Below are 66,787 nucleotides of genomic sequence, written 5' to 3' on the forward strand. Positions count from 1 at the left end.
CTGTAAAATAAATAACGTTCATTCCTCCTTTTTGTACTGATGTTGTTCTTTCTGATCACATGTTTTTTTATTATTCCAGATGAAATTGTGATGAATTTGATTATTTTTTTATTGTGGTATTTGGTACATTTAAGATATATGCTGGATAAATTAGTCTGGCTAGCCCTTCCATTTTTGTTAACAATATTCTTCCAAACATTGAGCCAATTGTCAAATATTTGTTTTTTTTTTTATTTATTTGTAAAATGGCTTGAATATTTGTTCAAGCTTTTGAGAAAAAAGAAACCGCTAAATTAACTTAATAAAATTGATTCGTTAAATGCAGACCGCGGGCTCTATGTAGTTTGTTTGAGTGGTGTTGCCATAAGGTGACGTCATCGGGAGGCGCAGGGACCGTGGCGATTTTCTTCGTAAAATTGTCCGTTTACAAGCCGCAATCCCGCTCTCGAATAAAACCTACACCCCGCTATAATTACTTTAGTAAGTTGTCCAGACCAATTACAATATTTTGCGCAATTGAGCAAACGTTAAACCAACAATGTATAGTGACGTCATCAGAAGACGCAGGACCCGAGTCAATCTGGTACCTACACCGGCAGCGTCCAATGAGGCGTCTACGTATATGATGTCTATGATTAGTGTTTTTACTCTGTGATGAATCTAAGCGCTCCATGATACACGGCGTCTAGCTGACAGAGGCGTTCATACATACAATATCTCCATAATCTAAAACACTCACAAAGATGGCCGACACCAACAGTTTCTGGGCCTGACATGAGAAACGACTTATTTCCATAATAGAAACTATCTTGAGCTTAAGCTTTAGAACAAACTTTCAGAGTATCATCAATACCTACACAGAGGTGAACCTTATTATTAGCAAATAATAAAGCTTTAGTTTTACCTGCATTAAGTAACAACCCAAGTTCTGAAAGCTGAGACTGAATGGTGTCAAAGGAAACCTGCAGATGGATTTATAACCACAGTAGATCACAGAATAATCAGCATAGAGATGCAGAGCTGTAATATTTAATGCTGAATAGAGTGAATTCTGTAATGTACAAATTACTGCTACAGCTCTCCACTGGTTTAAATCCTACTTAAAGGACTTTTAGTGTCAGCAGGTAACTTTACATCAGAGACGACAATAATCACATGTGGGGTTCTCCAAGGTTCCATCCTGGGTTCCTCCTGTTCTAGATCTACATGCTCCTCTAGCTCAGATCATAAACATCATCAGCTACCATCACTATGCAGACGACACACAGCTCTACATCACCATGTCACCAGGTGACTATGAACCAGTTCAGCCTCTGAGGAAATAGAAGAAATCAATGCAGGAGGAGACTAAATGTTCTTTAACTGAATAAAAACAAGACTAAGAACGTAGAGAACATGGACCCGGTTCTGAAGTCCTTCCACTAAGACTAAGAACGTAGAGAACATGGACCCGGTTCTGAAGTCCTCACTAAGACTAAGAACGTAGAGAACATGGACCCGGTTCTGAAGTCCTCACTAAGACTAAGAACGTAGAGAACATGGACCCGGTTCTGAAGTCCTCACTAAGACTAAGAACGTAGAGAACATGGACCCGGTTCTGAAGTCCTTCCACTAAGAACGTAGAGAACATGGACCCGGTTCTGAAGTCCTCACTAAGACTAAGAACGTAGAGAACAGGTCTTCTGGCTCCAGCCTGCTCTGCAGAACCAGAACCAGAACCAGAACCAGACATGGAGAAGCAGCATTTAGTTCCTATGCTCCACTGATCTGGAACAAACTCCCAGAAAACTGTAAAGGTGCTGAAAGCCTGAGTTCCTTTAGATCAAGATTAAAAACCTGTTTTTTTTAGAACTGCTTTAAAATGTTGAATTTAAACTGTAGTTCAGTGAAACTGGATTAAGTTTGTGGTCCATCTCCTCCTGACCTGCTGCTAATGTTCCTCTGAAATGTACGTTCCTCCTGAAGGATCTCCTGTGGCTGTAGCTCTGACAGGATTAAGGTCTCAACAACACGAGATGCGACCGAATTTTAATGAAGTAAAAGACGTCTAAAATAAAATGAACACAGCAGCCTGAGGATCTGGAGGATCCTGGAAACAAAACGGAGAGCGAAAAAGATTAATCTGCTTAGACTGTGATAACAGCTGTGGTAATCCTGCAGCACAACAAGACTCCGCTGAACCCGCAGAGGGTCAGAGAGCACGCAGGAAACCTCTGGAGGATGGGGGATGACGAAGAGGAGGAGGAGGAGGAGCTCTCAGTCTAAAAGCAGAGCTGCACAAATTATCTCAGAAAATACAAAACCTGACTTTTAGAGAAGCTGCAGGGAGAAATCCCAGATTTGAGGAGCTCCTCGTTCTCTCAGACTGAAAATGGCGTCCTGATCCAGAACTCCTCTGTGATCCAAGCTGTGCGTTCTTCCTCAGAGGTCTGCATCAAATGTCTATCAGTGCTTTTCTTTGGACTGGGATGTCCTGGTGTTTAGGTTCAGGCTTTGGTTTGGTCTTTATGATGTGAGCCACACGACGCCAAGAACAACAGAACCTCAGCACTCACCTCAGAGGAGGAAATGTAGCTGCACAGGCGTCAGCTAGCAGCTAAACGTTAAAGGTCTTATCACCACCAAGAACCATTTTCATTGTTTTGTGTATTTTTGATCTAAGAATAAGGTTCTGGTTATAGAGTTAGTGCACAGGTTTGAAATAAAACCGAGCCTCTGACCGAGCAGCTGACCGAGCAGCTATCGCCTGGTGACCCAGATTGGTATGAACCTCCATTTGCTGGAATTGTGGTTGTTATGTGAGATAAAATGAAGGTTTTGCTGTAGTTGAGCAGAGATGTGTGTTTTCTAGGGCTGAGGAAGCTGCTACTTGCATCTCCGGTTAGCAGATGCTAACCTCAACACATCATCCATGTGGCCTTTCTACTTTTATTCTACAGGACTGTCTCAGAAAATTAGAATATTGTGATAAAGTTCTTTATTTTTTATTGAAAAACATGAAATGTCATATGTTCTGGATGCATTACAAATCAACTGAAATATTGCAAGCCTTTTATTGTTTTAATATCGCTGATTATGGCGTACAGCTTAAGAAAACTCAAAAATCCTATCTAAATATTACAATATTTCCTCAGACCAAGTAAAAAAAAAATATAACAGCAAAACAAAATGAAACATTTAAAAATGTCCATTAATGCACTCAGTACTTGGTTGGGAATCCTTTTGCACAGATTAGTGCATGAATGCGGCGTGGCATGGAGGCAATCAGCCTGTGGCATTGCTGAGGTCTTATGGATGCCCAGGATGCTTCAATAGCGGCCTTTAGCTCATTTGCATTGTTGGCTCTGGTGTCTTTCAGCTTCTTCTTCACAATAGCCCACAAATTCTCTATGGGGTTCAGGTCAGGGGAACTGGCAGGCCAATCAAGGACAGTAATGCCATGGTCAGTACACCAGTTACTGTGAGAATCTGATGTCGTCTCTAAACCACTACCATACTTGTGATTTAGTTTACTGAACCAAGCTGAGTGTTTTTCAAGGCTCAGGAAACCCTGCAGTGTTTCCAGTTAATTAGACGATTCAAGTGATTAGTTGAATAGCCTACTAGTATACGTTTTCACGATATTCTAATATTTTGAGATAGGATTTTTGAGTTTCTTCAGCTGTACGCCATAATCAGCTATATTAAAACAATAAAAGGCTTGAGATATTTCAGTTGATTTGTAATGAATCCAGAATGTATGACATTTCATGTTTTTTAATTGCATTACAGAAAATAAAGAACTTTATCACAATATTCTAATTTTCTGAGACAGTCCTATAAATGCCGCCTTGATCTAATCAAGTCCACCGGCGTCTTCACGCTGTGAGACCTGCGACGACTGGCTAATTAGGCTCGCTATATCTGAGTCAGGATATTGTACAGGTTCAGGAAAAAGTGAAGCTGTCCTCCATCAGGACAGTTTTAACTACTAACATGTAAAAGAAGCTGAACTTTTTTCTTCCTGAAGTGAAAACATCCTCAGTCTCCGGGTTAACGGCGCCATGATGGGTTGCTGTCCGGCCCGATGACACTTCTTTTCAGGTACTGGGTGTTCTGGTCGTGGTGTTGCCATGACGCCGCGGGCCGCAGATAAATCCCCGCCGTCCCCTTTGTGGCGGCTAATGTGGGGGTAAACTGGAGGTAAATTATGAGGCTGAGCAAACAGCAGCAGACAAGTGAAAGGAAGCCGCCTGCAGATTGATGGAGGCGTCCGGCGCTGACGTTCCGTTACATTAAAACCTTCCTGGAGCAGCAGACGGAAAGATATCCATAACTGCAGACAGACCAGACAAAACACTGTATTTGATCACGCTTCAAGTCTGTGTGCAGAGAGGTGATGAAGGAGCAGAGGGAGGAAGAGGAGGAGGAGGTGTTTACTGATGCAGACCGCTTCCACAGACGCCATCAGGTTGTTTAAACCCGACCCGACAAAGTTTCTAGAAATCCTGTTGTTTCTGCATCTAAATATGAGATTGCTGCTGCTTTTCTGTCCCATCAAAATGTTTCTCATCATAAAAAGTTCAGAATCATTCAGAGAGAACCTGAAAAATACAAAGAGCAGTTTTTAGTGAACGCTTTTATTTATTGAGGGGAAAAGGCTCCAGACCACCCTAAACCATGAATTACCTGCTGGGTAACTAACAGCCTGATTGCTGCCAGACTTGGATCCTGAAATCACTGAAGCAGAACTCGTCTAGCAGCATGAAGTAGGCGGTTCTCTGGTAGAACATCCTGGAAAACGTCAGACCATCTGCAGCAGATTTGCCTCTGAATGTTTAATAACACCTGAACAAAGGTTTTCAAGTGGCCTAGTCAAATCCTGGACTGTATAGAGATGCTGTGAGATGACCTGCAACAGACTTGTGATGATCAGAGAAGGTAAGCTAACGACCTGCTGCTCCTAACGAGTCCATTAGAGACTGGAACAGAAGGACTCAACCACCTTTCTCAGGGAAACAGAAAAGTTCTGTCATTAATTCTTCTATAGATGGGTTTTATATTCAGCACCAAATGTTCAGAACCATTGGGTTCTGGGTGGTTCTCTATAATCTTAAAGGAACTTGTTCCATCACTTCTGTAGCCACATCTTGTTTCTCTGGTGCGGCTCGTCCTGATTCTGCTGGAGCGGAACGCTGTTCTGGACTTTGTTCCTCATCCAGTAGATGAGTGAACACAAATTAACAAATCCATTCAGCAGAGAGAGCGGGTTAGAGTACCTCCATGGTGATGGTAAACCGTGTTACACTTGATGGTAGATCATCTTCCTCACCTCTGTAGTACGTTCATCATCCTCATGAAAAGCTCATTTCCTCTCCACCAGAGATTTTAGAAACATCTTCTGAACCACTTCTTCTCCAGGAGCATCCATGGAGTTTTCACCAAGACAATCCCATTCCTGCCCGGCTGAGGAAGAGGAGGGCACGACTGCCTGGGCTTCCTCAGCGTTGGAGACGACTCCGTAGAGATGGACACCTTGTGAGACAGAAATATACACGCTTGGTACACGGCCAAAGCAGCGATGGCGTTCACGTGCTGCGTTCATGCGCTGCGTTCACGTGCTGCGTTCACGTGCTGCGTTCACACGACATCAGGAATTCAGACGGCAGCGGGCGGCGTTGACTGCGCCCGCGTGCGCTCGCTCTCTCGTCCTGCATGTGCTGCTGAGTCTGCAGAGAACCTGGCGAGGATCCATTCTGGGCTCTCAGAAAACCCAGAACCAACTCATTTTCTCTGTGGGGGGGGGGGGGGGGGGTGATCAAAGGTGGAAGTAAAACGTTTCTTTTGTGGTTTTTAGGGAAACCTTTGCAGATGTCAGAGGGCTTCTGCTCTGAAACAAGCCTGGTGCATCTAGACGTACGTCACGACCACATTCAATGATTTTGTGCCCATATTAACAATGTATTGGGATTATTTTTCAATTTCAAGCCATGAATAACTCAATCCCATTTATGCAGGTAATCATATGTTGGAAGAAGGACGGCGTTTTTTTCTGCTGGACCTGAGGGAGACAAAGCTGCACAGTGACGATCCCTCAGAGAGAGACCTTCATACGGCGCGGTGAGGAAGGCGGCGCAGCAGGAAGCTGCATCTCCAACAGGTGATGGTCGACTGGTGTTAGCTGGAGATGATAAAAGCTGCAGGTGGAGCAGTCTGCAGTCTGAGGAAAGTGATAGAAAGTGTCCCAGCAGACGGGGCTCCGCAGCTGAATGCGCTTTGCTTGTGGCGCTCAGAGAGGAGGCCATATGGTTTGGAGAGCAATAACTGGAATCTGCTGCAACAAAGGAGTAATTGAGAAGGAGAGAAGGAGTTGTGAGTCTTGACTCGACAAAGCTGTGAAAACCCTCTTCTTTCAGGCTAATGAAGCTGTCGTCTGGGGGTGTGGTGGAGGCCGGGGAGGAGGCCGGGGCGCGGGGCGGGGAGGTGGAGGCCGAGCGGTCCGGGACGTGATTTGTCATACAATCTGACTCTTTAGGAGGGCCGCAGCAGAGACACCTCCTCTCCATATGTCTGCTTCGTTTGCATCTGAAAGCTGCAGGAGGAGGAGGAGGAGGAGGAGGAGGAGGAAGGTGGTGGTGTGGGGTGAATACGGCCCTGAATCATCCGTACGCTGCTTCTTTACACACATTAGCTCCAGTTTGAACTCTAAACGCTTTCAGGACAGAGAGAATTCACAAAGTTTCACCACAGACTGATGGACTTTGTTTTAATGTTAAGCTTTTCTTTTTTCATAGCTCATTTAAACAAGTTTCCAAATTAAAAGCATGAGCGTCAAACTCAGCTCTGGTTTGCAGTTCACTGAGGAGGTTTGATGTTTGAGAGTTTTAGCTGCAGATAAAGTCCTGAAGGTTGAGTTTGTCTTATTAGACATTATGTATTTAAATACAATCTGTTATTTTAAAATCCTTTAAAGAAACAGAGAGGCAGAATTAAGTGGGAGGCAGCCGCCTGGAGACACTTTCTTCCTTCTGACCTCCAACCACAGCCGCTCCGACTGATCGCCTCTATCGGCCCCGCGAGCAGCGAGGCTGAACCGGTTTTATTCCTGCTGACGCCGTCGAGACGATTAAAATCCTGCAACAGCCACGGGTTGAGAGAGTAGCTCTAAAAAATCTAACCAAAGTAAAGCAGGTGAGGAGCAGTTATGCTGCCTGGTGCAGAGATGTCACAAGTACTCAAACTAAAGTAGAAGTAAACATGCCTGCATGGAAAAGACGCTGCAAAAAGTAACAGTACCAAATAAACTCTTTGAGTTAAATAAAAGTAAAACAGTACAGGTTCTGTAATGCACTTAAGCACAAAAGTAATTTTAGTTTTTGCCTTAAATTATAAAAAAAGTTCATAAAACCATAAAACCTGTTTTAATCAAACAGAATAAGTTTTTTTTTTTCTTTTACTCACAACCTACACTATGTTGATAGTATGAACATAAAGAAATACTGTCTAGTTTTGTTCTAAATTCAGATTTCAAACAGTATAACATAGTGTCGGTATTCCCAGCACTAAAGTTGCATCAAACATCCATTGTATTTTTCAAATAATAAAGCTTGAACTAGAACTTAAAGCAACATGGACATTTCAAATCTATTAAAGTTGTTTCTATTCTGTTCATTTCTCTCTTCTCTTCAAGTCTACCAAAATCTGTTATTAACCTCAGCAGAAGCTGGTGCCCAACGCTGCTAGAATCAAGAGTCCTACGCTCTGAGAAGGCCTCTGAAGTGCAGCCGAGGCAGGCAGGCTGTTTGGGGACATCCTCAGCATCCGCTGGGCTGGCAGGTGGACACATCTCTGCCTTTAGAGGAGGAGGACTTCTGCTGCAGCATCAAGCACACAGGAACCCTCAGGAACCCTCAGGAAACCTCAGGAAACCTCAGGAACCCTCAGGAAACCTCAGGAACCCTCAGGAACCCTCAGGAAACCACAGGAACCCTCAGGAAACCTCAGGAACCCTCAGGAAACCTCAGGAAACCTCAGGAACCCTCAGGAACACACAGGAACCCTCAGGAAACCTCAGGAAACCTCAGGAAACCTCAGGAACCCTCAGGAAACCACAGGAACCCTCAGGAACCCTCAGGAAACCTCAGGAACACACAGGAACCCTCAGGAAACCTCAGGAAACCTCAGGAAACCTCAGGAACACACAGGAACCCTCAGGAAACCTCAGGAAACCACAGGAACCCTCAGGAACACACAGGAACCCTCAGGAAACCTCAGGAAACCTCAGGAAACCTCAGGAACCCTCAGGAAACCTCAGGAACCCTCAGGAACCCTCAGGAAACCTCAGGAACCCTCAGGAAACCTCAGGAACCCTCAGGAACCCTCAGGAAACCACAGGAACCCTCAGGAAACCTCAGGAACCCTCAGGAAACCTCCCAGCAGCTCCACCACAGGTTGCTGCTTCAGATGCTTCTGATGGACGGAAAACCCAAAGAAGGATTTTATGATTTCCCACCAAATGCATCACCATTACAAAACCTTAATTCAATGATCATCGTGGAATTAGATTAAAATCTTTTCTTTAGTTAAGCTGAAAGCTCGTAGTTTTCAGGTCAGCAAAATTCACACATTCACCTTGAATCACTGTTGAACCGAAGGGTTCTCCTAAATACGGCCGTGGATGGAGAACATCTCTGAAGCAGGCCGTCTGCTACGTTCCTGTCTTCATCAGCATCGCTGCTCAGGTTTATCACGGCTGTTACGTTGTTATCGACACACAGAGAAGTAACGAGACGGTTTTGACAAAGTGAGGAGCAGAAGTTCAGGTACAGAGACGGGAAAATCTCCTAAAGTTCAGGAACACCTTGACAGCAGTAGTTAGATTCTCAGTAAACTCCAGGTTTGTTTATGTCTCATTCAGTCATTTAATGTCTGAATGTGAGAAATGTGGCGTCAGCTTACAGTGTTACTGACTCTGAACACAACATTTAGCAAATCCAGCTGCTTTCCACGTTTTTAATCAATCTCCAGATTAAAATGCTTGGTTGTGATTGTTAGCGTGTTCATTTTAGAGCCAGCATCATAAAGATGATTTTAATATATCAGTTAAAATGATGTCTTCACAGCTGAAGTGTTGGCAGGGTTTAATCTGCTGTTAGCATAGCGTTAGCATTCCGAGGCTAACTGTAGCGCGGTAACTTTAGCGTTAGCTTGCTGTTGTGCTACGGCTGCAATGCATTGTGGTTCCAATAAAACCTAAACTGTTGACAGAAAAGCTGCTGTTCCATGTAGCTTTTCTGGATTTTAAGGGAAAGATCTGCAAGAATGTTTGATTTTAGGTCCTCAACAATCATCATGCATTCCGCTGGAATGATTTACATTAAAATCTTCTTCTTCTGACGGGTTTTCCCATCCAGGGTCGCTACAGCGCCCGTCTCCATCTAACCTTTCCCAGGTCCTCCTCCAGGCCTCCTGCCTGGCATCTCCAGCCTCAGCATCCTTCCACCCATGTTCTCACCATCATGTCCAAACCATCTTCCTTCAAAACATACCTGGTCTTTTTTGGTCTCAATCAAATGAATCAATAAAACTTTTATTTAGACTTTGAGCCAGCAGGAAATCCAACTCTACTCCATCACCGTTAGGCCGGTTGGAGACTGTCGGCTGGAGAACATCCTGATCATCTGGGTTTCTACATCTAAACTAGGGTTACAGGGCCAGGCGGTGGGGAGGCGTCTGTGTGTGTTGGATTCATTTAATGCAGGAGAAATGTCCTTCCTGCTCTGCAGCAATGTAACTTCTCCAGCGCGCCACCTAGTTTTCTGAAGAGGAACTGCAAGGAGCATTGCACAGCTCAGACGTCCTGGTTAATGACAAACACAGCAGCACAAGCTCTTCTGAAGACATTTAAAGGATGTTGGGGGTTCGGTGGAGACCATCCTGCAGGCGTTACGCTCTGCAGCAGGAGAAACAGCAGTAACACAGCCCGGGACATGAAGTTCCTCAGAGGCTGGTTCTCCACTGTGAGGCTGTCCTGTGAATCAGCTGCAGTTAATGTTCTGAAGCCAGGCAGATTTAAAGAACCCTGCTCAGAAAGATCACCTCCAGCCTGATGTTTCTCAGAGGCTCTATAATTATACGTGACCTTCAGGAGCGAGCAAAGATTCACTGAGTGGAACGAAATGGGCCCAGAATCAGGTCCAGACCAGAGAGTCCGTTCCATGAGCCCCGCCCTGAAGGTCTTCTCAGAGATGGTAGGGCTTGTTGGAGGGGAGGCGGCTGTAAATCCTCCTGCTGAGGTTGGCTGCAGGACGGCCAGCCTCTAATCCTGATGATGAGGACGGTGATGAAGGTGATGATGAGGACGGTGATGAAGGTGATGATGAGATGCAGAGGGGAGGGGCCGGGACACAGAGGTCATGACCTGCGGTCTCTTTGCAGACATCTGTAGCTGTAGCACATTCTCCAGCATCTCCCGCTGACCAATCAGCTCTCTGAAAGAATGTGTGACCTGTAGAGCCCCGCAGGCTCCGCCCCTCATCAGCATGCAAGGCTCGGATCGGAGGCGAAGCTGTCGGCCTACAAAGGAGGCTGCAGCTGAAATATGGACCAGCAGCCTACAAAGAAACCTTCTTCCTTGGGTTCCTCGTGGATAAATCTGCATCTCTGTGGAGCAGGTCCGGTACTCTGCTGCCCCCTGCTGGTGGAGAAACACCAGGACGCCCACCTGCTGATGTAAACTTACCTGCTGATGTAAACTTACCTGCTGATGTAAACTTACCTGCTGATGTAGTTACCTGCTGATGTAAAGTTACCTGCTGATGTAAAGTTACCTGCTGATGTAAAGTTACCTGCTGACACTAAAAGTCCTTTAAGTAGGATTTAAACCAGTGGAGAGCTGTAGCAGAGAGGCCGACCCAGTTCTCCAGATGTTCTACCAGGATGGAGAGATCCACAGTATCAATGCTGCACTGAGGTCCACCAGAACCAGCACTGAGGTTCTGAGGTCCAATAGAACCAGCACTGAGGTTCTGAGGTCCATCAGAACCAGCACTGAGGTTCTGAGGTCTAACAGAACCAGCACTGAGGTCTAACAGAACCAGCTCTGAGGTTCTGAGGTCCACCAGAACCAGCACTGAGGTTCTGAGGTCTAACAGAACCAGCACTGAGGTTCTGAGGTCCAATAGAACCAGCACTGAGGTTCTGAGGTCCATCAGAACCAGCACGGTGGTTCTGAGGTCCAACAGAACCAGCACTGAGGTCCAACAGAACCAGCACGGTGGTTCTGAGGTCCAATAGAACCAGCACTGAGGTTCTGAGGTCCATCAGAACCAGCACGGTGGTTCTGAGGTCCAACAGAACCAGCACTGAGGTCCAACAGAACCAGCACGGTGGTTCTGAGGTCCAACAGAACCAGCACCTTGATCAGGGCGGTCTCTGTACTGTGGTGAGGAAACCTGACTGGAGAACATCAAAGCTGCTGGTCGCTGTTAAGAAGGTGTTTAATTGTTGAAACTCAGCTTTTTCTATAATCTTTAATAAATAAATAATAATAATCAATAATTTACTGATAAAGGAGGTTTGAGATGGGCCTGAAGTTCTGGAGGAGAAGTTTGTCTAAATTGTTCTTGTTCCACTGCTGGTGTGATAATTGCTGAGGGTCAGTGATGCTCAGAGCACAGACTGCTGTCCTGAGCTGAGACCTGATCAGCCTGAAGGTCCTCTGCTGCCCGTGGAGATTAAACATCTGAACATCTGAAGGTGAAGCCAGAGGTGCCACCACCAGCAGGAGAGCAAATCTTAGACAACTCTGCCCTCTGCTGGACAGCACCACACATAGACCACGTTCCGTCTCCTTTCACCCAGAGTTACTGACAGACACTTTGGGATAAAAACATTAACAGCAAATTAAACTAAGAGGAAATTATTTTCTCTAATGAAGAATCCCTTCTTTGAAGGCTTGGATAGCAGTTTAAGTTCAACCTCATTGTGAAATTAGCATTTCTGCAGTTTTAAAGCAACTAATCATCTGGTCAAAGCTGTTTTCTCCTACAGAGGACTGTGCTCCTGAACGCCTCATAGGCAACCCAGACTGCCGCAGCGCTGTAGGCGATTCCTCCAACCACAACACAAGTCAATGTGGGTCAGTGATGAGCAGCTTTAATACCAGCTGGTATCATTTAATAATTAGATTTAATGATAATTATTATTAAATACCAGGTAAGTGCGGTGCAGAAAAGCAGGTCGCTGTTAGCTCAGTGCAGGCTGCAGCTTGTTGGACCTCCTGGATGCTGCAGCTCTACAGCAATGGGAACTGAAGCTGGACAAAACATCTGGGTTCCTTCAGAACCTTTAGGTTCTGCCTGCAATCCAACTCTGCATAGAACTGGGCCCAAAGCACCGAGGTGGAAGCCTTGGAGCCGCTCTGATAGAACCTCCTGAAAACGGTTCAGGTCCAAGCAGATGAAACCACACAGAGACAATTCTTCTCAATAAACATTTATTTTAACTACGTTAAGAAAAAATAGATTTTTTTTTTACATCTTTTTCTTTATCTGACTTTTTTTACAGTACTTTGTGCGCGTTTAGAAAAAGTTTTAAGACGTCAGGAAATGAAGCTGCAGAGCGACGCAGAGTTACAGACACTGAAGGTTCTGGGAAACATCACACGAACAGAACCGGGTCAGACCAGACCCCAGCGGATTCTGATTGGACCAAACGGTACCAAACCTAACCGGACTGGTCAGAACCAGACGAGGTCTGAACAGGACGGAGTGATGGGATGGAGGGGCTGGGGACGACCTCCGGGTTCTGAGGGACCTATGAGTGGATCCTAAAGGTTCCGAGGAGAACGAGGTTCCACCGCACAGACGATGAGAGACGGCAACAAGCTGCTTCACATTCAGAGAGTTCCCCCGACACTCAGCTCACACACACCTGACAGGTGGACACCTGACAGGTGTCCACCTGTCAGGTGTCCACCTGTCAGGTGTCCACCTGTCACCTGACAAGAGGACACCTGACACCTGACTGGTGGACACTTATCAGGTGGACACCTGATAAGTGTCCACCAGTCAGGTGACACTTATCAGGTGGACACCTGATAAGTGTCCACCAGTCAGGTGACACTTGTCAGGTGGACACCTGACAGGTGTCCACCTGTCAGGTGTCCTGTGAGTCTTGATATAAGCTTCGTCAGAACAAATGCAGGCGACAGCAGAACTTTGGCAACACGTGAGGCTGAAGGGTCGGTCGGTGGCTGAAAATCCAGCAGACGTCCTGCTGATGATGTCACAGAGCGGGGGGGGGGGGGGGGGTCACAGGTTGTGCTTCTGGATACCCGGGGTGAACTCCTTGGCGTTTGGGTTCAGGCTGCTCCTCACCTGCAGGAGGAAGAGGAGGAGAAGCAGTCAGGGCCCTGAAGGAGGAAGGGCTGTTCTGGCTCCTGATTGGTCGAACCTACCACCAGCTCCAGGTCTGCATCATTGCGGTTCTCTGGGTCCAGAACCAGGAGGCTGATCTGCTCCTGCAGCTGAGCCACGCTCCCAGGTGGGAGGTCTCTGGATGGGATGAACCACTCCCACTGCTCCTCCTCATCCAGCATCTCCTGGAAGCAGTTCTCCAGGAACTCCTCCTCCCACAGCTCCTCCTCCACCTGCAGACACCAGCGGCCTTACAGAACATAGACCATACAAATCCTCGTTACAGGTAAACAGCAGACCCACAGCCAGTCAGAACGGTGGCCATGTTAATGTTCTGGGTCTGACATCCCTGGAGGAACCTGGACCATGGAGGGTTCCAGCAGCACCGGCCCGTTTGAGGACAGCGCACAGCTTCTCAGTCAGATTCATGTCTGGACTTTGAATAGGCCATTCCAAAATCTTTGTTCTGCTTTCTGTAGTTTTCAACTACGGAAAACAAGTCCAGTTGCTTTGTTTTTTACCTTTTTTTGGAATGACCATGGACTGGATGACTGAGAATATTCACACAGGAAGTGACTGACTGCACTTCCTGTTGATGTTCACAGATCTGCTGACCGGGTCGGGTTCAACGGGTTCTGACCGATTTATCCAGAACGTTCCACTGTGACACACTGACCTACAGGTCCTCCTGGTACTGACCCGTTAAGCTAGGGCTAACGGTCCCAGCGGTCCAGTTCAGGACATTTCCACAGATCCAGCAGCAGTTCCTGGTCTCTTCTCAGCCCAGAACCAGCTCTGATTGGCTGCTCCACCAGCCAATAGGGTCCTCCCAGGGTGTCCGACCAGAACCCCCTTCAGTGTGCGTGCTCCTGTTGCAGAACCAGGACCGGGTCGGACACCTGACTGGGCCGGTGCCAGTCTCTGTTGGTCACACATCCTGGCCTTAAGCAGAGCGGCTGACAGGGTGACCATCGGTACCAGGAACCGGACCAATGGACGAGCAGAACCAGAGCCGTTACAGTTCAGCTGGTTCCGGTTCTGGTCGTGCTGCAGCAGAACATGCTGATCGTACTGGGCTCAGGCCTGCTGGGATGTTTCTGCCTCGGTTCTGTTCTCTCAGCCAGTTGCTGTAGAAGTCCAATCACACCCAGTTCCTGTTAACAGGGACCTATTCCTGCCCACTGTCCCCGCATGCTTCCTGGGGAGGAGGGGCTGATGGTTTGGGTCAGCTGCGCTGCCTGACTCCAGAACCTCACTGCTGTTTGTGGGACGGAACCGGTACCCAACTCACCTGTCTGTTGAACTCCTCCTCATTCTCCATCCACATGTAGTCTGCAAACGGGTCCTCCTCGGAACCGAACTGGCTGCTGAGGACCACCTCTCCGGTACCGGTAGGGGTGGCAGTGGTTCCGATGGTCGTGTCCTTCATGTCTCTGCCGGGTGGGCTCACGGAGGTGGTCGTTAATCCAGCAGTTCCGAGCGGTCGGACAGGCAGTGAAGGCCGCTGATTTACCGAGACACAACAGGAACAGCAAAGCCTGAGAACACACACACGGAACCAGAACCGGGTCAGAACCAGAACCGGGTCAGAACCAGAACCGGGTCAGAACACGCAGTGATGCGGTTTCTCACCTACAAAAACCCACTGAGCGGATTTATTCGACGGTAAAACTCCCCAACGGTCACAGTGCGAAAGATGGCCGCTTAGCTTCTGTTTGTTTACATCTGCTGCGTCATTGAGGGCTGCATTCTGATTGGCTGAAGAAAGGTGCTGCCTTCACGGCCCATTTGGTGTGTCAGGAAATGGAACCTCACGCTAATCACAATGCGGAAGAGAACAACATTTAAATGTTTATTGACTAATTACACCCAAATGTTAAATGTTAAATGTCTCTGTGTTTGTTTCAGTGGTGGCTGAGGTGGACAGCGTGGGATGAATGGGGCTCTGACGTCAGATCCAAACACGCAACAGGCTCCCGTAAATGTCACACGCGAGAAATAGGTCAACACGGCGGCTGCGCACCATTTCACCGCCGGAGAGACGAGCTCCAACGTCGCGTCGGCCGGGATCAAATGTAATGTAGGGGGGCAACAAAGGAGCAAGAAGTCTGGGCATGGGGGGGGGGGGGGGGGGGGGGCGTATGGGATGACGTATGGGATGACGCCAACAAAATAGCGCAAAAGCACTTAAAACCCTATATTGTGAAGGGTTTATATTGCCCTTAGCAAAATGTAGTTTATTTAAGTGTACTACGAATATACATATTTACACATGCTTAAAATGAGGCCGTGTACTTGCAGTTTACTTTTTATTAACTATATTTCATATACCAATACTATAGTGAAAAAGTTTAAAGGTATAAACGGAAGTCTATGACTACGTTTAAAACTACATTAATACTAAGACTTAAGTTCATACTTATAATTAGGTATACTTAACAAGTGTACTACTTTTTGCCAAGGGTGGGCCTTAATGCTGCATCATCTTTACCTCTTGATATATATATCTAAAAAATGTATATATTGAAAATTGGAATAATCTAATTCATTTTCGGTTTCTTTGTCATATCATTTGCTTGATGTTTCATTTGATTAGAATTACTGACAATATAAGTTGGTTACATAAAGCCTGGCCTGTCTAGCTTCATGACAAACCTGTAGACCTTTATCAGGTGCTATTTCATTGTAATGTCAAATGTGTCTGCTGGACTATGTACAGAGAATAAACACGGTGGTCCAGCTGGAATAGAGGCTGGATAGCCTGACTGTGTTTTCGTTTTCTCCTTCATCAGCTCCCTCTGCCCTGTCTTCTGTCTCTCTGACTCCAAAACCTTCTCATTTTTATCTGTTATGCTGATATATATTTTTTTTCTCATCTTCATTCAGTTCTGCAGCTCTTCTGTGGCCCTCCTGGTCTATCATTACTCCTTTCCTAAATCTCACCTTCTCTTATTATTCTCATCTAATCAAACTTTTTAACAGATACTGAAAATGTCTGGCATTAAGGACGTAACGACGTTTAAAGCTGCAACTGGGAGTTTTGAGAAAACTGTGGACTTAGCAGGAAAATGTGACCCAGCACACCTTCCAGGTCCCTCCCCCTTGTTCTCCTGCAGCTCCTCCTTGGAGCAGAGCCTGGCGTGCTGCTCCGATGTTCACCTGTCTTTGTTTTGCTAAGATGCTGCAGCCTGCCTTTGTCCCTGGAGGTGGCATCAGGGTGCCAGACGGTGATAGGGGAGGTGAATTCATTGCTCTTAGCTCCTGATCCTAGCTCCTGCTCCTATCTCCTACCTCCTGCTCCGTGACCTTTCCTGGGTCAGCAGAACTCCATCAGGGAGGAAAGGAGCTTCAGCTGCTGAGATGATTCCAGACTTTAACTCTGACGTCATTAGTGACGGAAACATGAAGGACGGAGTCAGAAACACGGAGGACGGAGTCAGAATCATGGAGGATGGAGTCAGAGACATGGAGGATGGAGTAAGATCCTACAGCCTTCTGGACATGAACTACAGAGAGACAAATCTAAAGTCAGTCAAAATAATACTTCAAATTAAACATAATTCCTTAAAGCTCTACCCTCCTTCCAAATGGTTTGCTTCAAGAGCTTTCAGCAGCACCTGCAGCTTGTTTCTGCCTTTTGCTGCCACACCCTGCTGAGGAGCCAAACCAGGAAGAGGTAGGTGCTTACAACTAAACAAGTGTTCTGTCAAAGCAAGAAAATAAACATCTGGAAATTTAAGGAAACATAAATTGACATTCATATATTGACACTTCCTTCACACAGAATGGATGGCCAGTCCCCCTGCATCTCAAGAAGGTACACCTAAATGTCTGAACAAAAATACAACAACAATAATACAATCTGGATGGCATTAACTTGGCCTCTGGTAATAAAGTAAAAAATCTTGGTGTTATTTTTGACCAAGACATGTCATTTAAATCCCATATTAAACAGGTTTCCAGAGTTTCCTTTTTTCACCTCAGGAATATCGCCAAAATTAGAAACATTCTGTCCAGGAGTGATGCTGAAAAACTAGTCCATGCATTTGTTACTTCAAGGCTGGACTATTGTAATTCTTTACTATCAGGAAGTCCACAAAATGCAGTTCAAAGTCTTTAGCTGATCCAAAATGCTGCGGCAAGAGTTCTGATGAAAATCAACCAGAGGGATCATATTTCTCCTGTTTTAGCTTCCCTTCATTGGCTTCCTGTTAAATCAAGAATAGAATTTAAAATTCTTCTTCTAACGTATAAAGCCCTTAATAATCAAGCTCCACCATATATCAGAGCTCTGATTACCCCGTATGTTCCTAACAGAGCACTTCGCTCTCAGACTGCAGGTCTGCTGGTGGTTCCTAGAGTCTCTAAAAGTAGAATGGGAGGCAGATCCTTTAGCTATCAGGCTCCTCTCCTATGGAACCAACTCCCAGTTTTGGTCCGTGAGGCAGACACCCCGTCTACTTTTAAGATTAATCTTAAAACTTTCCTTTGTGACAAAGCTTCTAGTCAGAGTGGCTCATGTTACCCTGAGCTACCTCTATAGTTATGCTGCTATAGGCTTAGGCTGCTGGAGGACATCAGGGTCTAATTCTCTCTCTCTGCTGAGTTCTCCTACTGCTCTCCAGTTTTGCATTGCATTGTATTGAAATGACTGTCGTCATTTCAGCTTTTAACTTTTTTCTCTCTCTCTTTTTCTTCATATTAGGTACACCTGGTCTGGCGTTCTGTTAACTGTGACATCATCCAGAGAAGACGGCTCACCCGCTACTACCATCTAATGTAGAACAGATTACTAGATCAATGTGTGCTTCTGTGCTTTTTTGTCTCTCTTGTTGTGTCTCTGTTCTGTCTTCTGTAACCCCAGTGGGTCGAGGCAGATGACGTTCATACTGATCCTGGTTCTGCTGGAGGTTTTCCTTCCCGTTAATGGGTGGTTTTTCTTCCCACTGTCGCTTCATGCATGCTCAGTATGAGGGATTGCAGCAAAGCCATGTACAATGCAGACGACTCTCCCTGTCGCTCTACGCTTCTCCAGGAGTGAATGCTGCTTGTCGGGACTTTGAAGCAATCAACTGGTTCCCTTATATAGAACATTTTTGACCAATCTGTGTAATACGATTGATTTTGACTTTGTAAAGTGCCTCGAGACGACATGTTTCATGAATTGGCGCTATATAAATAAAATTGAGTTGTATTGACTTGAACATCTCCCTGATATTTCCTATGGATTATCTGTGGGAGCTGAAGAAGTGTTTATAATCCACTTCATGCACCTTGTGTCGCTGTGTTGTGTGTTTTGGCTCAAGAATGGTAATTGTCACCATGTGTTGCCATGGTCAGGAAGCACACAGATAGGGTTAGACGGGCATTTCCTGAGAAATTAGTGTGCAATAGGCGTGATGACTGGAACATCCATCAGACTTTCTGCAAGGGGCGATAGTTTGACAGAAACGAGGCCGATGCAGTGAATTTTCCATGACTGAAAACTCCTGCTTCCAGGATGATGCAAAAGCAGCTCTGGACCCACAGAGCAGAGACAAGAACACACAAATATTAGAATCAACGACAAAATATCCAAAGAGCTAAACGTTGGAATATGATTATAATTAATTTGAAAAATCAATAGAGCAAGTTGATCTCGCAGATGAGAAGCGTACAGTCAGTGAACAGCGCCTCAACAATTCCCACATAAACGCTACAGGCCATTTCTCCAGGCGGATGAGCGGCTGTGCGTGAAAAGGCCAGCAGGGGCGCTGCAGGGAGCCGCGGCTGCACCATGACGTCACAGGTGAAGAAGAAGTAGCAACAGCAGTGGCCGATCTGCGTGTTGTTGGGAAAATCTGCGGTAAGTTCTTAAATCTACAAAAACCCAACAACTTGCTTTGCTTCTGCTCTGGAAACCAGCAGCCGGTTCCGCAGGAGACCCGCTGGGGTCAGAATCTGGGTTTTTAAAACGAATCTCAGGCAAAACGCGGGAAGCAGCGCCTGGTGTTAGCATCAAGAGCTAATGCTAACGCTAGCTTCAGCCGCGGAGTCTCAGTTATTGCAGCTAAACATTCAAACCAGTTTTATTTGAAGGGTTTTTGCTGTTTTTATTTTTTAGTCAAGTGTTTAATGTTCATGTGGTTCAAAGTGAAAATATTGGTTGAGTTTTAAGCCATTTTTATTTACAGGTAAACCTTGGAACGTTGTTTTAGCAGGAAGCTAACGGTCTAAGGTCTGTGGGAGAAATTCAACAGATTGAGCTTTTAGAAACGATTTATAGACACATTTTAGACTTTGCCTCCTTTAAAAAAAATTACTTATAATAACAAATAAGCAAGCAATTATTGTTAAACTCTGGTTCTGCTGCCCAAAAAATAACGGTTCCTATTTGTACCATGATTTTATGATGCTTGCTGGTGGATAAATGAGACTAAAGGGAGACTTTTGGGCCAGTTTGGCTCGTTTTGTACCGGGGTTCTCCGGTGTGGACTGGTTCCGTCCATTCTTAGCTGCTGGAGGACGCTGTAACCACAGATTAAAGGTAATTTTCTGTGTTCTGCGCTGGGATTTCCTGCCTGAAGATAAATCAGCAGCAGCAGGTTTTTATCTTTCATTGTCAATAGGAGTCCAGTCTGGGACCCAATAACAAAAGACTGGAGAAAGTATTTTACTCCTAGATTGAATCAATTCAATTTTATTTATATAACGCCAAATCATGAAACATGTCATCTCAAGGCTCTTTCCAAAGTCAGCTTCCATCAGATCCTCCAGGTTGGTGAGAAAGTTTCCTCTCTAAGGAAACCCAGCAGGTTGCATCAAGTCTCTCCAAGCAGCATTCACTCCTCCTGAAAGAGCGTAGAGCCACAGTGGACAGTCGTCTGCATTGTTGATGGCTTTGCAGCAATCCCTCATACTGAGCATGCATGAAGCGACAGTGGAGAGGAAAACTCCCCTTTAACAGGGAGGAAAACCTCCAGCAGAACCAGAACCAGGCTCAGTGTGAACGCTCATCTGCCTCCACCCACTGGGGCTTAGAGAAGACAGAGCAGAGACACAGAAAGCTCAGAAGCTCACATTGACCCAGGAGTACTTTCTATGTTAGAGAAGACAGAGCAGAGACACAGAAAGCACAGAAGCTCACATTGACCCAGGAGTACTTTCTATGTTAGAGAAGACAGAGCAGAGACACAGAAAGCACAGAGGTCTGCACAGCAAACAGATTACCAGTTTAAGCTCCTCCCATTCTCTGACTGGAGCAACACGTTTAACTCATTTAGAAATGTTTTTAATGAAGTGTTTTACAAGGCAGACAAAATGTTCTGTTTACGGCTCTAGGCGGCTCTTAAAGCCCAGCTTGGCTGAAATCCTGCTCCGCTCTTGATGTTTACCTTCATTCTAGGGACTCATTGTTCATTAATGATTAATTAATGGTTTATTAATGATTAATTAATGGTTTATTAATGATTAATTAATGGTTTATTAATGGTTTATTAATGATTGATTAATGGTTCATTATCTGCACCTTCAGGCTGAATCTTCCAGTTTAAGCAGCAAACAGAGTTTTGTAGCTGTTCCCCAGTGGACTCCTTGGTTCTGGGTGAGACTGGGGAAGATGTGCAGCGTTGTTCTTCCTTCTTTAGACTCCCGTTCTCTTCTTTGTGTCAGGCTGCAGAGGTTGGGTGTGTCTAGGCGCCTCTTTGAGGCTTCCCTCCATCCCTGTGGTGCGTCCCGTGGAGGCCAAGCCGTTTCTGTCCCTGCTGGCGTGTAACCCGCCCGCTCAGTGGCGCCTCCAGCTCCTCTCTGGACTCTTTGTTTGAAGGTTTTCTCTGCTTCATTGTGTCTCAGCAGAATTCAGACTTTCTTCTGAGGAGAAGAGGAGCCCTTGCATAGATTTCTGCGTCCAGACTCTTCTGTCTGTCTTGCCTCCAGCTGTGAAGCCATGGCTCAGCAGTCTCAGTACGACGGCGCTCAGAAAGTGTTCTCTGCGGGTCGGGGGCAGAACTTTAACATGAACGATCAGGCTCCCGGCCGCCCGATGGGGGGCGGGGCCTCGGGTGTGGGGCTGGGGGGGATGAAGGGCCTGGATAGCGGCGGCGGCAGCCCTCTTGGCCATCACATGAAGCTGTTTGCCAGTTTGGGGCTGTCGCCCTCTGACCTGGACGCTCTGGCTGAGATCCCAGACGAGGACATCAGCATGGAGACGCTGCCCCGCATCCTGATGCAGCTGAAGAGCCGGAAGGCGGCCGGAGGAGACCGCGGCGCCGCCGCTGCCTCGGACGGAGCTTTTCGAGGAGGACGGGATAGCTGGGACCCCCCTCTGGGTCGGGGCCCTTCCCGGGCCCAGTCCTCCGGAGACTTTGGCTTCAGCTCCATGCGTGACGGCTACGGCTCCGGCTACGGCATGGGCCCGTCGTCGGAGCCCATGTTCATGCAGAGGAGGATGGGCGTACCTTCGAGCGGGAAGATCCAGGACTTCCTGGGAGTCATGCCCCCCATGTTCCCTCACGTGTGCTCTCTTTGTGACTTTGATGTTCATTCCACCATGGTGAGTACGCCCAGCCTGCTTCTTCTTTTCTGTTGGCAGTAACTGTAAATGTTTTAGCCTCTGTCGGCCCGTCACAGCTGGTGTCAGCCCTTATCTCCAGCCTGGAGCTCCAGGTGGCCTGGTAAAACTTCTCATTCTTCAGCATGACCAGCCTTTCCTTGGTTTCTTCCTCCAGCCCAAGCGCTGCAGCAGTTAGCTCCAGGTTGGCGTCTTCATGAAGCAGTTAATGTTGCAGCTTCATCTCAGCCTCTTGTTCTGCTGAGATCCTCCCAGTTTAGCTGCGTTCTCTGAGGAACCGTCCTCCACACAGAATCACGATTGGCTGTTTCTTCCAGGTGATCTCAGACAGAACCATCTGATTGGGCTTTTTTCCAACATGGAACCAGTTTAAAGGCTAAATAGCGGTTTAGCAGAGCATCGTCTGTAAAAGGAGTTTAAAGGGGACTTATCCTGCACGTCCGCTTTTTAACCCCAAACACTGAGCAGAACCGTTTCCAGTCAGACTGGGTCCATATGGACCAGACCAGAACCCTGCATGTTCTAGCAGCTAATGAGCTAACGTTAGCGCAGCCAGGCTAGCCGTAGTTAGCGTTTGCTCCAGGAGTTCTCCGCTTTAGGCCGGCGCTGTTTCCCCATCGGGTCTGTGGCCCGTTTACCGCCGGCGCCCCCTACAGTACAGGCGCTGTAACTTCTGGTCACGGTGGACAGTACAGAACGATGGCGGCGTTTAGCACTGACTGACGTTCCTGGTTTCATCTACCGTATCTTTCAGACCATAAGGAGCTCTAAATATTCTGTGTGTAACATCTCTCCTCCACGTCCACAGCTGTCTATCGTCTCTGTGGGAGGACAGAGGAGCTGGACTACACTGGTTATAACATCAAATAAACTTTATATTTAATTAACTTAAAGGTTTATTGCTGCTAGCGCGTACTCCAGGCTGCCTTACATGAATGCACTTCTAGTTTCTACATTACAGTCAGGCAGTCTGTAGACAGCTCAGGGGTCCTCAGGTAGTGACTCAGTGTACCGTAATGCTCCTAATATCCTCTGAGTGGAGCGACTTCTTTGCTAATCAAAGTCACATTTACACATTTTAACAGATTTCTGAGCGCATTGTAGCACATAAAATCAGTCAGTAAACACAACGGTGATATTAGATAAGGCCCACCGTCAATTTATGAGAAGATTTTAGGATTTTAAGTGCACCTTATAGTCTGAAAAATATGGTAGTTTTAATGCGTTTTGATTTTTAAAGCGAATATTTCTTAAATGTTGGAGTTTTGTAGACATTTCAGAATAAATGTTATAAGTTCATACGCATATCTCTTCGGTTTATTACTGCCAGTCTTTCTGGGTTTTTATTTATATGGATATTGTAATTATATCGACTGAAATTAAGAAAAGTAAAGCGCTAATCGCTTTGGGATCATATCTAAAGTTTCTATAGATCCTTGCTGTGATTTCCGTCACTGAGCTCGTGATGAAAGCGTGGTGGGCGTGGCCAATAAGGGGGAGGGGCTTAGCAGCATTGCTGCCACCTTTCTGCGTTTGACTGCTAGCGTCCTCAGCAGGAGGAAACCCGATGCGTCTGGATCGTCTGACAGAACCAGAACCAGAACCAGGGAGCCTCGTTTATCTCATCGTCACGGAGAAAGGAGCGTCAGCGAAACCATGGCGACGTCACGAGAAAAACCGCATGATACGTCCCCTTTAAAGAACCGGTTCTGTTGGGAGGTTCTAAACGGTGGTTCTGGTGTTAGTAATCCTCTCTCTACTCGCAGGAGTGGAACCAGCACACTAACGGCCTTCGACATGCTGAGAACCGACGACGCCTTCTGGACATGTGAGTCAGACGTTCCTAAGTGGACCCGGTACCGAGGAGAGCGCCGGCTTAGGTTCCTGAGTGGACCCGGTACCGAGGAGAGCGCCGGCTTAGGTTCCTAAGTGGACCCGGTACCAAGGAGAGCGCCGGCTTAGGTTCCTGAGTGGACCCGGTACCGAGGAGAGCGCCGGCTTAGGTTCCTAAGTGGACCCGGTACCGAGGAGAGCGCCGGCTTAGGTTCCTAAGTGGACCCGGTACCGAGGAGAGCGCCGGCTTAGGTTCCTAAGTGGACCCGGTACGGAGGAGAGCGCCGGCTTAGGTTCCTAAGTGGACCCGGTACCGAGGAGAGCGCCGGCTTAGGTTCCTAAGTGGACCCGGTACCGAGGAGAGCGCCGGCTTAGGTTCCTGAGTGGACCCGGTACCGAGGAGAGCGCCGGCTTAGGTTCCTAAGTGGACCCGGTACCGAGGAGAGCGCCGGCTTAGGTTCCTGAGTGGACCCGGTACCGAGGCCAGCGCCGGCTTAGGTTCCTAAGTGGACCCGGTACCGAGGATAGCGCCGGCTTAGGTTCCTAAGTGGACCCGGTACCGAGGAGAGCGCCGGCTTAGGTTCCTAAGTGGACCCGGTACCGAGGATAGCGCCGGCTTAGGTTCCTAAGTGGACCCGGTACCGAGGATAGCGCCGGCTTAGGTTCCTAAGTGGACCCGGTACCAAGGAGAGCGCCGGCTTAGGTTCCTGAAGTGGACCGGTACCGAGGATAGCGCCGGCTTAGGTTCCTAAGTGGACCCGGTACCGAGGAGAGCGCCGGCTTAGGTTCCTAAGTGGACCCGGTACCGAGGATAGCGCCGGCTTAGGTTCTTAAGTGGACCCGGTACCGAGGCGAGCGCCGGCTTAGGTTCCTAAGTGGACCCGGTACCGAGGATAGCGCCGGCTTAGGTTCCTGAGTGGACCCGGTACCGAGTAGAGCGCCGGCTTAGGTTCCTAAGTGGACCCGGTACCGAGGATAGCGCCGGCTTAGGTTCCTGAGTGGACCCGGTACCGAGGCCAGCGCCGGCTTAGATTCCTAAGTGGACCCGGTACCGAGGCCAGCGCCGGCTTAGGTTCCTAAGTGGACCCGGTACCGAGTAGAGCGCCGGCTTAGGTTCCTAAGTGGACCCGGTACCGAGTAGAGCGCCGGCTTAGGTTCCTAAGTGGACCCGGTACCGAGGATAGCGCCGGCTTAGGTTCCTAAGTGGACCCGGTACCGAGGAGAGCGCCGGCTTAGGTTCCTAAGTGGACCCGGTACCGAGGAGAGCGCCGGCTTAGGTTCCTGAGTGGACCCGGTACCGACTAGAGCGCCGGCTTAGGTTCCTGAGTGGACCCGGTACCGACTAGAGCGCCGGCTTAGGTTCCTGAGTGGACCCGGTACCGAGGAGAGCGCCGGCTTAGGTTCCTAAGTGGACCCGGTACCGAGGAGAGCGCCGGCTTAGGTTCCTGGTGCTGCGCCTCGTTTACACGCTAAGCTGCTCTCCTCGCGTCACCAAATTGTTCTGCTGCCGGTTCTGCTGCTGGTTCTGCTGGGTCAGAACTGAGCAGAACCATCAGAACTCGGCAGAACTCGGCAGAGCGGCGTCTCACGGTTGTCTCCTGTCGTCTCAGGTATCCGGACTGGGAGCCGGGCAGAAGGTAAGACCCACAGACCAAAGCATGCAGGTGGAGCAGAGCTGCAGCGGGTCTGATCCGGTTTAAACGACTGACCCGGTTGACTGCGGTTCAGAGATGGTTCTGAACTCTGAGCACCTGGACCCGCTGCAGCTTCCTGTCGGCAGCGTTTTCATCAGCTGTTGTTTTGTGCCGGCGCCGCAGGGACACCCCCAACCTGTCTGCGGGGCTGCTGGGACCGCCGCCCATGTCCTCTGGACCCGTGGGAGGGATGTCCTCCGGCTGGGGTGAGACGCAGAACCGGTACCAGAACCGTCACTGCAGCGGCAGCTCCTGTTCTCACCCGTCTGTCTGCCTGTCTGTCTGTCTGCCTGTCTGTCTGTCTGCAGGAGGCCGCGGCCGCTCGGAGCACCTGATGGGGCCGAGCCAGGTGAGTCCTGCCTCAGGTGAGACGTGACGCTGTGGTGGTCCTGATGCTGACGGATGTTTCCTCAGCCTCGCAGCCGAGTGGTGGTGGTGAAGTACGACAGGAAGCCGCTGAGCAACAAGACGCTGTTCGCCTTCACCGAGACCTTCGGCCGCCTCAGAGAACACCTGATCCTCACCAACAAGGTACAACACAGGCTCCGCCCCCCCAGCCCGGCCCGCTGGCTTCTGTGTGGGTGGACCGTCATTAACGGTTATTTTAGTAGTGAAATAAATCTGTACATATTTAAGCTGATTTTAAGAGTAATTCATGAAAAATGCAAATAATAAAAAAGCTGCAGCTGGTTCTGTTCAAAATGGCCACAAAGTCTCACCGTCCTGCTTTAGTTTTACATGAAAAATAAACGTATTGACACGTTGATCAAAAGGGAAAATGTTGCTTTTTAATATGAACAGCAGCTGCGGCCGGCTGGGCTCCCTCAGAAAGTTCTGAAGCGACCCGCTAAGCGTCCTGATGTGGGCGGGGCCAGCGGCGGCCAATCAGAGACTCTCTGCTTGTTTCAGGCCTTCCTGGAGATGGAGACTCATGAAGCGGCTCTCAGCATGGTCAACTACTACAAGCAGCATCCCACCAAGCTGTACGGGAAGCCCGTCACCTTCTACCTGTCCCAGAAGCTCATGGCCATCGAGGTAGCCGCCGCCGCCGCCGCTCTGTCGGCACGTGACCAACGACAGCGAGTCGCCTCAGCGTCTCCTCTCTCCCCAGAAAAGCCACCGGGCGGCCGACCTGCCGGCGGAGAGGCCCCTCAGGGACGTGGCCGGCCACGGCAGCAAGGTGGTGTTCTTCGCCAACCTGCCCAAAGACGACGAGAAGAAGAAGGAGCTCCTGACCATCGCCAGGCGCTTTGGTACCGTGGACAAGCACCTGTTCCTGACTGACCAGGTAAACCAGCCTCTGCCAGCAGAACCCTGCTGGTTCTGATCACCGCCTGCCGCTGCCAGCGGTTCTGCAGGCAAAGGGTCAGACAAAGAATAAAGTGACCAGAAAAATGACCAAAATAAATATACCAAATAAATTAGCCTAATTAGGGGGGTGACCGGGTCACGTGACTGCTGGTGTTTGGTACGTAGCGGGCATGTTGGCGCGGCGGGCTGACGGTGTTGGTGCGTTTCAGGCGTTTGTCCAGCTGGGCAGCGTGGAGGACGCAGAGATGCTGGTGAAGTACTACAGCATGAACCCGCTCATCATCAAAGGACGGCTGATCCGCCTCAACATCTGCACCAAGTACAAAACCCTCAAGTGAGTAAAGGCTGAGCTGCAGGGGGCGCTGTGGGGGGGGGGGGGGGGGGGGGGGTCACAAACTGGCTCAACGTTGTGCTCTTCAGCGTGAGCCACAGGCAGGAGGACAAAGACGGCCAGAGCCGCAGGAGCAGCAAGTCAGACGCCTCCAGGACGTCCAAGTCGTCCTCCAAGAGCCGAGAGGAGAAGAAGAAGAAGGAGGAGCAGGAGGACAAGGAGAAACCTGCAGGAGGCGGCGAGGGCAAAGAGGACGAGTCTGGAGAGGGAGAGGGAGAGGCAGGAGGAGACGCTGAGGAGGAGGAGGAGGAGCCTGAGAGAGCAGAGTCTGAGAAGGAGGAAGAGGAGGAGCAACACCAGGAGGAGGTGAGGAGTTTCACCTAGACTGACCAGCAGGTCAGAGGTCAGCTGCTGGTCAGAGTGTCTGCTGACCTTAGAAGGTCCATTACAGCCGGCATGATGACAGAACAGCAGGAAACCAGCGCGTCCTCGTCGTCATGGCGACGAGGACGCGCTGGTTTCCTGCTCCAGTGGTCAAAGTAAAGGGAGACCAGCGGGTCATGACCAGCTCTCACCACTAGGGGCGCTCCCATCCGTGGCAACATGTCAGCTCCGTGTCACCTGAACAGGATTCTGGTGATGAGGGCGTGGCAGAGGGCGGGGCTAAGAAGGAGGCGGAGTCAGAGGCGGAGGCGGAGCCAGACGGCCCCGAGGACGAGAGCGGCGAGGTGGCGGAAGGAGACGAGTCCGGAGACGAGGTGAGGCCGCGGTCCGTCTCTGCGGTTCCGGCCGGGTTCTGATGGTTCTGACGGTTCTGACGGTTCTGCTGTGTTCTGATGGTTCTGACGGTTCTGCTGTGTTCAGTTTGATCAGAACTTCCTGGAGAACATGGAGGACTTTGTGACTCTGGACGAGCTGGAGGACGACGAAGGCGACGCCTCCGGGGAGTCCGGCGGCATCGGTACGTACTCAGCAGCCAATCAGAGCGTCGCTGCAGCTTCCTCTGACCCGGCTGAACTTTCTTCTTCTTCTGTTTCTCTGCAGACAACAGCAGGAAGGGGGTACGTCTGGGTCGGCCACCAGAACCGTCAGAACCGTTAGCTGCGTGCTGAAATGTGTTTCCCTTCAGGGCATGAGGGTGGTCAACATCCTGGGCTTCAGGCGCGGCTACAACTTCCTCAACGAGATGCTGGCGCTGGCCAAGCCCTTCGGCAAGGTGGTCAAGCACCTGGTTCTGGACCTGAGGCCCGAGGTGAGCGCAGCAGAACCCTGCCGGTTCTGTTTCCGTCAGTCTGATGCGGGACACCACGGACCCGCTCAGCTTTAGTCCGCTGACTGACCCGGCGAGTGGTTCTGAAGAGCGGACCCAGAAGTCCCTCTGCAGCAGAATCCACCAATCCAGCTGCAGAACCGGGCTGGACCCGGACCCCACAGCTAGAATTTCACTGATGCAGGAACTAGGAGAGCCCCAAAGGAGCCGAGGATGATCCAACGGCGGTTCTGAGGTGACGGAACCGGGCCGCTGCCAGGAGAAGGTTCTGAGAGAACCATGGACCGATCCAGAGAGCAACAGAACCCTGCATTTAGTCATGAGGAACCGGTACCGAGTCCACAAGAGGTGCTGCAGACCCGAAAACACTGGGGGAGCCAGTTTCAGCACCAGTAGAACCCGGTCCGATGGACCGGAGCAGCAGCGGCGCTGGTTCCCCTTAACGCTGGACCAGTTGGTTCTGGTTCTGTGGCAGCCCGGTCTGACCCGGTTCCTCTCGGTTCTCCTCCCCAGGCGTACATCCAGTTTGAGAAGGAGGCGGAGGCCGTCGCCATGGCGAAGTTCTACAACGCCAACGTGACGGCGCTGGTGTGCGGCCGGCCCGTTCGGATCACGCACTCCCTGAGTTACCCCACCATCCAGGTGAGCCTGCTGCGGTTCCAGAACCAGCTGCGGTTCCAGAACCGGCTGGGGTTCCAGAACCGGCTGTGGTTCCAGAACCGGCTGGGGTTCCAGAACCAGCTGCGGTTCCAGAACCGGCTGTGGTTCCAGAACCGGCTGGGGTTCCAGAACCAGCTGCGGTTCCAGAACCTGCTGTGGTTCTGTTCAGCACAGACTCTCCATCAGAACAGAACCTTTTCAGCTCTCACCCTGAAAACGGACCAGAACACTTTTAGAGTTGGACCCAGATTCACTGGAACCAGAACCAGACTCTCTAGACCCAACTTGGGTCATCTGATGACATCATCAGCTGGTGACGTCACCTGCTGATGATGTCATCCAGCGGGTTTAGCCCACTGAGCTCTATAATACACTGGAGTGCTAATAGCCGCTGTTAGAACGAGTCGCTTTGAAGCCACCAGCCGCCATATTGGTACTCCCTATTTCCCCTCAGTAACTAGGGAATATGTGCGCTACAGCATCGAATAACGAGGATTTTCTCAAGTTCAGGGGGCCTTAAAACTTTTAAAATGTCAAATACTTTTATGTTCTAAAAATATCAAGTACTGAGAAAATCATGTGCTGAAATATTTTGCATTTTATTCATTTAAATATATATGTTTAACGTTTATAAATATATAAATAACAATATACAAAAACATATATTTACATATGTGTATACATATATCTACATATATACATATACACATACTTACTATATATATACATATACACATACTTACTATATATATATATATATATATATATATATATATATATATATATATATATATATATATATATATATATATAAATAACATGTAAAATATTTCAGCACCTAATTTCCTAGTAGTTGATAGTGTTAGTACATCCACTAACTGTAGAATTACCTGTGAAACGTTTTCACTCAGTCAGAAATCTGCTTGTTGCTGCAACCAAATCCTGTGGGATTCTGTGAGAGTAGGGAGGAGCAAGATGGCGGCCAGTGACTTCAGTTTTTCAGCAAAATCAGCGCTCCAGTGTATAATATAGCTCAGTGGTTTAGCCCAGCTGGTACCATGGCGGGTTCTGCAGGGTCCAGTTGATGTTTCCATGCCTGGGAATGTTTCTGGGTTCTGTGTTGCGGTCCGTTGGGCCGCGTGGCGAAACAGAACCGGGTTCCCAGAACTGACGGCTGGTTCTGTGTGCAGTGTGGCTCCAGCAGGGTCGTCTACGTGGGTCAGATCCCCAACGTGAAATACTCGGACCAGGACATCCTCAAGCTGGCCGAGCCCTACGGCAAAATCCAGAAGTACTTCCTGCACCGGCTCAGGAGAGAGGTACCGGTACCGGCTGACGTTGGTCCAACCGGACCGAGCCCGGCGCTCTGACCCCACGTTTGTGTCCCCGCAGTGTTTCATCGAGATGGAGAAAGCCGAATCTGCAGAGAAAATGGCCGAAGCCTGCAAGGGCAAGCAGCTCAAGTTTCACGGCAAGCGCCTGACCATCTACGTGAGCCGCAAGTACAAACAGCTCAAACACGGGTGAGTGCCGGCAGAACCGGGCCGGCAGAACCGGGCCGGCCGACCGGTTACAGCTCCTCGGTGACGCTGCTTGTGTTTCCAGGCATCGCTATCCCAGCGCACCCAAGAGGGAGAAGAGCCGCACGCCAGAGAAGGCCAGCAAGAACGCCGAGGAACCCGCAGCAAAGAGACAGAAACGGGAGTCTGAGTCTGAGGAGGAGGAGGAGGAGGTGGTGAAGGCTGAGGAAGAGGAGGCTGAGGAAGAGGAGGAGCAGCAGGAGGAGGAGCAGCAGGAGGAGGCGGAGCAGGGGGCGGAGCAGGAGGAGCACAGCGGTGACATCAGTGAAGATGTGAAAGTGGAGAAGAACTCGGCTGAGGAGCTTCCAGAAGCTCCTGAGGAGATGAAACCCAGTGGACAGGTGAGTCAGAGAAGCTCCGACCCACAGAACCCAGAACCGGGCCGCCTGAACCCGTCCAGCTTCTGCAGCTAGCGTTAGCTTAGGTCGTCCAGGGGCGCCGCTTCCATGGTGACAGTTGGTCAGTTCAGGTATGAAACCGGCCCAGACGGGTCAGCAGGCGCCTCACCTGGTCAGCAGGAAGCTCACCTGGTTAGCAGGCGGCTCACCTGGTTAGCAGGAAGCTCACCTGGTTAGCAGGCGGCTCACCTGGTCAGCAGGCGCCTCACCTGGTTAGCAGGAAGCTCACCTGGTTAGCAGGCGGCTCACCTGGTCAGCAGGCGGCTCACCTGGTCAGCAGGAAGCTCACCTGGTCAGCAGGCGGCTCACCTGGTCAGCAGGCGGCTCACCTGGTCAGCAGGCAGCGTAGAATAAATACCTGCAGTCTGACTGTGGAACACAGCCGGACATTACCCTTCAGCTAACAGCGCCACCTAGCTGCTGTGTTGAGCTGCGTATCGCTCAATGCGGGTCATTGTAAGGTAGAGCAGCAGCTGTCCTCCTGAAGGTTGGCGGTACGAAACCCTGAAGCATGCGGCGCACAGAACAGTCCAGGTGTTCCAGGTAACCGAGGCTCTGCCCTCTGCTGAGCCTGCAGGCAGGTTTCAGGCAGCAGCTGCCTGGCAGACGGCGCTCAGGGAACAGGCAGGATGTGGCAGAAACATGGGTAATATTTTATATATTCATCTATAGATTAATAGTTTTATCGTACAGAAATTACACAGATCGCCATGTTAAAGGTGTCATAAAACCACTTTTATTAACTTTGAGCCTCATGCGTTACATGAAAGTAAACACTAAATCTTTATTTTTTAATGGTAGCCACCAATTAACCCAGCAGTCCTGTTTCAGACGCCGGAGTGAAATCATGGTTCTGGGAATCATAATATTTACAATAAAATTGTGCGAAGCAGGATATTAAGGTATAAGCAGTAGAAAATGATTTCCTCTGAGCCAGTGGCGTTAATCTAGAATAACTTTGAGGATCTCTGGTTTAACGAGCTTCTTCTAATGAATCTTCCTCATGAAAGCAAAACTTGTCATGATCACATGGTTCAGGTTCCTCTGGAAAGTTTGACATTTCTGATGTTTTAGGGGTTTTCATCAAATTAAACATGTGAAAACAGGCCCAAAAAAATAGGATAAGTCCTGGTTCTACACTCCTGATTTAACTATTTTATTTTCTCATTTTAATCCCACTTAAAATCTATTGTCTTTGTTCATTTCAGTTTGCACCTTTGTTGAAACAAAGTTTAATGTTTTTTCAGGGTATTAAATTAAAGTCCCTTTATGAATAACTGTTAGACCTTACCTGATCTTCTGCTCCTCAGAGGATCACACCTTATAAATCTCCTAAATCTTCTCTGGTCTCCTTTCTTTCTGCTGAGGTCTTCTTCTTCTCCTCATAAACATGAACGGCTCGCTTCATGTGACTCGGCCATGTTTAAAGTCTACAGTGAGAGCAGCGGCGCTACAATCATTACTAACCGCTGAGCTGATGAGGCGACTGGACCTCGTAGTCAGCAGAACCCGGTTCTGACCCGGTTCCTGCAGCCCAACAAAGAACGTCAGCGTTCCCAGAATTTAGTCTGTTTTCTGGAGAATGAGTCAGCAGTGAGAACGTTTTTAGATTAATTTGGGAGGAACAAGGTGCATTAACATCCAGAACATGCGGCAGAATTAGCCAACAGGTTCTGGACAGAAAACCCAAAGGTTACAAGTTAAGACTAAAATCCACAATCGTTATGTAATTAAAACTAAATGTATTGTTCTACCGGTGAGGGGAGGAGGTGCTTGTTGTTCTGATCCGGTTCTGATCCGCTCCAGCACCTCTGACCCAAAAGCACAATTATATGGAGAGGAATTTACCAACATGTTCACCAGAACCCAAACGGGTCGGTGTTGTATGGAGCTAATCAGAACCAGGCCCATTTCCTGTCTTCTGTTGTGGTTCTGAAACTGAACTATAAAACAGAATAAAACCCGACTAGATGATTTATTCCGTCCTGGAGATGAAATGAGGTCTTCCTCTTTGTGCAGAACCGGCGAGTCCGTTTCATCGGTAGGACAGAACCGGTTTTGGGTTTAAAGGACGCTTTGACTTTGTTCTGCAGGAGGAAGAGATGGACACATCGACCAATCAGAACGGACAGACGGAGGCTCCGCCCCCCGCCGATGTCAAACCCAGCGTGGCGGTTCTTCCGCCTTACGACCCGGACACCCCAGTCGGTGAGAAAGCCCCGCCCAGCTGGCGCCGCTGTAACCTGCTGACTAGGCACAAATGCTGACCTGTGATTGGTTGTTCAGGTGTGGAGCACGTCAAGATGGGTTACTACTGTCGCATCTGCTTCCTGTTTTACTCCAACGAAGACAAGGCCAAGAAGACCCACTGCAGCACGCAGGCGCACTACGACAAGCTGCAGGTGAGCAGGCCCCGCCCACTCACACTGGACGGAGGCTGCCGATGGTTCTGGTAGAAATTAGAACTTTAAAGGTTCTGGTTCTGTCCAGATTAAACCCGACATCATCAGTCTGAGGTTTTCAGCAGTAAAAAGGAATCCATGATCTCTGAAGGTTCTGGTGGTTTTCTAGAACCTTACTTTGAAGGATCTACTTCCTGTTTCAGTCCACATGACCACAGGTTGAACATTTTTATGGTTCTTTAAACTGACTCAGAGGTTAAGATCCAGAAGAACTGATGCTTTGGTTCCTGGTGACGAGTCCAGTGGTCTCATCTGGCTGGTTCGGTTCTGACCGTTTAAACTCAGTCAGGTTCTGATTCATCGTTGCTGAAAAAGTTCTGCCTTCCCACCAGAACCATGTCCTGGACTTGCAGTTCTGTAGTGTGACCCATCAGTGGTACTGCTATTAATGGGATGTTTCTCTTGTTCTGATCCAGAAACATCTGGAGGAGCAGCAGGCCAAAGCCCAGAAGAAGAAGACGGCGGCGTGAAAACAGCAGAAGAAGAGTCTCATTTTTTTACTTGTGTAGTTTGATTAGATGTTTGTTGTGCTCTGACCAATCAGAACCGCTCCAGTCCAGGAAGTAGTCCCAGCTGGTACCTGCTTGGCAGGTTCAGAACATTTTATTGTTGGAGTTTTACACAATAAACTGATTCATCAGATTTGAACTTTATTTATTTCCAACTTTTGCACATTTACAGCAGCAGGTTCTTCTGAGTTGCGGTGAAATAAATTAAACTGGTTCTGGTCCACAGCGCCAAGTCACTTCACCCAGGGGTCTCTCTGCCCGTCTTTTCCTGAAAACACAGCCAGAGTTAGAACGGAGCGAGCAGAACCGCGGCCGGACCTCTGGCTGCTCGCCCACCTGGTACTTGCTGTAGTGGGCCGGCGTGCTGCAGTGCTGCAGCTTGGCTTCGTCCTCGTCGCTGAAGATCAGCTGACACAGGTGGCAGAAGTAGCCCACCACGGGACGCACGAACTCCACGCCTGCAACACACCACACCGGGGGACAGTGAACGCACCGCGGCTGGGCTGCTCTGATTGGCTGGCAGCTCTGACCTCAGCCACCATAGACGTTATAGACGTAGACGCGTCATTGGGCGGTTCTGCTGTGATGCGTCAGAGCGTCCGCCATGTTGAATGTGGCAAATCTGCAGTAACTCAGTCACTTAAACAGCATCATAGGGGCTTTAATCTCTGAATATACTTTGTATTCGTAATATTTTTTTTGTAATATTACAAGTTTATTTTCGTATCCCTTTAGCTTCATTCTCCTGAATTTATTCTCCTAAAGAATAAAAATAATTTAAATAATCTAACCTGGCCCTATTACTCCAGGAGTGAAATAATTCTGCAAACTGATTATTCTGGAAATGTTCCTTAATTCTCATAATGACGACTTTGATGTTTGTTTATTTTTTTACTTTATTGACCTAGGACTTTTTTTCCCTCATTAGTAATTTTACCTCTTTAATACTCCCCCAAAAACTCTGTTCCTAATTTTTTATATATATCAAATTAAAATCACAGCTATTTATTTGATTTATTATTTAATCTATATATGCACATCTATGTCTAAATACAATAGTCTGTACTGTATGCAAGCTAAAAACCTTAAAAACAATGGTATTCACAGCGTTTCCTAGTGTTACCACTCTGCAGCTTTAGTGTCCAGTTTAGCAACATGGAGCAGCCTTAGTTTATAGAAGGCAGAAACAGGAAGTGAAATCAGCCAGAATACATTTCCATGAGGAATCTTCTCTGATCCACGTTCACTACAACAGAACTCAAACTTTTTTCTGCCACATACAACATGGCGGTGACGTTGACGTGCGAACCTGCGCCCTATGACGCGTCTACGTATCTATCAGCCATTGTCCAGAAAAGGTTCCCTTACCGACGGGTTCTGCGGGTCTCTGTGGCTCAGTGGCGCCCTCTGCTGGTGCCGCCGGGCCCGCCTCCTGCAAACAGACAACAGGTCGGTACCGTGAGGGTCCAGAACCAGCACATTAACCATTGATGCGCTGGTTCTGGCAGGAAAACGGATCCTGTTCCTGTTGGTGCCGCTGACCCAAAACTACCCCTCCTCCCCAGAGGTTCTGGAGCTATGTGTTCATGTCAGGACCGACTAGGGCGGTCCGATCAGAACAAACAGGAACCTGGAAACACGTTTCCTGGAGATCAGAAGATCCGATGTTCCGCCTGTAGGAACCGGACCCAAACTGGACCCACCCAGAATAATAAGAACCCAGAACACAAGCTTTGCTGGTCCTACCTGTTCAGGTGGTTCTGGACTTTCTGGATTGTTCGCGTCTGCCTGTGGTTCTGGGTTCTTCTCTCTGTCAGCCTCTGGTTCTGATGTTGGGTCCGGCTGCTCTGCAGCTTCCTGGGTTCTGAGGGTTTTGGCCGGCACAGAGTGGACCTCAGAACCTTTCCTCTTTGGTGCATCTGGAGCGGTTCTGGAGGCGGGCTCCCTCCTGCGTCTGCTTTCATCATCAGAACCGTTCTCTGGTGTTTCCGGACCTTCGGCAGACGTCTCTGGGTTCAGTACCGCTTCCTGCTCCACGGTTCTGGATCCTGTTCTGCAGGAGGCCCGTTCCTCCAGAACCTTTCCAGATGTTTCTGTGGCTTCGTGGGACCGGGCCTCCAGCTCTGGACTCGGTGTGAGCGGTTCCGGCGCCGTTCCAGGCGTCTCCAGACCCGTTTCAGATGTCTCTCCAGTTGGTTGGCACAGCTCTTCCTCTGGGTCCCTTCTGGACCGGGTGTTCTGGTCCGGTTCTGAGGCGGCGGGTCCGCTCTCCTCTTCTGGAACCGGCCACCTGGGAACAGACGGAGGTTGAGTCCCGGCAGAGAGGAACCGGAGACGACAGAGGAGACCGATTCTGACCCGTTGGCGAGACCCGAGGAGTTCTGAGCCAAGGTGCCGATGATTCTGGTTCCGCTGACGTAGACGGGTTTGGACCGCAGCTCTTCAGCAGCTTTCAGAGCTTCAGAGGAAGTCGACATCTCGACAAAACCCTGAAAACACACAAACGCCTGAAAACTGAGCTCAGGTTCTGGTACCGCCCAGGTTCTGGTGCCGCCCAGGTTCTGGTGCCGCTCAGGTTCTGGTGCCGCTCAGGTTCTGGTGCCGCCCAGGTTCTCTTGGGTTCTCATCCAAACACGGTGAAACCTTGGATCCAGCACTATCAGAACCATCAGACTGTTTATCGGACTCTAGGGAGCCTGAACTGGTTCTGGAGGCGGGTCCAGAAGGAGCAGCAGCCAATCAAAACGCTCAGAGCCCATCAGAACCCAACCCAGTTCAGGAGAACTTTAAAATGAAAATGTCTGGTTCTGACTCTGGTTCTCCCAGCAGGTTCTGTGGGTCAACAGGCCGGTACCAACTGATGGTTCTCCAGTTGCTGGTGCTGATCCGATCAGTGGATTGGGACTGTGGAGCATTCAGAACCTTCACAGAAACCCAGAAGAACCCAGGAGACGTTTTACTGATGCGGTTCCGACCTGGAGCTCAGGTGCTGCACAAACAAAGCGGGTCTTTTACAGAACCAGCCAAGCGGTTCTAGCTGCAGGCCCGGTTAGGCTGGACTGGGTCAGACAGAGTTCTGACCTGTTGTCGGTTCTGGATCAGGAGGTAACGGACCACCGTCCCAAAGCGCCTCATCGGGGCGATGAAGTCCGAGTCGGCGAACTGCGGCGGCATGGCGCTGAAGAACAGAACCCGTCCGGACCCCTGAGGACACAAAGCCCGGTTAGCACAGCAGACAGAACCCAACGGTTCTGGACAACGGTTCTGAGGGAGACGATGGGACCGACCTCCGAGTCTCCGTCAGCAGGAGGACCTTCATCTGGGTCAGAACAAGAGGAGAGTCATGAACAGAACCAGGACCGGACCTGACGAGCAGAACCAGGACCGGACCTCTCGAACAGAACCAGGACCGGACCTCATGTCATCTGCTTACCTTCATCGTCACTCTGCAGCTCATCCAGAGTGATGCAGTTCTCCAGGTCCAGCGGGAATTCTGCTTCCTGTCCAGGAACACATCAAGCTTCCGTTAACCGGTTTATACGGAACCGGCCCAGAACCAGCCCGGAAGAACCGGGCCAGAACCGGGCCAGAACCGGCCCCCATGGAACCCAGTTCAAGTCTGAGCACTTAGTCAGAACAGACAGGACCTCAGAGACGTCCACCTGATGAGACCATGTACCAGACCCCCCCCCACTCAGACCGGACCCCCCCAGATCAGACCCCGCCCCCCCGGGGCTCACCTCCTCCAGCAGCTCCGGTTGCTCCTCCTTCTCCTCCAGCTTCTGCTCTTCTGTAAAGGATTATTTTAGTATTAGGAGGCGGACCTCTGGGTTCTGCTGGGGTTCTGCTGGGGTTCTGCTGGGGTTCTGACTCTGGGTTCTGACTCTACCTGCAGCAGGAGGTTCTGGTCGCTCCCTCTGCTCTCTGTCCTCCTCCAGGCTGTCCAGGTTGTCCTCGTCCTCAGCGATCACCTCCATCCCCTCGATGTCGCTCTCGTCTGCCGTGGACCTGCAGGAGGACCAGAACCTCAGTCACATGCTGCTGGCTGAGCGGCGCCGGCTTTGGGTTCTGGACCGGACTCACCGATCTTCATCGCCCATCTCCTCCTCCTCCTCGGCAGCTTGGGTCTTGATGGAAACACCTTCCTCCTTCTGAGGTTCCTCTGAGCAGGGGAGGAGAACCGGACCTTCAACATCAACCAGAACAAAGAGAACATGCCTGTCCAATCAGAACCTCTCGTTCAGGACGGAACAATAAAGGTTCTGTTCAGATCCAGTTAGCTCAGAACCGGCAACCATAAACGGAACCGGTTCTGTAATTGAAACGGATCGGCTGCTTTTGTCCGTCCGGTTCTGGTTCCTCACCCGAGTTCTCTGGTTCTTTGGGCTTTTTCTCAGACTGGCTCTGCTTGGGGGAACCGGTGCTGTCCCGTTCTTTGGATTTGGACCTCTTTTGCTGGCTGGATCTTGTTCTGGATTTCTCTCTGGACCTGGACCTGGTTCTGCTGCCTTTTCCCTTTCCGTCTCCAGAACCGCTTCTTTTCCGCCTGCCTTCCCTGGACCCGTCTCTGGACCCGGTTCTCTGGTCCCTGCTGGACTCCCTGGTCTCGCTCGGTTCTTCTTCGTACTTCTGGGCTGAGGGAACCCGCCTGTGGAGCGGACCGGGCCGGTGTGAGCGGCAGCGGGGTGCATCAGAACCGGCAGTGGGCGGTACTCACATGAGGGTGCGGTACTCTGAGGAGAAGGCCACCTGGATGGTGGCGCCGTTGATCCTCAGAGCGCTGCAGGAGTAAAAGTCCACCATCTTCTGAGCTTCTGCAGAAACCTTCATCTCCACAAACGCCTGCAAACAGCACAGGTCCACAAAAAGCTTCTTCAGAACCTCAGAACCCGTCTTTGAAACGGTTCGGACCTCCGGTTCCGTCCCGCCTCACCTGGGACGGCAGGAAGAGCGTGTAGAGCGGCTCTCCGAAGCGTTTGGCGATGCTGAGCAGGTCGGACCGGCCGTCCTCGCCGGTCGGCGCCGGAGTGAAGCTCACCACCTGAGAGCTCTGAGGAGACATGATGGTCACATGACCCGGTCACATGACGGTCACATGACCCGATCACACGACGGTCACATGACCCGATCACATGACCCGATCACATGACCCGATCACACGACCCGGTCACATGACCCGATCACACGATGGTCACATGACCCGATCACATGACCCGATCACATGACCCAATCACATGACGGTCACATGACCCGATCACATGACCCGATCACATGACCCGGTCACATGACCCGATCACATGACCCGATCACACAATGGTCACATGACCCGGTCACACGACCCGATCACACGATGGTCACATGACCCGGTCACATGACGGTCACATGACCCGATCACACGACAGTCACATGACCCAATCACATGACGGTCACATGACCCGATCACATGACCCGATCACACAATGGTCACATGACCCGATCACATGACCCGATCACATGACCCGATCACATGACGGTCACATGACCTGGTCACATGACCCGATCACATGACGGTCACATGACCCGATCACACGATGGTCACATGACCCGATCACACAACCCGATCACACGATGGTCACATGACCCGATCACATGACCCAATCACATGACGGTCACATGACCCGATCACATGACCCGATCACATGACCCGGTCACATGACCCGATCACACAATGGTCACATGACCCGGTCACACGACCCGATCACACGATGGTCACATGACCCGGTCACATGACGGTCACATGACCCGATCACACGACAGTCACATGACCCAATCACATGACGGTCACATGACCCGATCACATGACCCGATCACACAATGGTCACATGACCCGATCACATGACCCGATCACATGACCCGATCACATGACCCGATCACATGACGGTCACATGACCTGGTCACATGACCCGATCACATGACGGTCACATGACCCGATCACACGATGGTCACATGACCCGGTCACACGACCCGATCACACGATAGTCACATGACGGTCACATGACCCGATCACACGACAGTCACATGACCCAATCACATGACGGTCACATGACCCGATCACATGACCCGATCACACAATGGTCACATGACCCGATCACATGACCCGATCACATGACCCGATCACATGACGGTCACATGACCTGGTCACATGACCCGATCACATGACGGTCACATGACCCGATCACACGATGGTCACATGACCCGGTCACACGACCCGATCACACGATAGTCACATGACGGTCACATGACCCGATCACACGATGGTCACATGACCCGGTCACATGACCCGATCACACGATGGTCACATGACCCGATCACATGACTGTCACATGACCCGATCACACGATGGTCACATGACCCGATCACACGATGGTCACATGACCCGATCACATGACCCGATCGCATGACCCGGTCACACGACCCGGTCACATGACCCGATCACACGACCCGATCATACGGCACTACTTCCTGTTCTGATCTGATCTAGAGGCCCCGGAGTCGTCCTGGTCCCACCATGACGACTCAGCTCAGAACGCCCCCCCCCCCCCCCCCCCTCGTTGGTGTTGAGCTCATCAGAAACGTACGAACAGAACCGCTCAGCCTTTAGCAGAGACGTCTGCGTGCGCCTTGAAAGCCATCGGATCAGAACCAGAACCACATGTGGAAGGCCCGTTCCCACTGCAGGCACCCAGTTTTTTGGTGACAGGTTTTAGAACCAGTGAAGGTTCTGACACTTCCTCATGTGGTTCTGAACCGGATCCGTATCGGATCTTCTTCAATGTGTCTCTGGTAGGAACCACCGAGGCGGATTTGATCGAATCACTTCAGTCAATGTGTGTTACATCAATGGTACCGTTAGCAGTTAGCGTTAGCAGTTAGCGAAGGTGTGTGTTCAATCAGTCCAGGTGTGCTCAGGTGTGTTACCTGCAGGAAGCTGAAGGCGTTGGAGATGCTGAACTCCACCTTCTCCTTCCCGGCCGCCTTATCAGAACTGCTGTAGAACTTCACAAGATCCTTCGCCTGATCGCAGGAACCCATCTCCACAAACGCCTGCAGCCAGAACCCAGACCAGTGAACACTGTGACCCGGAGGAGGGGGAGGGAGGGGGGGGGGAGGAGGAGGGGTAGGAGGGGGGAAAGAAGAGGGGAGAGGAGGGGGGGGCTCACCAGAGATGGAAACATGAGGATCTTTCCTATTTTCCCAAACGGCTCGATGAGTTTCCTCAGACCCGCCTCCTCCACCGACTGGGGGGGGAACTTGGCACAGACCACCTTCCCTTTATCTGACGCCTGGAAGGAACACACACACAACGTCACACAGAGTCACACAGAGACACACACACAGTAACACACACACACAGTTACGCACACACACACACACACACACATAGAAACACACTGAGGCGCTGAGGCGGCAGGAAACCTGAACAGGAACTTGGGTTCTTTACCTTCTGCTGCTTCTTGGATGTTTGTGGATCTGCTGAACACAAACATGCTGTTAGATCTTCATCTGGACCAGAACCAGAACCAGGTCGGTTAGAAGCACTTACCTCGGTTCTGACTGGTTCTGGACGTTGCTGCGGCCTGCCTCGGTGCCTCTTTCCACTGGCTTGGTGGGTCATCGTCGCTGAAACAGCCAAAAGGTTCTAGTCAGACGAGCAGGTTCTACTGCAGGTTCTACTGTGACCCGTTCACTGTAACGCATCTTTCCAGGCGGAACCGCTGACATAAGACTGGGTCAGACGTCATGTGACCACGGCGTGACACACTGGGCCATCGCTGTCAGAACACAGAACCGGTTCTGTTTACAGTCCAATGGGCCGGCAGAATAGAACCATGTGGTTAAAGGTAATTTAAGAGAAATTCTGGTAAACATGAAAAGTGTTTAAATGCTAAAACAAGGATGTAACATTACATTTATATAATATTAGATTTATTCTGTATTTAATATATTTATGTTTCTGGACAGTTTAGCATTAAACAGATTTATTGAAGCGTTTAAAGCCGGGCGTACACTGTACGAGTTTTTCAGTCGTGGTACTTATATACATCTCAAACTGTGCGAGGGAACCGCGGGGTTTAAAAGTTCACCGCTCACGATCTGTGCGGCGCGACGCTCGGACGAGACCGGACTGCGTGCCCCCTCTGGGACCGCTCGCTGTGGTGGCAAGCGACGGTAGGTGACAGGGACCCAGAGCAGGGGTTCGAGCCCAGCTCTGGCGAAGCCCGCAGGAGGCACCGGGCGTCAGGGGAACGGAGGGGAGAGAGGAGGGGAGAGACGCACCGGCGGCCGCGCGGCACGGCAGGTCGCCCGGCCCGCCCCCCCAACAAGCGGAGGAGTGCCGAAACAGGCGGCAAGCGCGTTGCGCGGACCGGACGGCTCGCCCTCCCCAACACCGGCCGGAGGTTGCTTCAGGGACGCCCGCTTCCCTCCCTCCGCTGGCGGGGACGGAGAGGAGGGGAGGGCGCCCCCTCGTAGCTCTGCTTGAACAGCAGGATGCGCTCACGAAAACCTCACGACAGCCGACTGAATTTCAAACATGTTTGATTTTCACCGATCGTCCGATTCCTGATCTGGAGGTAGTCGTGAGAAGCCAGTCCCCCCTCCTCCCCCCTCTACGATCAAGCTGAAATTCGGCCGATTCAAAAAATGCTCGCACGACTGAAGAATCGGCCCGAAAAGGGGAAAAACTCGTACAGTGTACGCCCGGCTTAACGGATCCTAGGCGATACTTTAATAATAATATAGATAATAAAACGTGTATTAGAAGAACACTTTCCCTTTTCCATTTTAGCCATGTTACAAACATTACAGTCATTAATCCTCCCAACCAATCACAACGCAGACCCAGGAACCAAGCTCCGCCCCCTTTACAGTTCAGAGAGCAAATGTTTTTTTTTTCTTTTTATAAAGTTTATATAGTTTTAGTAAAAGTTGGTAGAATAAAGGGTTGAGTTTGAATTCAGTGTCTGTGTCTAAAAACAAAGTTTGTTCCTCTACGGTCAGCTGACCAGAACCTTTGGATCGTTCCTCCAGCCTGCAGGCCCGGGGCGGTTCTGTCCTCAGCGACCGGACCGGACCGAGCCTTTATGACCGATCTGCTCATTCTGCATCAGAACCGCACGGTTCTGTTGACGAGACCCGATTCAGCGGCTGATGGGGGACGTCCTGTCCATCGATCCAGATCAGTGGACCGGCCCGGTTCCCTCTGACCCGTTCCAGCACCAGAACTCTGGAGCCCCCCAGTGGACAACGGCAGCTGTGGGTCCGATGGTTCTGTCGTCCAGCCCGGTGGAACCGGGTCAGAGCGTTCCTCTGGTCTGGGCAGGTTAGCTGAAGCTGGATCCGTTCTGACTCTACGGTTCTGAAATGTGGATCAGGCCGGAAAGAACCAGGTTCTGGTCCCGAGCTGCGGAACGGACCTTGCTGTGGCCGGGTTCTGGAGAGGAGGTCATGGTCCAGAAGGTTTATGAAGCCCGGTGAGACCAGAACCTCTCAGTGGGTCATGTGACCACCTTGCTCAGAGAACCGGGTCACGGCGCCAGCTGGAAACGTTTGGACCCCCGCGGTTTCAGAACCGGACCGGAAGTTCTGCTTTTAGACGGTGAACGTTACTAACCTGCCAACTCTTTCCAGGCGACAGTCCCAGCTGGGAAACCTGCAGAGGAGGAGGAGCACAGGTGAGTGAGCACAGGTGAGCGCTGTCAGGTGAGCGCCGTCAGGTGAGCGCTGTCAGGTGAGTGAGCACAGGTGAGTGAGCGCAGGTGAGTGAGCGCAGGTGAGTGAGCACAGGTGAGCGCAGGTGAGTGCTGTCAGGTGAGCGCCGTCAGGTGAGTGAGCACAGGTGAGTGAGCGCAGGTGAGTGAGCGCAGGTGAGCGCCGTCAGGTGAGTGAGCACAGGTGAGCGCCGTCAGGTGAGTGAGCACAGGTGAGCGCCGTCAGGTGAGTGAGCACAGGTGAGTGAGCGCTGTCAGGTGAGCGAGTGTAGGTGAGTGAGCGAAGGTGAGCGCTGTCAGGTGAGTGAGCACAGGTGAGCGCCGTCAGGTGAGTGAGCACAGGTGAGTGAGCGCTGTCAGGTGAGCGAGTGTAGGTGAGTGAGCGAAGGTGAGCGCTGTCAGGTGAGCGAGCGCAGGTGAGCGCCGTCAGGTGAGTGAGCACAGGTGAGTGAGCGCAGGTGAGCGCTGTCAGGTGAGCGCCGTCAGGTGAGTGAGCACAGGTGAGTGAGCGCAGGTGAGCGCTGTCAGGTGAGCGCCGTCAGGTGAGTGAGCACAGGTGAGTGAGCGCAGGTGAGCGCTGTCAGGTGAGCGCCGTCAGGTGAGTGAGCACAGGTGAGTGAGCGCAGGTGAGCGCTGTCAGGTGAGCGCCGTCAGGTGAGTGAGCACAGGTGAGTGAGCGCTGTCAGGTGAGCGAGTGTAGGTGAGTGAGCGAAGGTGAGCGCCATCAGGTGAGCGAGCGCAGGTGAGCGCTGTCAGGTGAGCGCCGTCAGGTGAGTGAGCACAGGTGAGCGAGTGCAGGTGAGCGCCGTCAGGTGAGTGAGCACAGGTGAGCGAGTGCAGGTGAGCGCCGTCAGGTGAGTGAGCACAGGTGAGCGAGCGCAGGTGAGCGCCATCAGGTGAGCGAGCGCAGGTGAGCGAGTGCAGGTGAGCGCCATCAGGTGAGCGAGCGCAGGTGAGCGAGTGCAGGTGAGCGCCGTCAGGTGAGTGAGCACAGGTGAGTGAGCGCAGGTGAGCGCTGTCAGGTGAGCGCCGTCAGGTGAGTGAGCACAGGTGAGTGAGCGCAGGTGAGTGCTGTCAGGTGAGCGAACGCTGTCAGGTGAGTGAGCGCAGGTGAGTGCTGTCAGGTGAGCGAACGCTGTCAGGTGAGTGAGCGCAGGTGAGTTAGCGCTGTCAGGTGAGCGAGTGTAGGTGAGTGCTGTCAGGTGAGCGCCGTCAGGTGAGTGAGCGCAGTCAGGTGAGCGCAGTCAGGTGAGCGAGTGTAGGTGAGTGAGCACAGGTGAGTGAGCACAGGTGAGCGCTGTCAGGTGAGCGAGTGCAGGTGAGTGCAGTCAAGTGAGCGCAGGTGAGCGCTGTAAGGTGAGCGCCGTCAGGTGAGTGAGCACAGGTGAGTGAGCACAGGTGAGTGAGCGCTGTCAGGTGAGCGAGTGTAGGTGAGCGAGTGCAGGTGAGTGCAGTCAAGTGAGCGCCATCAGGTGAGCGAGCGCAGGTGAGCGAGTGCAGGTGAGTGCAGTCAGGTGAGCGCCATCAGGTGAGCGAGCGCAGGTGAGCGAGTGCAGTCAGGTGAGTGCAGTCAGGTGAGCGCAGTCAGGTGAGCGCAGTCAGGTGAGTGAGCGCAGGTGAGTGAGCGCAGGTGAACGCTGTCAGGTGAGCGAGTGCAGGTGAGTGCAGTCAAGTGAGCGCAGGTGAGCGCTGTCAGGTGAGCGCCGTCAGGTGAGTGAGCACAGGTGAGTGAGCGCTGTCAGGTGAGCGAGTGTAGGTGAGCGCTGTCAGGTGAGTGAGCGCAGGTGAGTGAGCACAGGTGAGTGAGCGCTGTCAGGTGAGCGCATCAGGTGAGCGAGTGCAGGTGAGTGCAGTCAGGTGAGCTCAGGTGAGCGCCGTCAGGTGAGTGAGCGCAGGTGAGCGCTGTCAGGTGAGCGAGTGCAGGTGAGTGCAGTCAGGTGAGTACAGGTGAGCGAGCGCAGGTGAGCGAGTGCAGGTGAGTGCAGTCAGGTGAGCGCAGGTGAGCGCTGTCAGGTGAGCGCCGTCAGGTGAGTGAGGGCAGGTGAGCGCTGTCAGGTGAGCGAGCGCAGGTGAGCGAGTGCAGGTGAGTGCAGTCAGGTGAGCGCAGGTGAGCGCCGTCAGGTGAGCGCCCGCAGGTGAGTGAGCACAGGTGAGTGAGTACAGGTGAGTGAGCGCTGTCAGGTGAGCGAGTGTAGGTGAGTGAGCGCAGGTGAGCGCTGTCAGGTGAGCGAGCGCAGGTGAGCGCTGTCAGGTGAGCGAGCGCAGGTGAGCGAGTGCAGGTGAGCGCCGTCAGGTGAGTGAGCACAGGTGAGTGAGTACAGGTGAGTGAGCACAGGTGAGTGAGCGCTGTCAGGTGAGCGAGTGTAGGTGAGTGAGCGCAGGTGAGCGAGCGCAGGTGAGTGAGTGCAGGTGAGCACTGTCAGGTGAGCAAGCGCAGGTGAGCACTGTCAGGTGAGCGAGTGCAGGTGAGTGCCGTCAGGTGAGCGAGCGCAGGTGAGTGCCGTCAGGTGAGTGAGCACAGGTGAGTGAGCACAGGTGAGCGCTGTCAGGTGAGCGCAGGTGAGCGCTGTCAGGTGAGCGAGCGCAGGTGAGTGAGTGCAGGTGAGCGCTGTCAGGTGAGTGAGTGCAGGTGAGCGAGCGCAGGTGAGCGCCGTCAGGTGAGCTGAGGGCGCTGACAGGTGGACTCACCTCTGCAGCAGGTTGAGCTGGCCGTCTGCATGGACGGTGGCGTTGACGTGCTGGGTCCACGTCTGAAACACAAACAGGAAGTGAGTGTGGCGTTGCCGCCGGGCCCCGCTCGCCCCCACGCCTCACGCCGCTGCCCCGCCCACTCACCTGCAGACCCCCGCAGGAAGCCAGGTGGACCTACCTTCTCTGACAGGACCGTGATGTCACACAGAGAGCACGAGTACGGGAAGACGGCCGGCAGCGTCCCGTGGAAGTCCAGGGCTTGTTTCTTAGAAGGCAGGGCGCCGGGGGCCCGGCTGCCGGGGGCCGACTTGGACTCGTGGCGCCGCTCGCCAAGAGGAGGAGGCGCTTTGCGGTCGGCGGATCCGGAGAAGCGAGGAGGGCGTGTTCTGTCCAGCGGCCCCGCCGCGCCGAAAGAAGAAGCTTCCCTACCGTAAGCGGGGGCCCGGGGCCGCAGGTCTCGGTCCACGGCGCGCCTGGAGGGGAAAGGCGGCGGCGACCTGGCAGCGGGCCGCCGACCCGGCCAGCGGTCCCGCTGAGACTCAGGAGGCGCGGGGGGGGAGGGGACGCGCAGCGGGTACCGGACCGGCGGCCTGCGGTCCTCCCAGTCTCTGGAGGCGGGGCCGGCGGGGGGCCAGCGGGCGGAGCTAAGGGGCTTGAAGGAGGGGGGCGGAGCTTGGAGGGCCCCCGGCCGCTGGGGGAAGTGGCGAGGAGGAGAGCGAGGAGCGAAGGCCTCCTTCTTCCCTTTGATCTGGTTGAGGATGTGAGGAAGAGACTCCACGGTGAGGACGTCCTCAGGAAGCTTGGCCAGCAGAGACAGGTCCTCAGGCTCCAGGCCGCAGCTGCTCAGCAGGCTCAGCACCGAGTCCTGGGGGCCGGGGGCCGCCCCCCCGCTCCTGGACGAGGAGGAGGAGGAGAAAGACTCCGCAGGCTGCCGGTAAAAGTCCGGCTCTGCTCCAGCGCCGTGGCGCCGCGGGTCGGGCCGCAGGTCCGAGTCCGATGGCGGCGGGCGGAACGGGTAGTCACGGGACATGATGGACGCCTGTGGAGGAAGGTTCCTGCAACAGAAACGTCAGGAAGAGAAGATCAAGGTGGAGCTGAGAGACAACAACGCAGCAGCTGGTTCCACGAGGAACCTCTGAGGAGGAACCAGAGCTCTGAGGAGGAACCAGAACTCTGAGGAGGAACCAGAACTCTGAGGAGGAGGAACCAGATCTCTGATCAGAGGAACGTCTACTGATCTTTTAAACCAGAGAACTACGACGGCGCTGCAGACAGTGAAACCAAAACACTTCCTGTTTACACGCAGCCCCTGAAAGGCTCTGCACAGCACAACATCCTGGACCTTTAGCTGAACAGAACTCTGATCCATCAGAACCACCAGCTGACAGAACCTCGCGGAGCAGGGATTGTTCTGGAGAACCTGGGTCCGGCTCTACAATCCAGAGTTACCTTCGCTGAGCAGAGAAGAAGCCTGATGTTCTCCTCAGAGGAGGCGCCGGCCTGCCTGGGCTCAGAAGGTTCTGGGACGGCCCGGCAGGAGTCGGACCGATCCGTTCTCCAGGTGTTTGGTGGGAAATGAGCCTCTTACATGTTTGAGATCAGTGCCAGAAGTCTGAACGGTCCAGATGTGGGGGAACCCTGAAGAACCGAGCCAGAACCATGTGGGTCGGGCTGGACTCTGCCGTCTGGTCATACCTACAGGAAGTGCTCCCCCTGGTGGAAGCTGCTGGAAGGAGAGCAGGAGGCCTGAAGCTAAAAGCATGAAGACTGCTGGGATCAGAAATTACCCTCCAGGAGCTCCTCTCCATCATCCCGTCTCCCATCATGCCTCACCTGACAACATCACAGATGCATTATGGGATGTGAGGCAGCTCCTTCAGTATTAGATCAGAGCTCCACGCCGCCTCTGCTTCTCTCTTTGTTTCAGGAAGTTTTCTCCTCCTGCTGCTTCCACATGAAACAGAAACTTTTCCACAGCGACACGCTCAGCTGCTGTTTCCTGGGCCGGCCGTCCCACAGCGACTCTTACCTCCAGTAGCTCTGCTCCTCCAGGACGTCCCGCGCCACGGCTGCTGGGACGGAGCCTGGAGGTCTTCATGCATCCAGAACCTCAGAGGGGCTTTTATTGTGGAAGGAGGAACTGGACCGCTGCCAGGCGGGACAAGCAGTGGAGGAACGACTGGTTCTGGAACGTGTGGCAGTCTGGATGGGGCTCGGTAAACCTCCCTGACTTAAATGATGCCTGTTCCTACAACAGTTCTATACAGCTACTAGCTTAAGAACCGCAGCGTGGTTCTGGAGCCGACCCGGTTGTCTTGTAAAAAGCTTTGAAGCCGATCATCTGCAGCTGATCCAGCATCCTTCATCAGAGATGAACTACTGGAGATAAATCCTGACGCATTCCAACAGGCCAACCTTCTCTGGACCCGCCGCCTGCCCTCCTGTTTACAGCCACAGGGCCGCCATCTTGGATTTAGCTGCACCTCAAATTCAGATCAAGTTTTAAAAATAGTTTCTTTAATTTATTTTGGTGAAACAAACAGGATTAAATCAATTACTGAGATTTGGTAAAATAATATTGGAGATGTTGTTTTTAAGCCATATTGCCCAGCTCTAAGATATTCATTATTATGTTAATGCATAATGATTTGTTTTTAATATGTTTTTTACAACATATTATTTTGATTTAAAGGCATAAAAGTCAACATACCTCTAATCAAACATTTATGCGCACATTTTATTCAAAAAACTATAATAATACTTTTAATAATAAATCTTTACACATAAGATGATGCATTTTATTATACTGCAATAAGTCTGTATGAAGTATTTGGCAATACCTCCCATATAGTTTATTTATACTTAGATTTTAGTAAATAAGAATATTTGAAAGGTTTATGTTGAATAAACAGGAAGCTCCAGGTCTTCAGGAGGAAAGCGACCCAAACCAAGTTCTTTAGCGGAACCTGGAGGAACCCACAGAGGAACTCTGGTTCTGTCTCTGCAGTTCCCCCTCAGATGAACGGTCAGCTTTAACGGAACGCAGGTCGAACCGAACAGAACCTCCCAGACCCAGAAGGATAAGAAGATCTGAGCTGAAGCGGAGAACAGGAACCATTTTGGCTTCAGGCTGTCTGACAGTAAAGGAAGAGCAGAAGAAACCATGGAAGCTCCAGAATAATGAAGGTTTTCCTTTTAACGAGCTTTTTATGTCCAGTGTCAGAGGATAAAAACACAGAACCGAGTCCGTTTCGAACCAGACGCCCCGTGGATCTGCAGAACCGGAGCTTTAGCCGGTATCGCCAACTGTTAGCCAGTTAGCTTCTAGCTTTAGCCAGTTAGCTTCTAGCTTTAGCCAGTTAGCCTTCGGAGCTAACGGCGGACCGGAGGAACCGGCACACTTACCTCAGATAAACTAGACGGAACACCGAACTGCCTCCAGGCGCAAACTCTCACTTTTAGGTAAAAACACCGAAATGACGTAGACAGCCGAAGAAAAGACAAACTGAGACGTTAAAATAGCGAAGTGTCCTTCTTCTTCTACTGATCTTTAATGGCGGATTGAACCGTCTGGGTGGAGCATTACCGCCACCTGCCGGCAGATGGTCAGGACAACCAGACATGTTCAGTAACAATCAGCAGGCTGTTTAAAGTTTTACGGTTGTTATAGTGAAACTTTTACTATTATTAATTCCGTAACAGCAGAATAAAGAAAGCAACAAACAGACGCGTCCAAAGCAAAAGATCTGGATTATTTCAAAATAATCAGAATCTGCTTTATAGGCCGACATCCTGTGCATAAAAGAGGAATTTGACTTTGGTTTTTGAAGTGCTCACGGTGTCAAAATATCAACTATACATATATAAACTTGGATAAGTGCAGTTAGATAAACGCATATATATTAATTTAGTTTCCCAGGCTTGAGGCGGGCTCCTCTGGCTGTTCAGGCTCCATCGGAGGTAAAAGTCTGAACAGGTTGTGTTCAGGATGTGTGGGGATCTGCCCTTCTCCTGATCTTTGATCTGTACAGGTCCTGGATAGAGGGAAGGTCAGCCCTGATGATCATAGACATTATATACGTAGACGCCTCCTGCTGGAGTGCATCCTGCGTAGCCGCCATCTTGGATGGGTCTCTTCTGCTCTAGGCTGACACAGGAGCCGATGGGAGTAAACACAGAGGGAGCAGCTTTGACTGTATTTCCTAAAGTTTATGGTCACAATAACAGGGATAACTACTGGAAGTAGATCACGAGGTGCAGATCACCATTTTTGGCTGAGATTGGTTGTGAGGATGAGATTTTACTTGGTGAGAACAATATAGAAACCCAACAGATGGACCATAATTTTATGTTTATTCATTTGTTATTGTTATACTTCAAAAGCTAAGGCTGAATTAAGACAGATTAAGTACCCTGGAGTTACACATGAAGGAAGCTGTGCAAAACTGTTGTTTATCAAGGGTCTTAAGCTCCAGCCCTACATGCAAGCCGAGTGTAAAAACCTGAATGATCTGGAAATTTTAACAAAGGCTTTTCCAGGCCTTTTAGAAAACTGTGCACATCACACAAAAATATGAAGAAATTATTGTTGGTGTGTAGAAAAAGCTCAGGATTGTACAGTGAAATAACTTTAAATGAGCAAACCAACTCGTTTCTTTATTAAAATATGAAATGTATTCATTTCTACATTTTTAATATGTAATACCACATTTGTCTTTGTCTAAGAGCATAAAACAGTATTTCAGCATGAAAGCATATATTTCTTTACATTTTTAATAATATGCCATACCACGTCTGCCTGTTAAATAGCATAAAACAAAGTATTTCAGCATTAAAATGTGTTTTTTCATGTGTAAGAGCATCCTGTATCATAACCACATCTCTGCCGTTTGCAACAAACCAAACTGTGTGAAAATCAGGTAAAAATTCAGGGAGTTTTATTTTAGTTGTGTAAAGTAAATACACTGAGGTCTATGCTGATGATCCTCTCTGGAGACCTGATGGGTCCATGCAGTTTTGGAGCGGTTCTGTTCTGTTGATGATCCAAACCACCCAGTGATGGAGCAACACAGACTGATGATGATAGAGGAGAAGATGACATTTCTTAGACTGTGGGAGGAAACCAGAGTACCCAGAGAGAACCCATGCATGCACAGGGATGCAGAAAGATCCAGGGAAAGTGCATTAGCCACTGCGTCACTGTGCAGCCCTCAGTCTGATCTAAATTAGCTCTAAAGAAACGCCAAGAATAAGAAGCTAAAAAGTAAATGCCAGAGGAGATATTGCACAGTTGTAGAAACAATGCAGAAGCAGCAAAAACAATTCAGTTTTGTTTTTATTTTCTTCTGCTAGTATTTCAAACCGTGAGCAGATGTTCTTGTGTTGTGGTACCAACCAGCAGGTGGCGCTGTATGACCATCTTCTGTCCATCCAGCTGGAAGTGTGTCCAGAGCAGCAGGTGGTAGAACCTGAAATACCGCCACGGCCTAATGATCCACAAACATAACGCAGTTTGAGTCAGAAAAAGAGCACAAATGGAAATAAATTACATAAAAGCATAAATTCTAAGACATGTGGAGCATTAGAGAGGCATAGCACACAATGACACAAAGTCTTATTTTAGACTGTGGTTGATTATGATAATTATACCCGATGATGTATGAAGATTTAATTGGATTAAAAAATACACAATTTAAAATCTGGAGGAAGTAAAACTAAATTTTGTTCTAACCTCTTAAGCCCTGAGACTTTTGGTCCAAATGGCCTTTAGACACCTGAAAAAAGGCTGAAAATATGAACTCCTTTTCAAAAATATAAGTTTGATCAATTAACCTCAATTACAGATCCGTCAGGAGAAAGAAAAATACATATTTCAAAAGGAACAAACCATTTTTGGGTGTCAAAAAGCAAATTGTCTTGTCTTAAGAGGTTATAGCTATTATTTTCTAAAATTTGTTATTTCTAAAATCCTATTCGGCATGAAAAATGTGGGGTTTTGGAGAATAAGCCAAAAATATCTTTAATATGGATATCTATAATATCCATAATATTGTTGACTTAATAATGAAAATTAGTCACCAAAAATGTAAATTCAATTGAAAATATTATTATAGAAATTATTACTTAAACTATCATTACAGAATAAAATATGTTAAGAAACCCTTCAAAATAAACAGATAGCAAAACCCCAAATTATTTGAAATTTAATCAGATTAAAAGCAAAAAACTAACGTATGGAGGTAAAGTCTCAAATAAAACTACAAATTAATTAAAGAGAGTTCAAAAATAAAATAAAACACACAGTGTACAACCAGCTAGTTTAATATTGTGTCTTCCAGTTTCTTCTAATTTAGTTTAATCATTTATATATGAATGTTTTTTATCTCGATGCTGTTTTTATCATTTTCTCCATCACAAAAACAACCTCAAATGAAGTCCAATTTTCAGCCTAAAATCATTTCCAACATTCAGCTCAAAACCTGCATGAAATGCAGAAAATACAGAAAATGACAAAATCATTAATTTAAATTTAAATTTAATATATTTTAATGACATTTTCATCTTATTTCTGCCTGTTGGGCATAAATCCCATCGTCAGTAGCTGACATCGCTGAGGCAGTACAGCTGCTGCTTCAGCAGGGGGCGCTACAGGCCACTAAAACACGTCAAACTGTCGGACATCTGAACTGCTAACAGATTCTTTTAATATTTATTCACAAACGGATTGTTTTGTATTTGTAAGTTTTTCATAAGTGGTTAAAATAAATCATCCTCAGACAGCAGCAATTAATAATTTAAACTGCAGTAAAATCTGAGTTTTTAAAAGCAAAAGTCTGACGGCAAAAAACAACAACAACATATTTTCTGTGGAAAATTCTAATTTCTACAGTATAAAAAACACAAGATAGACAAATGTGAATTAATCAATAAACACTCGCTTATTGTATTAGTGCTAATAACACCATTAATACTAAATGTATCTTTAAATGTATTTTATTTTACGGCAGAATCAAACATTAATTAAATACAACAAAGTTTAACAGGAAATTTAATGTGTACTTCGTCACAGTATTTTTTAATTTGTGAATTTCAAAAGGATACTCCTATATTAATTAGGATATAAATTTTTTCTACAGGTTATTATTGACAGATTTGTGATTAACCTGCTGGTGCGTGTGTTCACACTCTGTAACACTGCCGGCGTTTTTACACTTTTCATTTCTAACAGCACATCTGATCACTTCTAGCTGAAAATATGTGCTGATTATTGACATTAATTCTAGATTTTGACAGAGTTCCTGCTCAGCGAACATCTGCAGCCGTGTTTTCATACGGCTGCTTATTGTTCCTGTTTAGTCCAGGAAACGACAGAATGATGAATTCAGCTGAAGGAAAACTGCATCTTCTCTGTGGAAGTGACTGAAACCCGACTGGTTCTGGGCTTTCTTTAACAGACGAACACATTCGCTTCGACTCTTAATGGGTATGATTATGCCCTGTGCTACTGTACTGAGGCATTTTACGCCACATTTAATGGTGTTATAATAATAGGATAATCACTGAATTTCTAGAAAATAAAAGTGTTGTATTGCTGCTGCCATGAGTCAATCTGCTCTGTTCTCTCTGGATGTTTTCTGGTGATTTAATGAAAACTTTAACTCTGAATTACAGGAAGAGTTGAATTATTTCCCTGCTGTGATTTATCTCATATTGTTAACATGATTCCTCTCATTTATTTTACTACACATAAGTTGTTTAGCAACAAAGCTTAGTATTTCTAATTGGCTAAAATGAGTTACTACATTTCAAAAATGTCTTTTATTCTTTTACAGTCAGATAACAACTGTAGTAACAATATCATCATCATTAACATCCTTTTCTCTTCACATTTTAGCCGTCTCTGTTATTAGTTTTAATAAACTGAAGTTATATGGGACCAGTGCAATTTCCTAAATCTTATTTTACCTTTACTGCCTTCTCACTGTTTAAACATGACATGTAGCTGCAGTGAATATTTCTTGATGCTTTCAGCTCTGTGTTCAGGCTGTTTAGTTACGTTCTTCTCTTTAATTTATTTCAGTACACTGAAGTTTACCAACATCGCTGATTTTATTTAGAAATCACATGAAAAGGTTTCATATATTTAGAATTGTATTAATTAGGGCTATTTAATTATTATTCAACAAGTTTAAAATCACCATTGTGATTAGCTGCACAACGCTAACGTCTCATTACCTGCAGTATGTTTGACCTTTTCCTCTTATTTATTTTGCTGCAGTTGATGTAACAACAATACCAGATATTTAAATCACAAGCTGAGTGCCTATTTAACCATCTATGGGGAATTTTTCATGCTACTGTAACATTTCTTTGCTCCAAGCTTCATGCATAATGAAGCTAATATTTTATTAGCCTCCCACCTTCTAAACTTTTTCTCTATACATTTATTTTTGTACAATTAAAATAAGCTGCCAAGAATTGTACATATATATTACACACATTATTTAAATGGATTTGTAAATGAAAACAATCCCAGTTTTCATTCTGTTATCAGAAAAGAAATGTTACACATTTAACAGGGAAATATCAGCTCTGTGAGCTCAGAGATTATGGATCCTGGAGCTTTTCTCACAGTTCTTGTCTTTTACACAGCGTGGTTGATAATGGCTAAAAATGTAGAAATAAATATATGAGTTTGTTGCAATATTAGTGTTGTATTTTATTTTAAATTTTGTTGCATTCATCCATCCATCATGGAGTCGGAATGGTCAGCCTGGACGCGTGGGTTCAGGAGTTAATGACACAGGGACGTTTCTCTGAATCAGGAGACTTCCCTCAGCTGTGCGGTCTCTGGACTGAGGCGTACGGCTGCTGATGTGTCTGCTGCCGCTGCCGCTGCTGCTGCTGCTGCCGCTGCTGCTGCCGCTGCCGCTACCGCTGCTGCTGCCACTGCAGGTTACAGCCTGCAGGCAGAGCATCAGCAGCAGGGCTGGAAGGTCCATGCAGTCAGCTGGTAAAGCAGGAGGTGTGCAAACTTTAAGCTGTTCTCACAGGAGGAGTTTGGTGCGAGGTTGTGCAGATGTGCATTCAGGGTAGATCACAGCCGATGCAAAGAAAAGTAAAGTGTTAAGAATAATAAGTATTGTCTACCGGCCCAGCCTTTATTAATCTTCACTCCTGGTACTCTCTGGGTAACGAAGCACGCTGTGGGTCTCCCTGTGCAGTTCAACCGAACTTTTAATTGCTCTGTAATTAAGCTTGTTTCATAAGAATCTGGTTTTCTGTGGGAGGTTATTTTGGTCCCTCATTTTATCAGTTTTCATTATTATCCACTGGGGATGAATGAGGAGCGTTGAGGAAGAGAGAGCAACCTGGTGCGGGGCACAGTCGCTCTGGTTCTGAGGCGTAAATGTGACGGCGGACCTGAGACGCCTGAATGCTTTTCAGAAAGTCGTCCATCAGTGATTAAAGGAAGTTTCAATCAGCTGATGGTGTCCAACAGTTAATCCTGAGGGGATAATTAGGATCCTGCAGCTGAGTTAATGTGCTGCACATCTAACAGCTTTGGCAGCAGTTATTAACAGCCTCTCCTTGGATGGGCTCAGGTGTGCCGCTGCCGCTGGTACCTGGGAGTTCTCCTGCTGCTTCTGAAGGGATAATCCCCTAAAATTCTGTCAGAGCTGGCCGTCCTCTGACTTTATTCTTTCAGGGCGACGAGAATGAAGCGCTCCTGCAGCCTCTCCCGACTGTCTGTCACACTCACAGTCAAAGATGATAAATGGATGCCGCTGCATTATGGATGGAGGTTTTGTTCGTCCCGGCACTTACTGGGCCCTTCCCAAGCCCGACGACTCCTCCCGCCGGCCTTCTGCCCCATTTCCCTCCTCTGGATCGACATGTGTAGCGGCATTAATCTTTAAATCAGGTGTTTTGTCTGAGCAGCAGTTTGTTTAGTCATTAAAATGGAAGAACAGCTCACATCACTGCAGCTTCAGCTCCAACACAATCCAGTTAAGTGGAATTACAGTAAAAAATTCATCAGGAAACCTCTTTCACATCCGCGTTACAACCGCAGCAGAAGTGGTTCCTAAACTTGAACACGAAGACCCAGCCGAACATCATCTGCACAAGAAGATCGGATGAGAGTAAATAAATGGACCATAAGCTGAGCTGCTGTCATCTCCTGCCGTGATTTACCACATGTGAAGCCGCTCTAATTCATATTTAACACGTGGAAGCAGTGAGCAGCCGTTCAGGCGCGTACAACAGTTGGCATTAATGTGAAGCCTTCAGCCGCACAGAATGCCTGGTTTGGTTCCTCAGGATGAGCTGGAGCTGCTGGAGGTCAGAGACAGCAGAGCACCAGGACGTCCCACTGATCATCAACCATCAACACGTCCCAGGACTCAGCGTGGACAACAACAGGAGACCTTCCCCCGTCCACGTTTCTCACCCAGGAGAAAGTTCTGAACCACAGGTATCCCACAATCCTTTGCATGACATAACGTATAATAACAGCCTCCTCACAGAAATCCACTCAAACCTCCGTAGAGCAGAGAGCGTCTCTCTGTAGTTCATGTCCAGAAGGCTGTAGGATCTGACTCCATCCTCCATGTCTCTGACTCCATCCTCCATCTTTCTGACTCCATCCTCCATGTTTCTGACTCCATCCTCCATGTCTCTGACTCCATCCTCTATGTCTCTGACTCCATCCTCCATATCTCTGACTCCATCCTCCATGTTTCTGACTCCATCCTCCATGTTTCTGACTCCATCCTCCGTGTCTCTGACTCCATCCTCCACGTTTCTGACTCCGTCCTCCACGTTTCTGACTCCATCCTCCATGTCTCTGACTCCGTCCTCCATGTTTCTGACTCCATCCTCCATGTTTCTGACTCCATCCTCCATGTTTCTGACTCCATCCTCCATGTTTCTGACTCCATCCTCCATGTTTCTGACTCCATCCTCCATGTTTCTGACTCCATCCTCCACGTCTCTGACTCCATCCTCCATGTCTCTGACTCCATCCTCCATGTCTCTGACTCCATCCTCCATGTCTCTGACTCCATCCTCCATGTCTCTGACTCCATCCTCCATCTTTCTGACTCCATCCTCCATCTTTCTGACTCCATCCTCCATCTTTCTGACTCCATCCTCCATCTTTCTGACTCCATCCTCCATGTTTCTGACTCCATCCTCCGTGTTTCTGACTCCACCCTCCATGTTTCTGACTCCATCCTCCATGTCTATGACTCCATCCTCCATGTTTCTGACTCCATCCTCCATGTTTCTGACTCCATCCTCCATGTTTCTGACTCCATCCTCCATGTTTCTGACTCCATCCTCCACGTCTCTGACTCCATCCTCCATGTCTCTGACTCCATCCTCCATGTCTCTGACTCCATCCTCCATGTCTCTGACACCATCCTCCATGTTTCTGACTCCATCCTCCATGTTTCTGACTCCATCCTCCATGATTCTGACTCCATCCTCCATGTCTCTGACACCATCCTCCATGTCTATGACTCCATCCTCCATGTCTCTGACTCCATCCTCTATGTCTCTGACTCCATCCTCCATGTTTCTGACTCCATCCTCCATGTCTCTGACTCCATCCTCCACGTTTCTGACTCCGTCCTCCACGTTTCTGACTCCATCCTCCATGTCTCTGACTCCGTCCTCCATGTCTCTGACTCCATCCTCCACGTTTCTGACTCCATCCTCCATGTCTCTGACTCCATCCTCCATGTCTCTGACTCCATGTTTCTGACTCCATCCTCCATGTTTCTGACTCCATGTTTCTGACTCCATCCTCCACGTTTCTGACTCCATCCTCCATGTTTCTGACTCCATCCTCCATGTTTCTGACTCCATCCTCCATGTTTCTGACTCCATGTTTCTGACTCCATCCTCCACGTTTCTGACTCCATCCTCCATGTTTCTGACTCCATCCTCCATGTTTCTGACTCCATCCTCCATGTTTCTGACTCCATCCTCCATGTTTCTGACTCCATCCTCCATGTTTCTGACTCCATCCTCCACGTCTCTGACTCCATCCTCCATGTCTCTGACTCCATCCTCCATGTCTCTGACTCCATCCTCCATGTCTCTGACTCCATCCTCCATCTTTCTGACTCCATCCTCCATCTTTCTGACTCCATCCTCCATGTTTCTGACTCCATCCTCCGTGTTTCTGACTCCACCCTCCATGTTTCTGACTCCATCCTCCATGTCTATGACTCCATCCTCCATGTTTCTGACTCCATCCTCCATGTTTCTGACTCCATCCTCCATGTTTCTGACTCCATCCTCCATGTTTCTGACTCCATCCTCCACGTCTCTGACTCCATCCTCCATGTCTCTGACTCCATCCTCCATGTCTCTGACACCATCCTGTATGTCTCTGACTCCATCCTCCATGTTTCTGACTCCATCCTCCATGTTTCTGACTCCATCCTCCATGATTCTGACTCCATCCTCCATGTCTCTGACACCATCCTCCATGTCTATGACTCCATCCTCCATGTCTCTGACTCCATCCTCTATGTCTCTGACTCCATCCTCCATGTTTCTGACTCCATCCTCCATGTCTCTGACTCCATCCTCCACGTTTCTGACTCCGTCCTCCACGTTTCTGACTCCATCCTCCATGTCTCTGACTCCGTCCTCCATGTCTCTGACTCCATCCTCCACGTTTCTGACTCCATCCTCCATGTCTCTGACTCCATCCTCCATGTCTCTGACTCCATGTTTCTGACTCCATCCTCCATGTTTCTGACTCCATGTTTCTGACTCCATCCTCCATGTCTATGACTCCATCCTCCATGTTTCTGACTCCATCCTCCATGTCTATGACTCCATCCTCCACGTTCCTGACTCCATCCTCCATGTCTCTGACTCCATCCTCCATGTTTCTGACTCCATCCTCTATGTCTCTGACTCCATCCTCCATGTTTCTGACTCCATCCTCCATGTCTCTGACTCCATCCTCCACGTTTCTGACTCCGTCCTCCACGTTTCTGACTCCATCCTCCATGATTCTGACTCCATCCTCCACGTTTCTGACTCCATCCTCCATGTCTCTGACTCCATCCTCCATGTCTCTGACTCCATCCTCCATGATTCTGACTCCATCCTCCATGTCTCTGACTCCATCCTCCATGTCTCTGACTCCATCCTCCACGTTTCTGACTCCATCCTCCATGTCTCTGACTCCATCCTCCATGATTCTGACTCCGTCCTCCATGTTTCTGACTCCGTCCTCCATGATTCTGACTCCATCCTCCATGTCTCTGACTCCATCCTCCATGTCTCTGACTCCGTCCTCCATGTCTCTGACTCTGTCCTCCATGTCTCTGACTCCGTCCTCCATGTTTCTGACTCCATCCTCCATGTCTCTGACTCCATCCTCCATGATTCTGACTCCATCCTCCATGTTTCTGACTCCGTCCTCCATGTCTCTGACTCTGTCCTCCATGTCTCTGACTCCGTCCTCCATGTTTCTGACTCCATCCTCCATGTCTCTGACTCCATCCTCCGTGTTTCTTACTCCATGTCTCTGACTCCATCCTCCATGTCTCTGACTCCATCCTCCATGTCTCTGACTCTGTCTTCTATGTTTCTGACTCCATCCTCCATGTTTCTGACTCCATGTCTCTGACTCCGTCCTCCATGTCTCTGACTCTGTCCTCTATGTTTCTGACTCCATCCTCCATGTCTCTGACTCCATCCTCCATGTTTCTTACTCCATGTCTCTGACTCCATCCTCCATGTCTCTGACTCCATCCTCCATGTCTCTGACTCTGTCCTCTATGTTTCTGACTCCATCCTCCATGTTTCTGACTCCATCCTCCGTGTTTCTGACTCCATCCTCCATGTCTCTGACTCCATCCTCCATGTTTCTTACTCCATGTCTCTGACTCCATCCTCCGTGTCTCTGACTCCATCCTCCGTGTCTCTGACTCCATCCTCCACGTCTCTGACTCCATCCTCCGTGTCTCTGACTCCATCCTCCATGTTTCTGACTCCATCCTCCATCTTTCTGACTCCATCCTCCATGTCTCTGACTCCGTCCTCCGTGTCTCTGACTCCATCCTCCATGTTTCTGACTCCATCCTCCATCTTTCTGACTCCATCCTCCGTGTTTCTGACTCCATCCTCCATGTCTCTGACTCCATCCTCCATGTTTCTTACTCCATGTCTCTGACTCCATCCTCCGTGTCTCTGACTCCATCCTCCGTGTCTCTGACTCCATCCTCCACGTCTCTGACTCCATCCTCCGTGTCTCTGACTCCATCCTCCATGTTTCTGACTCCATCCTCCATCTTTCTGACTCCATCCTCCATGTCTCTGACTCCGTCCTCCGTGTCTCTGACTCCATCCTCCATGTTTCTGACTCCATCCTCCATCTTTCTGACTCCATCCTCCGTGTTTCTGACTCCATCCTCCATGTCTCTGACTCCATCCTCCATCTTTCTGACTCCATCCTCCATCTTTCTGACTCCATCCTCCATGTTTCTGACTCCATCCTCCATGTTTCTGACTCCATCCTCCATGATTCTGACTCCATCCTCCATGTCTCTGACACCATCCTCCATGTCTATGACTCCATCCTCCATGTCTCTGACTCCATCCTCTATGTCTCTGACTCCATCCTCCATGTTTCTGACTCCATCCTCCATGTCTCTGACTCCATCCTCCACGTTTCTGACTCCGTCCTCCACGTTTCTGACTCCATCCTCCATGATTCTGACTCCGTCCTCCATGTCTCTGACTCCATCCTCCATGTCTCTGACTCCATCCTCCATGTCTATGACTCCATCCTCCATGTCTCTGACTCCATCCTCTATGTCTCTGACTCCATCCTCCATGTTTCTGACTCCATCCTCCATGTTTCTGACTCCATCCTCCATGATTCTGACTCCATCCTCCATGTCTCTGACACCATCCTCCATGTCTATGACTCCATCCTCCATGTCTCTGACTCCATCCTCTATGTCTCTGACTCCATCCTCCATGTTTCTGACTCCATCCTCCATGTCTCTGACTCCATCCTCCACGTTTCTGACTCCGTCCTCCACGTTTCTGACTCCATCCTCCATGATTCTGACTCCATCCTCCACGTTTCTGACTCCATCCTCCATGTCTATGACTCCATCCTCCATGTCTCTGACTCTGTCCTCTATGTTTCTGACTCCATCCTCCATGTTTCTGACTCCATCCTCCGTGTTTCTGACTCCATCCTCCATGTCTCTGACTCCATCCTCCATGTTTCTTACTCCATGTCTCTGACTCCATCCTCCGTGTCTCTGACTCCATCCTCCGTGTCTCTGACTCCATCCTCCATGATTCTGACTCCATCCTCCATGTTTCTGACTCCATCCTCCATGTTTCTGACTCCATCCTCCATGTCTCTGACTCCATCCTCCATGATTCTGACTCCATCCTCCATGTTTCTGACTCCGTCCTCCATGTCTCTGACTCTGTCCTCCATGTCTCTGACTCCGTCCTCCATGTTTCTGACTCCATCCTCCATGTCTCTGACTCCATCCTCCGTGTTTCTTACTCCATGTCTCTGACTCCATCCTCCATGTCTCTGACTCCATCCTCCATGTCTCTGACTCTGTCTTCTATGTTTCTGACTCCATCCTCCATGTTTCTGACTCCATGTCTCTGACTCCGTCCTCCATGTCTCTGACTCTGTCCTCTATGTTTCTGACTCCATCCTCCATGTCTCTGACTCCATCCTCCATGTTTCTTACTCCATGTCTCTGACTCCATCCTCCATGTCTCTGACTCCATCCTCCATGTCTCTGACTCTGTCCTCTATGTTTCTGACTCCATCCTCCATGTTTCTGACTCCATCCTCCGTGTTTCTGACTCCATCCTCCATGTCTCTGACTCCATCCTCCATGTTTCTTACTCCATGTCTCTGACTCCATCCTCCGTGTCTCTGACTCCATCCTCCGTGTCTCTGACTCCATCCTCCACGTCTCTGACTCCATCCTCCACGTCTCTGACTCCATCCTCCGTGTCTCTGACTCCATCCTCCGTGTCTCTGACTCCATCCTCCATGTTTCTGACTCCATCCTCCATCTTTCTGACTCCATCCTCCATGTCTCTGACTCCGTCCTCCGTGTCTCTGACTCCATCCTCCATGTTTCTGACTCCATCCTCCATCTTTCTGACTCCATCCTCCGTGTTTCTGACTCCATCCTCCATGTCTCTGACTCCATCCTCCATCTTTCTGACTCCATCCTCCATGTTTCTGACTCCATCCTCCATGTTTCTGACTCCATCCTCCATGATTCTGACTCCATCCTCCATGTCTCTGACACCATCCTCCATGTCTCTGACTCCATCCTCCATGTCTCTGACTCCATCCTCTATGTCTCTGACTCCATCCTCCATGTTTCTGACTCCATCCTCCATGTCTCTGACTCCATCCTCCACGTTTCTGACTCCGTCCTCCACGTTTCTGACTCCATCCTCCATGATTCTGACTCCGTCCTCCATGTCTCTGACTCCATCCTCCATGTCTCTGACTCCATCCTCCATGTCTATGACTCCATCCTCCATGTCTCTGACTCCATCCTCTATGTCTCTGACTCCATCCTCCATGTTTCTGACTCCATCCTCCATGTTTCTGACTCCATCCTCCATGATTCTGACTCCATCCTCCATGTCTCTGACACCATCCTCCATGTCTATGACTCCATCCTCCATGTCTCTGACTCCATCCTCTATGTCTCTGACTCCATCCTCCATGTTTCTGACTCCATCCTCCATGTCTCTGACTCCATCCTCCACGTTTCTGACTCCGTCCTCCACGTTTCTGACTCCATCCTCCATGATTCTGACTCCATCCTCCACGTTTCTGACTCCATCCTCCATGTCTATGACTCCATCCTCCATGTCTCTGACTCTGTCCTCTATGTTTCTGACTCCATCCTCCATGTTTCTGACTCCATCCTCCGTGTTTCTGACTCCATCCTCCATGTCTCTGACTCCATCCTCCATGTTTCTTACTCCATGTCTCTGACTCCATCCTCCGTGTCTCTGACTCCATCCTCCGTGTCTCTGACTCCATCCTCCATGATTCTGACTCCATCCTCCATGATTCTGACTCCATCCTCCATGTTTCTGACTCCATCCTCCATGTCTCTGACTCCATCCTCCATGATTCTGACTCCATCCTCCACGTCTCTGACTCCATCCTCCGTGTCTCTGACTCCATCCTCCGTGTCTCTGACTCCATCCTCCGTGTCTCTGACTCCATCCTCCGTGTCTCTGACTCCATCCTCCGTGTCTCTGACTCCATCCTCCGTGTCTCTGACTCCATCCTCCGTGTCTCTGACTCCATCCTCCATGATTCTGACTCCATCCTCCATGATTCTGACTCCATCCTCCATGTCTCTGACTCCATCCTCCATGATTCTGACTCCATCCTCCACGTCTCTGACTCCGTCCTCCATGTCTCTGACTCCATCCTCCGTGTCTCTGACTCCATCCTTCATGTCTCTGACGTGATGCTGGCAGTTGTTCCTCTCCACTGTCACCACTTGCTGCTCAAGAGGAGGGATTGCTGCAAACTCAGTCATCCTGAACAGCATAGAATACCTTTGTCCAGTTGGCCTAACCGGTAAAGACCTTCACAAGAACCGGCTATTCAGCATTTGGCCTTTTCCTGTGTTACATGTAAACTGAGTTTATTTATGTAACGTCAGTTCACAACACGTCATCTCACGCCTCGTCCATCAGGAGCAAGAGGCACGATCAGACTGACACGCTGAGATATTTCTGTAAATACTTGAAGTCCTGTCAGATGACACGTGGGGGAATTTATGCAACTGCTGCAACATTTATTATTAAGATTGTGTTTTTCCTTCTGAGACTTGTTTCTTTTTTACAGAACAAACGTCACATTATAAGTGGAAACATGTAAGAAATATTTGTTTGTCCTGTTGCTGCAGACTCAGACCAGCTGGGTGAAGCTGAGGATGGAGAAGGAACCGCGATGCTGGGGTTCCGGTTCTCTCCTGAAGGTCCGGGGAACCTTGTCGGAGAGCACGGCATCACAGGAAGCAGAAAAGACTGGGCTGGATTTATGACCCTGCAGACCAGCACTGGGCCCAGTAGGTTCTGTTGGTTCTGTTGGTGTGAGCGCCCCACTCTCTGGTTCTGTGAATAACAATAAGATCAAGATAAAGGGAGGGCTTCAGAGCTTCACAGGGAGTTCAGAGAAAACCTGAAAATGTGACCCAGCACACCTTCCAGGTCCCGCCCCCTTGCTCTCTGCTGCAGGCCCCCCCCCCCCCCCACACCCACCCCGGCTCTGATTGGCTGGTTCTGACCGGGAGCGGCGGGTTTCTGCAGACGGCAGCAGGACCACTGAGAGGAGCCAGAGCAGCTGGATTTTTATCTGTCTCGTATTTTACTGTCAGGACACAGTGACAGTTTTAACAAATATGTAAAAAATCCATTTATACCAAGTTACCTACTGCAGCTTTAATGCTGGGTTTGGACCCCCCGTGTCACGGCAGCGTCACATGAGACGTTTTAAATGTTACAAACTGTGAGGTCAACGGTCAGTCAGAAAACAAGTTCTAAGTCCTGAAGGTTCTGTGTGCCGTCCTTCATGGCTTCATGTTCTGCTCGTGTTAACAGCCGGATTAACTGTGTCTGATCTTCATCGTCCCTGCCGCTGATCAAAGGCTCGTCTTCGTCACAGAAAGCTCCCTGAGCTGCCGTGAAACAGGCTCAGCATCATCCTGTTGGCAGCGTGACGCACGGCGCCACCGCTCCACCCCACAGGTCATCACAGCGGATCTCTGAGGGCCGAGCAGAGCCAGCTGCAAGGTTACCTCTAACTTCTTAATGAGAGGAACTATCCCACCCTGACCTGCTCTCAGGAGTGTTTCTGTAACCATCCCAGTCCTTCTCCCAACATCTAAATCCAGCCGGACATCGAGGATCTCCAACCACGAAGGGTTCCAGGTTCTGTTTGGTCCAACTTTTCCTGCAAAGCCAGTCTCTGTTAGGGCCCGGTCGGCCCAGCAGCTGAGCCTCTGCTTCCTCCTGCTCCATCCTGGAGGAGCAGAGCTACTGGAGGTAAGAGTCACTGTGGGACGGCCGGCCCAGGAAACAGCAGCTGAGCGTGTCGCTGTGGAAAAGTTTCTGTTTCATGTGGAAGCAGCAGGAGGAGAAAACTTCCTGAAACAAAGAGAGAAGCAGAGGCGGCGTGGAGCTCTGATCTAATATTCATGACCTTCTCCTCTCCTGACGACCAACTTTGGTCCTCATGTTTCATCAAATATTGAAGGAGCTCCCTCACATCCCATAATGCATCTGTGATGTTGTGTCAGGTGAGGCATAATGGGAGACGGGATGATGGAGAGGAGCTCCTGGAGGGTAATTTCTGATCCCAGCAGCTGAACCAGAGGAGCTCTGAGCTTGTCTTCATGCTTTTAGCTTCAGACCTCCTGCTCCGCGGGTTCAGGCTCTCCTTCCAGTAACTTCCTCTTTCTGACGCCAGGATGCAGGTATGGTGGCCTGGAAGGCGGCGCGCTGCAGCATGAGCCTGCTGACATGTCGGCATTGTTCAGACAGAAACGAGCTGCTTCCCTCCACCTGGCGCCGTGCCTAAAGTCCAAAGAGCTTCACGGTTTGCCATGTGGATCACAAACTGCCTCTTTCCACAGGTGGTTCTGATTCTGATTTCTTTCCTGTTATCCAAACACACAGAGCCCGGTCCAGAAGTAATACTAATTTGGGGAGCAGATGTCGGGGGTTGCTTCTCCTCCCACAGCTTCACCTGTTCAGGTCCAGCTGGTGTTCATCAGGACTGAAGGTCCGACAGCACAAACTGAGTTCTGGTGAGAAACATGACCCGTTTACGTGTTCTGCTGCCTTCAGGTTGAGAGGAAAAGGGCCTCCTGCTGTTTCTTATTTATCACCCTTACTCACATCTCTCACCTCCGTCCCTCTGGGCCCCACCTCCCTGCCTCCTTCACCTGCTCCCCTCATTAACACTGACCCCGGACGGACGCCGGGGCGGCCCGGCTCTTAGCATCATTCTCACCCCTGATGCTCAGAGCAGGAAACCCCGGTGCTTCACAGGGGCGGAGCGGCACCGGCCGGCCGGGGCCTCCAGGGGCCTCCAGGGGCCGTCGGCCATCTGCCCGGTGGCTCCTGACGGGCCTGATGGAGGAAGAGCTGCTGCCTTCAGGTCCAGCTGGAGGTTCTGACCGATGGGATTCACCAGACAAGCCGAAACACTGAACCGCTGTGGGTCAGTGCAGGATGACTGGAAGTAGCACAGAACCAGAGACAGAAAGAATCGTTTGTGGAAAATC

At 49.8% G+C, this 66,787-nt stretch overlaps 3 protein-coding genes and 1 long non-coding RNA gene across 6 annotated transcripts; 2 read left to right on the forward strand and 2 right to left on the reverse strand.

The window, feature by feature from the left end:
* Window positions 1-12,535: 12,535 nt before the first annotated feature.
* LOC105920605 (polyadenylate-binding protein-interacting protein 2) lies at window positions 12,536-14,858 on the reverse strand. The gene is made up of 4 exons (XM_021312716.2): window positions 14,689-14,858; window positions 13,439-13,630; window positions 13,076-13,358; window positions 12,536-12,901 (listed from the first exon to the last, which is right to left on the reverse strand). The coding sequence occupies exons 1-3, from the start codon at window positions 14,824-14,826 to the stop codon at window positions 13,293-13,295; spliced, it is 396 nt and encodes a 131-aa protein (XP_021168391.2). The 5' UTR covers window positions 14,827-14,858; the 3' UTR covers window positions 12,536-12,901; window positions 13,076-13,292.
* A 4,265-nt stretch (window positions 14,859-19,123) lies between these two features.
* matr3l1.2 (matrin 3-like 1.2) lies at window positions 19,124-34,126 on the forward strand. The gene is made up of 22 exons (XM_021312710.2): window positions 19,124-19,242; window positions 21,231-21,927; window positions 23,712-23,773; window positions 25,389-25,415; window positions 25,596-25,678; window positions 25,781-25,821; window positions 25,887-26,003; window positions 26,382-26,507; window positions 26,584-26,760; window positions 26,993-27,117; window positions 27,204-27,480; window positions 27,744-27,872; window positions 27,979-28,075; window positions 28,159-28,175; window positions 28,244-28,366; window positions 28,898-29,026; window positions 30,235-30,363; window positions 30,437-30,567; window positions 30,650-30,965; window positions 33,116-33,230; window positions 33,309-33,424; window positions 33,901-34,126. The coding sequence occupies exons 2-22, from the start codon at window positions 21,322-21,324 to the stop codon at window positions 33,952-33,954; spliced, it is 2,997 nt and encodes a 998-aa protein (XP_021168385.2). The 5' UTR covers window positions 19,124-19,242; window positions 21,231-21,321; the 3' UTR covers window positions 33,955-34,126.
* On the forward strand, window positions 24,502-25,058 carry LOC118557334. Its single transcript, XR_004927812.1, has 2 exons — window positions 24,502-24,768; window positions 24,851-25,058. It is a non-coding gene; the product is annotated as an uncharacterized LOC118557334 (long non-coding RNA).
* Window positions 34,122-50,001, reverse strand: matr3l1.1 (matrin 3-like 1.1). 3 transcript variants are annotated; one of them, XM_036127226.1, is made up of 22 exons: window positions 49,839-50,001; window positions 46,612-47,488; window positions 46,431-46,492; window positions 43,646-43,684; window positions 41,576-41,652; window positions 41,474-41,502; window positions 41,193-41,315; window positions 40,951-41,076; window positions 38,927-39,043; window positions 38,711-38,835; window positions 38,358-38,641; window positions 38,077-38,179; window positions 37,883-38,001; window positions 37,734-37,783; window positions 37,427-37,493; window positions 37,281-37,312; window positions 37,075-37,197; window positions 36,352-36,482; window positions 35,740-36,283; window positions 35,362-35,425; window positions 34,330-34,451; window positions 34,122-34,261 (listed from the first exon to the last, which is right to left on the reverse strand). In XM_036127226.1, exons 2-22 carry the CDS (start codon window positions 47,461-47,463, stop codon window positions 34,232-34,234), a joined length of 3,219 nt encoding a protein of 1,072 aa, XP_035983119.1. In that variant the 5' UTR covers window positions 47,464-47,488; window positions 49,839-50,001; the 3' UTR covers window positions 34,122-34,231. The 3 variants fall into 3 exon arrangements, with proteins under 3 accessions (XP_035983119.1, XP_035983120.1, XP_035983118.1); XM_036127227.1 differs by having other exon boundaries at window positions 38,077-38,155; window positions 41,474-41,505; XM_036127225.1 differs by having other exon boundaries at window positions 41,474-41,505.
* Between the last annotated feature and the right edge of the window lie 16,786 nt (window positions 50,002-66,787).

This window comes from Fundulus heteroclitus, chromosome 23 (assembly GCF_011125445.2).
Source record: "Fundulus heteroclitus isolate FHET01 chromosome 23, MU-UCD_Fhet_4.1, whole genome shotgun sequence".
NCBI lineage: Eukaryota > Metazoa > Chordata > Actinopteri > Cyprinodontiformes > Fundulidae > Fundulus > Fundulus heteroclitus.

Bases quoted from the DNA above. Each gene is read 5' to 3' on its own strand.
- LOC105920605 (XM_021312716.2), bottom strand. From the start codon at position 14,826: ATGAAGGACACGACCATCGGAACCACTGCCACCCCTACCGGTACCGGA. The intron at 13,631-14,688 runs GTGAGTTGGGTA...TGGTGTCTGCAG, and splicing joins AGGAGGAGTTCAACAGACAG to GTGGAGGAGGAGCTGTGGGA. The intron at 13,359-13,438 runs GTAGGTTCGACC...TTCCTCCTGCAG, and splicing joins ATGCAGACCTGGAGCTGGTG to GTGAGGAGCAGCCTGAACCC.
- matr3l1.2 (XM_021312710.2), top strand. From the start codon at position 21,322: ATGGCTCAGCAGTCTCAGTACGACGGCGCTCAGAAAGTGTTCTCTGCG. The intron at 27,873-27,978 runs GTGAGGCCGCGG...TGCTGTGTTCAG, and splicing joins GAGACGAGTCCGGAGACGAG to TTTGATCAGAACTTCCTGGA. The intron at 30,966-33,115 runs GTGAGTCAGAGA...TTTGTTCTGCAG, and splicing joins AGATGAAACCCAGTGGACAG to GAGGAAGAGATGGACACATC.
- matr3l1.1 (XM_036127225.1), bottom strand. From the start codon at position 47,463: ATGTCCCGTGACTACCCGTTCCGCCCGCCGCCATCGGACTCGGACCTG. The intron at 37,494-37,733 runs GTGAGCCCCGGG...GTTCCTGGACAG, and splicing joins AACCGGAGCTGCTGGAGGAG to GAAGCAGAATTCCCGCTGGA. The intron at 35,426-35,739 runs GTAGGACCAGCA...GTCTGTTTGCAG, and splicing joins GTCCAGAACCACCTGAACAG to GAGGCGGGCCCGGCGGCACC.